Source organism: Ambystoma mexicanum, chromosome 5p (genome assembly GCF_040938575.1).
Source record: "Ambystoma mexicanum isolate Mex_15411 chromosome 5p, UKY_AmexF1_1, whole genome shotgun sequence".
Lineage (NCBI taxonomy): Eukaryota > Metazoa > Chordata > Amphibia > Caudata > Ambystomatidae > Ambystoma > Ambystoma mexicanum.
This window is the reverse complement of record NC_090930.1, coordinates 397,877,291-397,949,379: the sequence shown is the minus strand read 5'-3', so window position 1 is coordinate 397,949,379 and position 72,089 is coordinate 397,877,291.

The window sequence follows — 72,089 nt, the reverse complement described above, 5'->3', positions numbered from 1 at the left end:
AGCATTGCCCGAGACACAAACAGGGCCCTCTATATTTGTGAATGTAAATTTTGCAATAAGATGTATTGTTGCACATGCCATTTTTACGCAATAGCAAATCTCATAAAGATTAACATTTCTTTCAGAAACATGTGTAATATGTCAACTAAAATAGTGTCTAAAAATTTAACCACAGTTCGCATCTTGTGTTTCTGCAAATCACTCTTACATTTAAAGATGAAATCCTTAATAGCATGGTTAATGAGAACAATACAAATACAAATACATCTTGAAATGAAGTAAATATATTCATGTTGATTGCATCTTTTACTTAATCCCAAACCCCATTTCGAATTATGCCAATATGTAAAATATTTGTGGGCTCCAAAGGACTTTTAGTGAAATCTTTTAAGTTTGACTTTTTATTCTATTCCCCACAGTCACAATTTCTTTCCCATTTTCAAACTATGCAGATTCTGATATTGGTCCCACTCTCTATCTCTCATAATTTTATTTTCCACCAAGGTTAAATATTTAGAAAATCGTCCTCAACATTCTTCTTTTTATCAGAACTGGCAGCCACCTCCATATCACAACCCTCAGTTTTTGCATCTTCCTGCTGCTCAAGTCGACTGCTTGTGTCATCCATTCTCATTCCACTGATTCAATGTCCACACTACTCTTTCACAGCCCATAGCTTGCTACGATTTCCACTACTTCTTCTTCAGTCTCACTTGCTTTGATTTGCTTGTATCATTATTAGGTTCTTAAATATCACTCGTCTCCTAACAAACAGGTTTTGAATTAATTACTGTCATGCACTCAAGCAACACAAGATCCCTCTTCATCATTTGCTCAACATCTTATAGGTCACATATTTCTGCACCCTCCATTTTAAAAAGATTTGCAGATGTTTATACAAATGTCACATACATTACCTTTATCCATAGATAATCTTTTGCCGTATGAACTGACATTTTGTTGCATAATTCTACACATTCTGTATATGCAATATTTTAGTGTCCCATCTCCCCACATATTGTGCAGCCCTTAGGTTGACCATTATAAAAAAAAAGAAACCTTGATAGTTTCCCAACATTAGTCAGTACATGCCCAGCACCAGCCAATGCAGACTTCTGTAGTTCTTCATTTGCTACTGGATTGGTCCATATAAACCTGAAACATTATTTTTGTGAATGTGTCTGAAGGTAGCCAATGAACTTTGGGATTGGCTAATCCTGCAAACATTGGTGGTAGGTACCTGAGGATTTCTAAAGGCCTGTACCTTGTTAGAATGTTCTGTGAAAAAGGTGTCATTTTTCTCATGCAACAGCTAGTAACTAGAAAATAACACCCAAACATTACCCAGGGGTGTTGGTTGTTTTGGGGCTTTTGGGATTATTTTTATTTTCCACTGGCTTTTGCACCTCATAAAAGCACGTGGCTTGTTCAATGACCCAGTCTAGTGATCTTTTCTCGTGAAAGTCCCCCACTAGCTGGGTCATGATATACTTAGGAAGAGCATGGAAGAAAGCATTTACAAACTTTTGCTGTCAGTGCGCACCCTTCTAGGGTCTGGGCAAAGGCACCCTTTAACTCTTGAACAAATTCTTGTGGGGCCTGATCTTCCCCACATTGCAAGTTATAGGCTGCCTTGCGAGCCTCCTGAGGATTCCTGTGAATAGAAAAGTGTTTCAAGATGGCTGCCCTATAGGTGGACTATCTGGAATGATTCCGATCCTCCAGCCCCGCAAAGAATCTGGAGTACTCGGGAGAAAAGGTCCACTTTACATAAGGAACACAGCTTTGGCTGTTCTTTAAATGGAAAGTGGCCATCATTTGTTTAAATAGCTCAAGGTGCTCCCAAACCGAATACTTTGCATTCTTGTGATAGGGCGTGATGAACCTCCTAATGGCTTTGATTTGTTTTAGGGGATCCTTGAGCAAGGCTTTCTTAGTTCGGGTCACCCTGGTCCACTGCTCCTCTGACTCAGAGGCACTGCTACCAGAGGTGCCAGTCTGGTCTTCTAGGCTCTCCCGGATTCTGCGAGCTTGGGAATGGCTGGCAGAATGTGGGGGCCAAGTTTCTTGGCTCCTGTGGCACTCAGAAGAGTCTTCTGATTCTTCCTTGCTCCCAGGATTGGCAGAGTATCCCCCGCCCTCACTGTCCTAGCTGGGCAGAGGTTTTCAGGATGCCCTTAGTGGGCCTACTCTCATGGAGTTCCCCACTAAATTTTACCATCAGGTCTCTGGGTAAATTATATTTTTGAGGATCCATTTCTCTGACCCTCCCCTCATTGGAGTCTCCCTGATCAGAGAAGATGGCCCTAGCACTTGGGAACCCAGATGCCCGCCCATCCATTCCTGGGAGGTGCTGCTCTATGAGCCCCATATTTCTCATTGGATTGAAGTCTGCCATCCCCGTGGCCCTTGGCTCCTATGCGCCAGTGGACATGGGGGTGGCAGAGTCCATGGAGTTGAAGAGATGAAAGCCTCTGGTGCCAGGGTTCCTGAGGTTATGCTCAGGTGTTTCCCTTTCCCAGCGGACCTCATCTCTCTCAGGGCCTACTCCCTGTTGCCATGCCCGAATCTGGCCCTTTTGCTCTTCTATCAATGCTTTACTAGTCTCTATTTGTTGTTCCTGCATAGCCACCTGTCTATGGAACCTGTCATTTTTCTCACAGAGAGCCTCATTGTCTCTCTGTGCTAATCTTGGAATATTGGGCCAATTTTTGCTGCAGGAGGGTTACCTCCTGAGTCCTGTCCTTACTGGCTTGGTCCTTCTTGGCTAGAGCATCTTCCATCCTCCTGGCGTGCTCTAACAGTTTTCCGTGGTCTTTTTGGAGTTCACCCAGTCCCTGAAGGGCCAGGTGATTTTCTTCTATTTTGGCTTTTAGATAACTGACTTCCTGGCCTAAGGTGGCCCTTTCCTGAATAAGAGTACCCCTCTCTGCAGCCAGGTCATCCCTTTGTTTTTGAATTGCTCCAGCTTTCTGGCGCTCTTTATCAAAGTCTGACTGGGTGTCAAGGTCTTTGAGGATTAATTTATTATTTTCTTCTTTTTCTTGGTCTAGGCGGTTTTGCAGGGTGTCTATCTGCTCTGCACATACTCTAGTGTAGTTCAGTTGCTGCTCCAGCTTTTGTTGGCTCCGTAGTAGGGAGTCCAAACTTTCTTGGCACTCTTTTTGCAGTGCCAATACTTTGGTATCCTGCTCTACCTTCTCCTGCTGCAGGATATCCAGATCTCCTTTTATTTCTACCAGGTACTGTCTGGTTTCATTTTCTGATTCTAGACTCTTTTGTAGCCTTTGCTTTTTCTAGTGATTGTGCACGCCTATTTGCCAGATTTAGGTTCTCAGCATATTTTTCCTGTATTGCTCCAATATGGAGGCACAGATGTGGCCGCTATTCTGGCAATTTTACTTTGCTCTTCTTTTACCTTAGGGGCCATGTACAGTTCACTCAGTGCCATGTGTAATGGACCCTGATCCTGCCATATGTCTAATCCTGTGGCAGTGGCATGTTCTTTAATATCCTGCAACCAAACCTTCTGAAACTGTTCTGTCCATTCACCCCTGACAAATAATTTGTGCAGTCGGAGTTCCCTTGCCATATTAAATTCTTCCAGGGTCGCCATTCCGGAAATATGAATTTCCTTTCTGACTTGCAGGAGTCATTTTATTATTGCAAAACAGGCTAAGTTCTTAGAGCGTTCCTATTGAAGGGTGTTTTTACAGTGTAACACAGTGTGGTAGTCCAACAGGGTTTATGTACCCCGTCAGTTAGCACACTGTATTAAGCTGTCACAAGTGGTATGTCTAATTCAGAAATCCCGGCACGAGCCCCCAATCTTGTAAGTGATTTCAATCCGGCACAAGTCAATGCCTAGCGTGTGATGCACAACTGAAACCCTTAATTATTTATTTGTGTCTAAAAGTTATTTTATTCTGAACGATGTACCACTTATATCACGCCCTTCTCTTTGAACCCCCCAGTCACACTGAACCAGGAATCAGGCTGGTTTGCAAAGTTAAAATATTTATTTATATATATTCACAATATAATCACACTATTTTTAATAGGAATACAATGTTCACCAATGGGGTGATGTCACACTAAGCAATCTCTTTAATCATAAGGAGTAATAATGAGCAACAGTAATGCAGCACAGAAATGATACTTTTGTGGGTTTGTTCAAATCAAGTGGTTACTCTTTCCCCCGCACACCCTTCAACCCCCCAATATGCAATGTAGAGATATAGAGATATAGGAGGAGAGAGAACAGGTTTCAGGAATGCAGAATTCAAGCAAATATATCAATCCCAATTCCACCCCAGCAAACAGAGAAACAGAACTAATTGGCAAACTGTCAAAATGGTTTTAAAGTTGGCTTTGGATGGAAGAGGTAAAACACTTAAATATGGGCTAAATCACAGAAATTGTTGAAATTCTAACGGGAGCTGCTTTATCTGGTTTTAGACAAACACTAGCAATGATTTGAGAGTAATAAGCAATGGAAAAATGTAAATTTGAGGTCGAGTGCAATGAAAAGCTGTTTTACACGTTATAGATTATTCCAAAACGAAAAATTTGCAGCAAACATTTCCGCAAGCGGTAATCGCGATCGTGGGAGAACTATACGTTTTGGGTTCTCTGGAAAGCTTAGGATATTAGCTACAAGCAGACACTTACATTTCGTTTCTAGCGTGAAAACTGGCGAAGTTATGGACGTTTTTGTGGAGGTTGTTTTTTTCAGATAAAGGCAAATTTTAAAACAAAGATATGCTTTTAAAAAGACAAACAGGATTTCCTTACACTAGGGATGGACTATGAAGAAGCAAACTACATGACAGCACAGCCACCAGCCCAGGACGTCTCTGGATCGGGTTTTTGCCTGCCGAGACGCTCGCCTTCTTCAGAAAAATATATATCAGCGCAAAGATTGCTTTAACACTACTAGTACAGAAGAATAATAGGGATGAGATAGAGAGTTCAGGCAGTTCAAAAATATTCTAACAATGCAGTTCTGGATATAAGGGAGGATGGGTTTGTATAGGGATGACTATGGACAGTACATAAACTAGTGACAGTCCTATACTAAGGATACTCACTACATAGGTTTGAACAGAGCCGTCAGGGATTCAGGTCAGTCAAGATTTCTGTACAGGAATTCTGCTGGGCACACCGGACTGGACAGCAAGGCGATCTGGTCTGCAATCAGCAAGGCGCTCTGGTCACCGCTATCTGGTCACAGCACGGCTCTACTGGTTTGGGTCTTTGGATTCTGGCAATAATTCTCAGCAGGAAAGCAGTACAGCACAGCCAGGCTGTTCTTTGGTTCCCCTTAGAGGTCTGGGGTAAATTCTGGTTTCTGGAATTTTAATGCCAAGCTGGGAGTAGTTCAGCTATGGAAATGGGCCTTTCTGCTTGCCAAGTTTCTGGAGTCTGGAGTCTGGAATATGGATAGTTATCTTGCAAAGTGCTCTGCCAGCAATCGGTTGGTGGGTGAATGTGTGTCTGTTTCTATGTCCTCAGCTGTCTCTATTTATGCATTTGATAAAGGGGTGTGTATGCTGGATTATCTTAAACTCACCCCCTAGGTTGGCTATAGGCTAGAATCTTTCCTCTCCTTTGATTGGAGGAGAAAACAGTGTGTCACCATGATGATGTGGTTTTATGAGGCAGGGAATCCTCCCCTTGGGTTTTGAACATGAAATCTACTTCTCATATAATACATATTTACAAACTTCATAACAATAACATATCTAGATCACATATATTGTGGAGCAAATATTCTTCCAAGCCCCGTCTCTGTAGGATCTTGGGTCTGGATTTGACAGAATTTCGCACTTTTTGTCCGGCACACAATATCTTGTTTGTCCAAAATTGGTACACATGTGCGCATTGTATATGGGCATAAGCGTGTGAAGTTTCATGCTTCTGACATCAATACATTTGCTATAAAACCACAATTTCTACAGTTATGTCCCAGAACATAGCACAGAGTTCTGGCTCCTCTTAAAACGTGCAGCAAAAATTTAGGTTCAGCAGTCTGGGGTTTATATATTTTTTTATAATTGTCCACAGTAAATTATCAGTCTTATTAGAAATCTGCTTTTTGTCCATTGTGAATCAACAAAATCGTCTGTCCTCGCCTCCTTTTCCTTCTTGCGGCTTCAGCAGCAATCTCCGCTCACTTCCTTCTGGCAGATGCCCTTTACAATCCTTCCTGATTAGTATCTCCTCCCTGGAAAGAAGCCCATTGTGATCTTCCCAGAGCGGCTCCAGTGCCCCTCCCCTCTTAATCAACACATGAATGTGAGTTCCTTGCCCAGAGAGCAGAAGGGAGGTGCCTTGCCCAGTGGGGGAAGTTGTTTTGTAGTTTTGGCTTGAATCAGGCTCACTTTAAAAGTCAATTTGTTACATTCTTCTTTGTTGAAAATAAACTTGCAATTTTAAAACAAACATCTATAACACTGATTCCGGCTCTAAACCATGAAGTTTAAATACAACCTAGTTTTCTCTTGATAACAGGTCACTTAGATTTTAGACATTAGATCTTAATGGTACAAATTTACAGTTTAAATGCAGGCTTTTGAAACAGTCACAGGCGACCGGTGGTACTGCGCCCAGGTTTTGACAGCTTTCACAGGCAGGCAAGCTGGCTGTGGATGTTTTTGTGACCAATTCAGCTTTCCAGGATATTGCAATTCCACAATGCTTTCTTAACTTCAGTAAAATGTGACACCCCGCAAGAAGATTGGATGTTTGTGGGTGTTTAGGACCAGCATTTTGTATTTTCAGCAACCAAAAAAAAAGGTTTTACTGCAAGATTTCGGATCTCTTTCAGCAAGCACTGCTTTTCATCTGTTTATCTGTGTTCCATTTTTACATGTTGGGCAGCCCAATGACAGGTTTCAGAAGTGCGGTCTCCATTCCACCACTGACAACATGCATGGTAGATTTGGCAGCAATCTTTTTGTTCTTGGTAGAGCGCAATTTCCTGGCGCGCATGGGGTTTACGCTGCCATTTTGCTGATTCTGGTGCCACCAGCACACAGTGATGCCGCAGAGCAGAGTGGGTTAAAACATCCCACAATACTTAGCAAAATATGCTTTTTGATACATGAACTTGTGTGGACATACATAAATTGAATGAAGGTTTTTTTCATTCACTAAGTAGCTTCTTCATAGCTGTTGTGTTGGGAAGGTGGGTAGCTAGGGGTGAAAGTGGTTGTACTAACGGTAATGGGATTACCACCATTTATTTATTAAAGTGCCAAACTGAGAATGTGACATAATGGGCCTCATTACGAGTTTGGCGGTAACCCTTAAATGAAGTGGTAATGCTATTATTGCCGCATTTAAGGGTCCGCCAAATCACAGGTTTAGCCGAATTTAACCCCAGCTCTGAGCTGGGGGCAAATCTGCCACGATTTTGCAGATTTTTCGTGCTATTACCGCACGCTAATACCGCCGGTGGTAGTAGTGCTGAAAATTCCCCATGGGGCCCAATGGGGAATGGGGAATTCCCGAATGGGCCCGGGACTTACCGTTCCGCCAAACCCGTGATCTGGCGCTAATAGCACTGGGGGGTTTGGCGGTAACGCTAATAGCCCTGGCGGTAATACCACCGGGAATACCACCCAACTCGTAATGAGGCCATGTGTTAATGTAAGATTCCTTACTGGATTTACACAGGGGTTCATAATAGGAAATTCTCTGGGGGTGCAGGACACTGGACCCATAGTGTAAACCTTCTATAAACCAGACTCCAAAGCCATTAACTGCCACATGTGAATGCAGGTTGAGCAAGAAACAGAACACAGAACTGAGTTCAAATGTTCATGCATATACTAGGCCTCATACATTTTTTAACTAGCATACAGTTCTTGTCTGTCTATATTACATTGCCCAGTCAATCCAGGTCCTCTCTCCAGACATGGTGCACCAACTGGGTAAGCCAATGGTTCCTGACTTGACTGACTAACCCATACTGCTATCTATCTATCTATCTATCTATCTATCTATCTATCTATCTATCTATCTATCTATCTATCTATCTATCTATCTATCTATCTATCTATCTATCTATCTGTTTGTTATATGGTACCACTCGGCCAAAGGCCTCAGGGCGCTCACAAGACGAACAAAAAGAAATGCAGAGGAGACGGAGGAGGCCATAACTGGGTTGAAGCCGAACAGGAAACTGTACTTGGCATGTTTTCCCAACTCTGATAGAGGCAGCATTCTGGGAAAAGAATCTTAACAGGTTAGTTAAATATATTCTCCTTCTTGAGTCACACAATGCTCAGCGCTCCCAGGTAACTGATTACCTACTGATGAGTCATTTTGTCACTTCACATTGCATATTACCAGGACTCAGAACAGATTCAATACGTTTTTTTAAAAGGACACAGCAATGGCACAGTTTATAAGGTGTGCATGAGGTTGGATAAAATAGACTCAAACCATCAATTTTTTTATGCACCTTTTTAAATAAACATTGTATATATCCACAAGAAATCCACTGAGACTGTCCATAATCTATAACTATTTAAAATTGCCATAATCTAAACTATCAAGGTATGCTTGAGGCAGGACATTCTCCTGTTTCCCCAGTTATTCTTAAATCTCCTAACAGAGGTCACGCAAGGGAGGGCCAGAGAATCGTGCAGAGATTTAACTGTCATTTGTCATTCTCCGAGCTGTAAAACTGACTTGCAGAGAGGTATACCACACCCAGAAACGGCCAATTAAGGAGTGACATTGACTTCTGAAGTGGCCCCCAAGAATCATCTAATAACAGCTGTCAACCAGGGATGTAAGGTGGCTTGGTGCATCCTGACCTTAAGGGATTTAGGATTTCACAGGAAGCACAATTCATATTGCATCCCTGAAGAGGCCTCTCACAATAACTAATCAGGGATAAGTTAGGTAAAACAGGCAATGACAATTAAACACAAAAGCTTAAGTGAATCATCTCAGAGTAGCAGGATTGCAATTTTGATTTACCAAATATACAGAAGAAGATGCACAAATGGTTTCACTGTCACACATTAAGTTATGCCTTTAGCTGTACTGAATATGTGCTTCACCAGAGAGAAATGTAAACAATAATGTGTAAATAATACAGTTAAATATATGAAAGCACGGCTGAAATATTTGTATGAGTGCAATTCTTCGACTAAAATATAAACATGGTTCATTTATCAATTCATTGATTTATTTTAGTATTTTTTGTAGTGCGTCACATGCCTTCATCTCGTCGCTTGAAAGTTCAAAGTAGAAATGCTTGAAGTTTATTGAAGCAAGTATGCCATCCTGAGTGGGATATCAGAGATGAAAGCGCATTGTCCATATGATCCATTGCAACAAAAAGATTTCACTTCTCTTCAAAACGTCATAAGATCAGGCTAAGAGGGAACCTGAGAGTGGAGTTTGTTCCAAAGAGAGGAGCCTTTATACTGCAGAGATCTGCTCCAAAAATATTTGTACATGCAACAATTAGTTGCCAGCAGCTTTTGGGAAGCCACCCTTCTGTAACAGGCTTATTTGAACTGAGGGAAGAGTTCAGTGATGTTTATAGAAGCAGGATCATAGAAAGACGTATGAGTGAGTCTAACCTCAACTGCTCGGGCAGCCACTGGAGTGTCCTCATGGCTTGTGGGATATTGTTGCAGCATTTTGGTTGAAGATCCGAAGATTCTTAAAAGCATTACTCTTTTAAGAAGAGGAATTGATACCCAGTCATTTTAATGAAAATAAAACAGAGTGGTAAGTTTCACCGAAAGCCAAAATACCGAAAAATACCAAACATTTTGGGGATGGGATTGGAGTGGGGTTAAAAGGGTAGAAAAACAGGGTGGTTGGGGGTACCCCCCTCACAATTGATATAAAAAATAATTTGGTATATTTCCGGTATTTTGCCCACTCTGAAATTTACCACTCTGATTTTACCTTTGGTAAAATCACATATAACCAGAGGAATTATGATCACATTTGTCAGTTTCAGTTCAATACCACTTGGCTTGGGTAAGCAAGGTGTTGCCAAGCACAGATATGATTGAACAAATAGGGTAAAGCCTAGGGATGTCAACCAAGTGCTGAACGGTTTCATGACTTGGGATAAGCTTTTAAGAAGCTAGGGACAATGGCTATATCTTTTACTCTTTTCAGAGTAAATGTAGAGAGTGAAGATCGAAGGCCCTCTGCAATCTCTGGGTGAGGAAGATATATCTATGCTGCTTAAGTACAGGTTGCACAGGAAGTGACAATCTTTTCACGGAGGGACTTCATCAGATTATCAACAAGTATTTTTGGGGTGTGGAAAGAGAAGGTCTGGCAGAGGTCCATGCAATCGTTTAATTAGTTCCTTGGTGGAGATGTCACCTGCAGGGATTCTTCTTTGGTAGTGGTCTCTCTATGAATAACAGCCTCATATCCTGTGCCATAGTTCAGGCTTGCATTGATTGTTAGTTGAGTGAAAGGGAAGGCATTCACAGAAAACATCCCAATGGGTCCATTTCAGGATGCTTTTATAGAAGTTGGAGTAAGGTCTGGACAAATGACATGGAGGAAGGAGTGTCAACAGAGGCAGGCTGAAGAGTACTGTTAGGCGGAAACCTGTGCAGTTCCCTCTGGGACCACTGCTTGACTACAGGTGTTTGGCAGTAAACCCACTTGGTAGCAGTCTGTACCACACAGATTCACTTGGTAGCTGTGGGTGAGCAGTCAGACTTCCCTCAAGAAGAGTTAGGCAGTATGTGGAGTATACAAAATAGGGCAATCTACACAGTAGAACAAGCAAACACGGAACAGCGCTTCGGTGTAAAGATATATAGTTGTTTATTTATAAAAACACGTCTATGGAAAACACACTGGCACTAATAGGGCAAACAACTTCAATTTACAATTACTATAAGTAGATCAATCCCCCTAACAATAGTTCGACAAGTCTAGGTTCAACGGCACCACTTATTTGCAGACAGAGGTGAATGCTTTAACCTAGATGGCACTCTATTATTCGTTAGGACGGGAGAGAAAAGGCAGGGTATGAAATCAACTCGGTACCAACATTTTTACGAACAAATGCAAGACATGTAAGGCAGGGTCTACTGTAGATCGCAAAGTTCAGAGGCCAGGCCCACTCGGAGAGAGGCAAGGCGAAATGTTCCCAAGAGTATCACAGTGGAAATGCACTTCGAGTCTTTGGTGCAAATTGTCACAGAAAGATTGGACCAGTTCAGAACAGAAAGTTAAGAAGGCTTGGAGGCGACCCAATGGAGAGGCAAGGATTAAGACACCTCACTCTATCCGGCAAAAAGGGAAGCCAGGCGGACACGGTACCTTGTATGTGGAGAGACAGCTCCGGCGGGGGCAGTTGTTCCTGGTGGTGGATGCAAGTCGGGGCTTTACCAAGAGAATAGATGATCTCGTCGTCGAAGGAAAGTTGAAGATCGTTGCACCACCAGGGAAGAGACCAGCCGCGGAGTGCTCCGTCACAAGGCACCACCTTTTGGTCGCGGTACAGGGGTTAGTGGCTATACGGTTGCCGGGGTGCTCAGCATGGGCAATTCGACCACTGAGTCCTGGAACGAAGAAAAAGCAAAGAGGACTGGTTGTTCCCACCAGTCAGGGGAAGAGACTCTCCGGCGGGGAGATCTGCTCTGTCGTCGGGAAGTGGTGAGTCGGTTCAGCAGGGCTCCACCGGAGGTGTCGTCATTGCAGGTCGGCTCAGCTTTACCCTCGTCGGATTCTTAGGTCCTGTGGCGACTTCTGAAGATCCAGTCCCAAAAGCCCTGCTTTTATGCAGAAAACCCCCATTCATTCAGCCTAGCTGTCAATCAAAACACGCTAAGTGGTGAGCGGGGTGGCTCACCACTTGGGCCAATCACACCAGAGTGCGACTTGAGTTGGCAAGGCAACTCAGTCCAGGGTGCCTAAACCCCCTCCCACATTCTGCCAAAGTGGTGCCATTCTGTCTGGGTACCCCCTCTGTGGTACCCAGACAGAATGGCACCACTTTGGAGGGTCTCTGTTCAGAAGCCCGCCAAAAGTGGAACAAAGGGCTCAACCTTTGGTTTAGGAGTCACAGAGACGAACACAGACGCCATTTTAAAAACCGAGTTCTGGCAGAAAATACCAACCGGTGGTATGTTAGAGATTAACGAGAAAAAGTATTAACCTCCAACAATGGGAAGAATCCCATAGAGTTATATTCGGGGTCGAATATAACAAGTAGTTTCCACTGCCACCAGCCAAAACTCGACGAGGGGGGACGGGACAGTGCCCCCTCGAATAACAGACCCAGGAGTAATCAAATTACCCATACTAGTACGTCCACAATAGGATGGTTTGTACTAGTTCTGTTAGTAAATTTAGGTCTAGTAAAGCCAATGGTGACTTTACATGTCCTGGGAGACAGTAGTCAGTCCCAGGGTATGGAGTCTATGGTGGGGATCCTCTAGGACGCCCCAGTGTTACGGCATAGAGGGTGCGGTGTAACACACATAGAAAAACATATGAGACCCTATGGAGTAAAAGACCCCATAGCCCATAGAACACATTGACATTCAAAAGAATTACACACATTCATGTCCAAGAGTGGGAGAAAAAGAGTCTCACTCTTGGCAGGATGGAAAAAAACAAACTCCAGAAATCCAGCAAAGCTGCTGGGGGACTCACTAGGTTAGGAAATTCAGCCTAAACAAGAATTCTCCCTAACACTCCCCCCCCCCAGACTAAGGGACAGGAGGATTTAATCCACTCCTGGATGAATCTCATACCTCTAGTCGATGACATACATCCTAGAGAGACCATCAGCATTTTGGTGGTGACACCCTGACCTGTGCTCAATGGTAAAATCAAACCCTTGCAGGCAGATCGACCATCTCAGTAGTTTTGGGTTTTCCCCTTTTATTTGCATTAACCATCTCAAGGGTTGGTGGTCAGTCTGAATGACAAAAGTAGAACCATTCAAGTATGGCCTAAACTTCTTCAGAGCCCACACGATAGCGAAGCACTCTCTTTCGATTGTTGCCCACCTTGTTTCAGGATCCTTCAGCTTGCGGCTGATGAAGCAAACGGGGTGCTCCCTACCTTTCCCATCCAGTTGACTGAGTACGGCACCTATTCCTACATTTGAAGCATCTGTCTGCACGATGAAAGTTTGGCGGTAATCAGGAGCTCTGAGTACTGGGGCTTGGCAAAGAGCCTTCTTCAGGTTTTCAAAAGCCTGATTGCACTGCTTGTTCCATCTAACCTGCTTAGGAAATTTGGGCGAGGAGATGACATTCAGTGGAGAAGCTATGGTCCCATAGTTCTCAATGAAATTCCTGTAATACCCAGTGAGGCCTAAGAAGGCTCTCACCTGGGTCTGAATAGTAGGTGTTGTCCAATTTTGCACAGCTTCAATCTTACTGCGCAAAGGCCTTATTTCTCCACCTCCTACCTCATGTCCAAGATAGACTACCTTAATCTGTCCAATTTGGCATTTACTCGCCTTTATGGTCAGATTGGCTCGTCCAAGAGTCTGCAAAACATCTCTCAGGTGGGTTACATGTTCTTCCCAGGAATTGCTGAACACTGCTATGTCATCCAAGTATGCCATGCAGAAGTCCTCCATCCCATTCAGAACCTGGTTTACCATCTGTTGAAATGTAGCAGGTGCATTTTTCAATCCGAAAGGCATTACCTTAAACTGGTATAAACCAATGGGGGTAGAAAATGCAGTTTTCTCCTTGGCATGGTCTGTCAGGGCTATTTGCCAATAGCCTGACGTCAAGTCAAATGTGCTGAGGAACTTGGCTGAGCCAAGTTTATCCACCAACTCATCTGTTCTTGGCAAAGTGTGGGCATCAGTCTTGGTGACTGCATTAAGAGCTCTATAATCCACGCAGAATCTAAGTTCTTTAGATCCGGCCTTTGGTACTAACACAACTGGGCTAGACCATGGACTAGTAGAGGGCTCTATTACCCCGAGATCAAGCATCTTGCTGACCTCACCTTTGATGTGGGTTCGTATGTTTTCTGACATTCGGTATCCTCTGCTTTTGACTGGCAGACAGTCACCAGTGGGTATGTCATGCTGGCCCCAAGGGGTCAAGCCTGGTGAAAGTGAGAACAGAGAGGCAAACTGATTCAACATAGATTTGCACTCTTCTTGTTGCTCAGGTGTCAGATTTGAAGAGAGATTTACTCCTTCCATTTTTTCATCTAAAGGTAAGCCTCTGAGGAGATCCGGAAGAGCTTCACTCTCTTCTTCTTCCTCTGATGATGCTAGAAGCAATGCTCTTACATCAGGTCTTGAGACATACGCTTTGAGTCGGTTGGTGTGGAAGACAGTCGGAGCCTCCTTGGGATTGCCCAAGTCCACCAGATAGTTGACCTCTCCAAGTTTTTCCACAACTCTGAAGGGTCCCATCCAATTGTCCTGCAAGGCCCTCTGCCTTGTTGGGATCATAACGAGAATGAGCTGGTCTTGAGCGAACTCAACCATGTTAGCCTTTTGATCATGCCAGTGCTTGACCAATGCTTGTCCAGCTTTCAAGTTATAGCTTGCTTCTGTCATCATGTGCGACATTCTCCTCCGGAGACCTATCACGTAGTCAGTCACTCTGACTGGCTTGGGGGAAGGAGCACTCTCCACCCCTCCTTAATCAGGGCCAATGGACCTCTGACGGGATGACCATAGAGGAGCTCAAAGGGAGAATAACCTACTCCCTCCTGAGGGACTTCTCTATAAGCAAAGAGAAGGCATGGCAGTAGAAGGTCCCACTTATGCTTAAGGGGTTCCTCTAAAGCACCTATCATGCTATTCATGGTTCAGTTGAACCGTTCTACCAACCCATTGGTTTGTGGGTGGTAAGCCGTTGAGAACTTGTAAGTAACTCCACAGGTTTTCCACATGGCTTTCATGTACTGGGACATAAAATTTGACCCCCTGTCAGAGATTACTTCCTGAGGAAACCCGACCCTAGTAAAAATACCATGGAGGGCCTTAGCCACAGCCGGAGCTGTAACAGTCCTCATAGGAATAGCCTCAGGATACCTAGTAGCATGGTCTACTACAACAAGTATAGACTTGTTGCCTGAGGAGGTTGGAGGATCAAGGGGACCAACAATGTCAATCCCTACTCTCTCAAATGGGACTCCCACAACTGGGAGAGGCACTAAAGGTGCCACATTCTTGGAGCCAACCTTACCTGAGGTCTGGCAGGTGTGGCAGCTCCTGCAGTGTTTTTCTACTTCGGCCCCCATCTTTGGCCAATAAAAGTAGAGAGAGAGCCTTTCCTTAGTCTTCTTGAAACTCAAGTGACCAGCCAAAGGAATCTCATGGGCTAACTGCAAGAACTGTGGTCTGTTCTCTTGGGGTACTACAAGTCGTTTGTAGTCTCCAGGTGCAGACTCGGTCGGTTCACTGTAGAAGACACCATCTTCCCAGTGCAACCTGTATTTCCCAGGCTCTTGCCCTTCAGCCTGAGCTTCTGCCTGGTGGTGAAGACCTTCCAGAGTTGGACATTCTCTCTGTCCCTTACTGAAGTCTGCCCTGCTGGGTCCACCCTCTGCCAGTAAAGGCTGCACCTCAGGATGGTCAACAGGATCCAGATCTCCATTGAGTTCCTGGCCTTCCATTAGCTCTTCTTCAGAGTCTAATTCTACCATGCAGGGTTATACCTCCCTCTCAGCCTCGGCTGGAGGTGGAGTTACAGGTGTAACTTTGGACAACCGCAGGGAAGTCCTTGTTGGCTGCACTGAAATGCTGGCTGTTGGTTTCGGTGTAGAAGTCTTAGGTTTCCCTTTCACTTCTGATTTCTTTGAGACAGCGGCCGACAATTCCAGTGGAGCAGGAGTGATTTCTTTCTTCATCATCTCCTGGAGAGTACCTCACATGGTTCTCTCCCTTGCAGGTCTGGTTAGCTCCTGTAACCGTTTACTAGGAGGTCTGGGGGTATGCGATACAACTCCGAGAGTTTTCAAATCATTACCCAACAGAACGCGTCCTGGTACCTCACTCTGTATGCTGACAGGTATCTTCACAGTCATGTCGTTACACTGGATGGGAACTGGTAATAGGGGAAGCACCTGCACAGGCCCTCCAGCTAACTTGGTGAGGTGTTTGGGTGCCTTACCAACATCCAAAGCCTGAAAAAAAGAATTATCCACCACAGTTATGCTGGCCCCAGTGTCCCTAATGGCAGGAGTCTCCTGACCATTCACCTGACACTGTCCTTATAATACTCTTTAGTATTATCAGGGATAGAATTATAGACGTCTAAATACTGTTGTTCCCACAACCCCAGAGATACTAAAGAAACACTGGCTGAGACTCCAATGGGTTCATCAGCCAGCAGTAGAAAGTTTCCACTTGCCATTTGGACTTCCTCCTCTGGAGCGAAGGCTAAGGAGACAAGCTGGACCCCTGAAGGTTTACCCTTACATCTGGGATCTCCTTTCACGTGGTCAGTCGAGCCACAAACAAAGCATTTACCGGATGCTTTCTGGAATGGTGGCTTGTTCTGGCCTCCTTCCGGTTTGGCACCAGAAGACACACTATTCTACTGCAGTTTTCCTTGTGGCTTACCCTTCTGGTTTGGTTTGGGGCCCTCTTTGGAATTTGAGTTATTCAAATTCTCTTTTGAGTCTTTTTTAGGCTGTTTTCCCCCATCCTTTTTCTGAGTTGCCCCAGAATCCTTATGAGTAGCCCTGCTGGCAACCCACAAGTCAGCAGCCTTAGCTAGCCTCCTGGAATCTAATTCCTTCGAATCAGCCAAGTGCTGTCTGAGCTCAGGAGTACAGGCATCATAAATAGACTCCAACATAAAAAGATTCTTCATACCCTCATAAGTGTTCACTTTGTAACCCTTAATCCATCCCTCTAAGTTTTTCAACCCTTCACTCACCCAGGTAGCTCAAGGGGTACCATCATGCTTTTTGAGGGTTCTAAACCTCTTAATATACTAGGAAGGGGTCTTCCCGAATCAAGCTATCAAAGCTAGTTTCACATTTTCGTAATCCTTCTTATCCACCTCCCCCAACTCCATTACCACATCAGTCGCAACAGGGGGAAGCCTAGAGAACAACCAGGGAAGTTACTCATTCTCTGTGATGTACTGGAGCCCATGATTATATTCAAACAGTTTCAACCAATCCAAAACATCCAATCTCGGTTCATACATACCCACTAATTCCTTCGGTATCCGGGGTCTTTTGGGACCGGAGCTTCTAGAGGAACCAGAGGAGAGAGAAGCATTTTCCACAGACAACTTTTTCATCTCTAACTCGTGATTAAGTTATATTTCTCTGAGCCTTAACTCAGCTTGCTTCTGCTCGGCCTGGGCATTCATCCATCTGAACTCTAGCTCTTGGTTTCTTTCAGATTGAGCCAAAAACTGTTTGTATTCTAACTAGAGCTTCATTTTTCCAAGTTCAAAATAAGCAGGGTTACATGTGGGACCTGGTATGGGCCCCGTAGGTACAGTAGGTAAGGCAGACAGAGGCTCAGAGTGGCTAACTTCATTAGGTTCACTTTCCTCTTCTGACTCATTATCAAGACTTTGATTCAGATCAATACCATCACTGTTTTCAATATTCGCTGGAGAAGTTGGTTCATCTGAACCAGTACCCAGACTTTGGTTTTCCAGCAATCTCGCTATCAGTTCTACTTTCTTGCCTCTTACAGAAAGATTCTCTTGTCTACAGAGAGCACGTAAACTCTCAGTATTTCCACCTGACAAGGATTCTTGACTGTAAACTTCCATAGTAGACATGTTTTTGAAAGTTGCTTTTAGTGCTAAGCTTTGTGGTTAGTTATCCTAAAGTGTTGAAAAGCACTCTAAACTGTATACTCGATACAAATCCCACCGCTGCCACCAGTGTTAGGCGGAAACCTGTGCAGTTCCCTCTGGGTCCACTGCAAAAGATTTAGGACTACAGGTGTTTGGCAGTAAACCCACTTGGTAGCAGTCTGTACCACACAGATTCACTTGGTAGCTGTGGCTGAGCAGTCAGACTTCCCTCAAGAAGAGTTAGGCAGTATGTGGAGTATACAAAATAGGGCAATCTACACAGTAGAAAAAGCAAACACGGAACAGAGCTTCGGTGTAAAGATATATAGTTATTTATTTATAAAAACACGTCTATGGAAAACACACTGGCACTAATACGGCAAACAACTTCAATCACAATTACTATAAGTAGATCAAAACCCCTAACAATAGTTTGACAAGTCTAGGTTCAACGGCACCACTTATTTGCAGACAGAGGTGAATGCTTTAACCTAGATGGCACTCTAGTATTCGTTAGGACGGGAGAGAAAAGGCAGGGTATGAAATCAACTCGGTACCAACACTTTTACGAACAAATGCAAAGTTCAGAGGCCAGGCCCACTCGGAGAGAGGCAAGGCGAAATGTTCCCAAGAGTATCACAGTGGAAATGCACTTCGAGTCTTTGGCGCAAATTGTCACAGAAAGATTGGACCAGTTCAGAACAGAAAGTTAACAAGGCTTGGAGGCGACCCAATGGAGAGGCAAGGATTAAGACACCTCACTCTATCCGGCAAAAAGGGAAGCCAGGCGGACACGGTACCTTGTATGTGGAGAGACAGCTCCGGCGGGGGCAGTTGTTCCTGGTGGTGGATTCAAGTCGGGGCTTTGCCAAGAGAATAGATGATCTCGTCGTCGAAGGAAAGTTGAAGATCGTTGCACCACCAGGGAAGAGACCAGCCGCGGAGTGCTCCGTCACCAGGCACCACCTTTTGGTCGCGGTACAGGGGTTAGTGGCTATCCGGTTGCCGGGGTGCTCAGCACGGGCAATTCGACCACTGCGTCCTGGAACGAAGAAAAAGCAAAGGGGACTGGTTGTTCCCACCAGTCAGGGGAAAAGACTCTCCGGCAGGGAGATCTCCTCTGTCGTCGGGAAGTGGTGAGTCGGATCAGCAGGGCTCCACCGGAGGTGTCGTCGTTGCAGGTCGGCTCAGCTTTACCCTCGTCGGATTCTTAGGTCCTGTGGCGACTTCTGAAGATCCAGTCCCAAAAGCCCTGCTTTTATGCAGAAGACCCCCACTCATTCAGCCTATCTGTCAATCAAAACACGCTAAGTGGTGAGCGGGGTGGCTCACCACTTGGGCCAATCACACCAGAGTGCGACTTGAGTTGGCAAGGCAACTCAGTCCAGGGTGCCTAAACCCCCTCCCACACCCTCTGTGGTACCCAGACAGAATGGCACCACTTTGGAGGGCCTCTGTGCAGAAGCCCGCCAAAAGTGGAACAAAGGGCTCAAACTTTGGTTTAGAAGTCACAGAGACGAACACAGATGCCATTTTAAAAATCGAGTTCTGCCAGAAAATACCAACCGATAGATTTATTTAAGATAATTAAACCAGTGGTATGTTAGAGATTAACGAGAAAAAGTATTAACCTCCAACAATGGGAAGAATCCCATAGAGTTATATTCGGGGTCGAATATAACAAGTAGTTTCCACTGCCACCAGCCAAAACTCGATGCAGGGTGACAGGACAGTGCCCCCTCGAATAACAGACCCAGGAGTAATCGAATTACCCCTACTAGTACGTCCACAATAGGATGGTTTGTACTAGTTCTGTTAGTAAATTTAGGTCTAGTAAAGCCAATGATGACTTTACATGTCCTGGGAGACAGTAGTCAGTCCCAGGGTATGGAGTCTATGGTGGGGATCCTCTAGGACGCCCCAGTGTTACGGCATGGAGGGTGCGGTGTAACACGCATAGAAAAACATATGAAACCCTATGGAGTAAAAGACCCCATAGCCCATAGAACACATTGACATTCAAAGGAATTACACACATTCATGTCCAAGAGTGGGAGAGAAAGAGTCTCACTCTTGGCAGGATGGAAAAAAACAAACTCCAGAAATCCAGCAAAGCTGCTGGGGGACTCACTAGGTTCGGAAATTCAGCCTAAACAGAGAATTCTCCCTAACAAGTACAAGGCAGTGAACAGACCAAAATAAATATATGTAAACTGTAAACCTAATTTCCATGTTAGGGAAAATAGTAAGGTGTGAGTGGGTTTTTTAATGATCTGTGAAAACCTGATGTTGGATGCACTGAGAGTAAACATTTCCTGTGACACATTCTCAGTTGTATAAGGATGATAGGTGTTCGGCAAAGTCATCGAGGTATGCAACAACACATCTTTTGTTAGTAGTGTGGGAAAGAACTGCACATTTCAGTGAAACTGAAGGGCTGGTATTAAGATTTGCTACCACTTGTTCAAACGAGACACGACAGGCAAGGTACTGCTGAGCAGTGGATTGCAGTCAGGAATACAAGGCAACCCACACCAAATGTGCTTTCTGTGCGGTTGCCCCTGATGCAAGTGGGTGTAAGGGTTTTATATAACAACATTGGTGAAATAAGTAACATTTTTGAAACATTATTTATTTCCTGGTGCCAAAAAGCACTTGCCACAAATTTGATATTGGACTTCAAAAATATACTAATCTAACCACAGTCCTAGAATACTTTGTGAAAGTGCTGAATGGCGGCTAGGAAGCAATGCTCTCTTAGTACGAGTATATTGGCGGTCATTTTAAGGAAAGTGCAAATTGCATATTGGAGTCCACCAAAGTCAGCACTTATGTACTGTTGAGTCAGCTGCATGGTACAACTTGCTGCATTATGCCGTACTTGTACATCTTCATTTAATCCACCACCCCATAGAAAATGGCCCCTGCTGTACCAATATTATCGCTGGATATCTTTGTAAAGGCATGAGACTTAGGGCCTCATTACACGGATGGCGGAGAACCATGGCGCTATTAGCGCCATGGTTCATGCCGGTAAAATACCGGCACCGCCTTGGCGGAAAGGGGAATTACCGCCCCATTCCAAGGTTGCCGGTGCGGTAATTCCCCCTTCCACCATTGCCCTTCCCCATTCCCATTTTTGCCCCATAGGGCATAATGGGAATGGGGAAGGCGCTAATTACGGTACCGCAAATTGCGGTACCGTAATTAGCTCCCTGGGTCCCTTTGCGGGTTGGTTTTTAACGCCTGCAAAAAGCAGGCGTTAAATCCCCCAACCCGCAAAGGGACCTCGTAGTAAGGCGGTAAGGATTTACCGGTACCGGTATTTTACCGGTACCGGTAAATCCTTACCGCCATCCATGTAATGAGGCCCTAAGTATCAGATAACCAAGCCTCACTGGGGCGATATGCAGCAAGGCGGAGGGCCGACTCTGTCACTAACGGCCCGCCGCCCAAGTTAAGAGCCTGAGTGAAGCGAGGGTCCCTTAACAAGGGTGGCTGTGCCATTACAGACAGGGTCGGCCCGCCTCCTCAGGGCATATTGCCATTGGCACACATGTAGCTTTCTACACTGGTGCTAATGGTGTTGATTTAAAAAAAAAAGAAAAAAAGAAACATGCCTTTGCTGTGCAGCCCGCTGACGTTATCAACATTGAAAATGGACTTGCAGAAACCACAGCGCTGGGCCTTACACCAAGGTAAGTTTCATAGGTGCTAAGAGGTGAAGGGGGGAGTGGAGGGAAGGGGCCACTGACCTCCAGCTCGCAGGCTGCTCGGAACGTGGGATTGTACCATACAATACAACCTGTGTTCCGAGCATCCTGTTTGTCTAGCGCCCCCTCCTAGGATGCTAATGATTGTTAGAATGTGGATACAGTTTGAGGCATTGGTATCCAGACTAATGCAACATTTGTCTGTGGCGAGCATAGGGGGTAGATAACCTCAATTATGCATATGTCCAGGCATCCTGTAAGAATCCCCATCTTTTATGGAAAGGACCTGCTGAAAAACTGGAACTGCATGCATTTTGTTTCCTAATCTCATATCATATAAAGTGTGTGTGCAGTATGAGAAACCACAGGAAAAGCAGCAGCACACTATTCAGCATTGTCCACTCTGGAGCTAAAAGTTAAAATGCCAGTGCCTTTAAGCATTTTATTTTATTTTTTTCTTCATGTTTTGATTCTTCTGATGAATGGTAAAAGTATGTTTTCAGTTCGTAGAACAAAGTGCATAAAGTGGGAAAACAGCCCAAAGCACACACAAGTGAGCAATTGGCCATCTACATAAAGTGTGCTAAGTGCACTAAATACAGTGTATAAACCTAGCAATAACGTGCAATTGCAAAGTCAGAAGTGCAATTGCAAACGTTTTAATCCATCACGTCTTCGATCATGAAGATCCACTTTGTTAGGGCATCCAAAGTGCCTCATCCTATTAGAAATGCTTGCACTTTTACGGGAAGGGTTATTTCTTAACATGTTTTACTTTAGTGGATGGTTTCGCAATGCTAAACCTGCTACAACATCTTGTATTGCTTGTCAGCGACAATGGTCTTTATGATATAAAAGGTGAGGTGGAGAAGCAGAACTTTCCCCCTAAGTGTTCTTCACTACTTTTGATAGGGTCTAAAGCGATGGTGTGCAGACAGCATCTGACAGTGTTTCTCGTTACATCTCTATGAGAGCCTCTTCTTGGTGGTATTTTCTTTTTTATACTGATATAATCCACGCGGCAGCAACCACAAAGATCCAGTTGTCCATTTGTATTCCACGCAATTTGAACCTTATATATGTATACACCATTTGTTCTCTAAAAGATGTGCTTTTTGTGCCTTGTCTTTTATATTTAGTTCTGGAATACAAATGAGGAGAGGCGGAAGTGTTGTGGCCTTCTCATTATTTCCTTATTTATTATAGTGTGCCAGTCAAGGTGAGTATCAAGTTCCATAGGAAACACGAAAATGGAATTGTTATTAATTTATGAATTGCACGAAGGATTTTGCAAACAAAATATTTGTCAAGACCACCCCTAGATCGGAAATTATGGGAAATATTTGTTAAAAAGTTATTAAGAAAGCAAAAAAAGACAGCACCGTTTTGGGCCTACTCCCGTTAATTTTACCATAGGGAGAAAGTAAGAATTTCTTTTTAAGGAAATTGACTAAATAAGAAACAAGTTTCCCTTTACATCACAATTTTAGGATCTCAGCCACTTATCAGTTTGTGGAGGACAGCTAGTCATTTATTATTTTTTGAGTCACTCACAATGAGCCAAAATGTAATTTGAGATGATGAACTCTGATACTCTGTCAGCACACATAAGGTACACTTTTGCAACGAGAGCTGTGAGCACAGCACAGCAGGGATTCACAACTATATCGTTATTCCAAGATTGAACAAATTGGAGTAACACGACTGTATGGAGCCAATTTATCAGAGCCTGATGGTACTCCACTACATGCATTTGGATTAGGCTATGCCAGCCGCTGTATGGGCTGGATGCATTTCAACACTCTAATATAGCTCCCATTGATCCAAACATCTGCAATAACACTTTAATATGGTTCTCATTGAACCAGGCATCTATCCAGAGATCATGCAAGTACCTTTATCAGATGGTACGACATTTTCGGTTTTCAGTGTTAACAGTTCTTAATGCAATCCAAGGGAAGAATCCCCAAACGAACATGGAACGCCAGCCCTTCAGGTAACCAATAGGCATAGACCCACCCCATATAAGTCCTTTCCTCAAACAGCAACTCCTCTTTCTTTGCTGCTGGTGCCAAAAGCTAAATCACTCATTCTAGTTGTGTACTTAGTATTTTTTTCAGTGCTTTTGGATACTTTATAGCACTGTGTATTCAGCTTGTTAGAGACTTAATTGTGTACTGTACAAGTGACACAGTCACTTTTAGGGTTGCCCTTTGGTGTAGAGGCCCTTCCTTATTTCCCTAATTTGTATCACACTTGTGTTTTCAATTATATTTTCGTGTGCAACCGCTGCGTTATATTTACTTCAGTAGCAGCGGTTGCACACGGTGTGAGCTCCGCCTCTAGGCTTGGACTGCTCCTGATGTTTCAGGCCCAACGCGCGTGGGCCTGCTTGTAGTACGTATAGGGGGCCGGTCTATCCCTCGCCTCGGGAAGCTTTCCCAGCGTCAGCTGCCCGCCCATGCTGCAATCGTAGCTAAATGCCTGCTGGGCTTTCAGGCCTCGCCTCTCTTTTCTTTGCAAGGCATTTCCCTCACTTGCTTCTATTTGATACACCTTGCTGCGGTGATCAAGTGTTGCAGTTTTCCCCACTCAGCGTTTTTTCTGTCAGCACCAGTGCTGCATGTGGACATTTGTCCACAACCTTATTAACCTGTACCTGCTGGGCTGGGTTCCGCAATCTTTTCCTGTCAAAAGTGTTTTGTTTTACACTTAGGTTCCCTTTACTTATTTATTTATTTCCGTTCCCATAATTGTGTGCTGGTTCTGTCATGGCTAGTAAAGGGTCTCAGGGTCCCTATTCAGCCGATGGCAGTACCCAAGTAAGACCTTCCAAGAAAGGTGAGAGGTTGGGGGATGATTCTGTTAACAAGGCATCAGGGGAGACAACCCTTCCTACCTAGCCTTCTGTGGTTCAAGTGATTCCAACTTCCCTAGACTCTGCCCTTCAGGACCTTTATTCTATGCTGGCCTCAGGCATTTTATAGACTTATAAAGAAACATTTCCGATTATCACCCTTCATCTGAGGAGGGTTCTGCAATGCCTGTACATGTACCCCTTAAGTGTGCCAAAAAATCGAAACATTTGGACGTGCAACTAGTCCATCTAGCTCTCCAGGTCAAGTCCCTTCCCCGGGTAGGGGTCAAACACGTAAATTGGAGGGTTCCCTTCAGTCCCAGTCAGTTCCAGGTTGGTCGAGTAATTCACAGCCTCCCGTTAGTGCCCCTTCATCTCCCATATCGTTTAAGGACAGTTTGGAGGATTCTGCCTCTCCTCCTAAAAGACTTAAGAAAAAGGGAGACCCTCTATGTCTATCCCATGGGCCATTGTTGGACTTTAGTGGGGTTCCGTTTTCTGACCCATCCTTTATTCAACATCTGAGGCCAGCAGAGTGGCACAACTCGGATGGCATTTCTGCCTTTTTGAACCATTATGTTAGACGTACTTTACCCAAAGAGGACAGGAAAAAGCTGCATTCCGAGTGCCCCCAACCAGTGGTCCCAGACAAAGTGCCCCTTACCAGGGACATTGACCAGTCCATTGTCTCATTCCTGTCTCAGAAAGGGAAAGACCCCAAGAAGAGGGTTGATAAAGCCTGAAGGAGCTGTCAGTATAAATTATTGGATGCCTTAGGGCCTGTGACACAGATCTTTGAGTTGGCAGAGGAGGCCGCACTATCCAATTCCCCTGTCGATGTGGAAGCCCTCCGGGCTGAATATAGAGGGAGGTTTGCCTGCTCGGCAATGCCAATGCTGCTGATTCTAGGGAATGGCGTAAGTCTCTCCTTATGCACCTCGACTCCAAATTAGCAGATATGGTGGCAGGGGAAGCAGGTCCTAAGGACCAGGGTAATTTATTTGCTGACCAATTTATCAAGGATCTCTCAGCTTATTTACATACTTTCACTGCCTAGGATAAGGCACAGGTCAATATAAAGAAGGATTTTGCCCCAACATTTTTTGACAGGGTCGGAAGAGGTAGAGGCTGCTCCTCTAGCTGTTTCCCCAAGGGCTCTGCACGCCCCCGACAGTATGCATCCAGAGGTGCCCACAATTCCTCCTCTGCTCGGGGAGCCAGGCTGAGTTCTAGCCCCTGAGGGGGTTCCACTGGAGAGGACGTACTGGCAGGGGTGCTGGTGGAGTAAGAACAGCTCCAGGTAATGCTACATGTTTTAAATGTTTCTTACCACAAATATTTAGGAGGCCGGTTGGCCAGCTTTTTTCAGATACTTTTATTCTCCCCCTTGTCAACTCTCTTTCCCCTTCCCCTCGTGTTCATCAAGTCTAAACAGAAATTAGTAAATGTAGCGGGCCGGGACCTCATTTTCAAGGGTGCAGTGGTTCCAGCCTCCCAGTTCCGGAGCATCATTATTCTAGTCCTGAACCCAATAAAGGCTTTACCCCAGTCATAAACATGTGAGCCCTCAACTCATTTGTAGTATATCAACACTTCAAGATGGAAGAAATTCACCTCCTCAGGGACACCCTTCTCCGGGTGGATTGGATGGTCAAGATAGACTTCAGAGATACATATTTGGTAGTGCCAGCCTTTCTTCCCCATCTGGAGTTTCTGCAGTTCCAATGGGGCTTTAGCACATGGCAGTTTTCATCCCTTCCGTTTGGCCTCTCGTCAGCCCCCTGGTGCTTCAATAAATTAATGAAGCTGGTGATGGCTCACCTCAGGTCCAAGGGGATTCATATAATAATTTACCTGGACGACTTGCTCCTTCTAGCCCAGAGTTTTCAGATTCTTCAGACTCATCTGAGTTTAACAGTTTCTCTGTTACAAGCATTAGGCTTTGTTAGAAATGCAAAGAAGTCCATATTCCAGCCTACGCAATGTATCCAATTTCTGGGCTTCAATATAGATTCCAAGCAGTGCATCCTTCTCCTTCCAGAATGCAGGCACGCCAAAATACAGAAATGAATCCGCCTCCTGGTCCTCAAGAAAGGGAAGGTCTCCTCAGGCAGCTATCCAGGGTTGTGGGGATGTTGTCAGCCTCCATTCCATCCATATTTTTCTGGCTCCTCTCTATTACAGGGCATTGCAATGTCTCAAGGGCAAGCATCTTCACAATAATCTGTCAAGCTCTCAGTTAGGGGTTCTGTCTCCTGAGGGCAGGTTGGAACTCCTTTGGTGGCTCTGGCACATGGATGCCTGGAATGGCAGAGCGATCTTTGGGCCCACTACAGATGTCATTCTGGAGTCAGATGTTAGGATAGGAAAGGTGACCATGGGCGGAAAGTGGTTGAGTTTAGAGAAGAGGATGCACATCCACTGTCTGGAGATGTTAGCGTGCTCCTTTGCATTCAAGAGTCTTCTCAACGATAAGGGGACTTGCTGTGTCCTTCTTCGGATGGACAATATTTCAGCAGTTTGATGCATAAACCATCTGGGGGGAACTCGTTCCAAGGCCCTAGCAGATCTGGTGAGAGAAGTCTGGCATTTTTGCCTAGACAGGGACATTTTATTGAAGGCAGAGTATCTTCCAGGGGTCAACAATGCAGTAGCAGACTGCAATCCCAGGCATCTCCAGGACAGGAGCAATTGGATGTTGTACAAAGCTCTATTTGCCAAGATCTTGTCCCTCTGGGGTCTGATTCAAGTGGACTTCTTTGCCTTGAGACTCAACTGTCCGGTTCCCCCTTTTTACAGTTGGAGGCCAGATCACAGATGTGTTGGCAACCGACACTTTCCTCCAGGTTTGGTCAGTCCCCCTTTCCTACGCTCCCCCCCCCCTTTGCCATGATAGCCAAGGTCCTAGTTCAAGTGCGCAGACAGGCTGTGACGCTGGTGTTGGTGATTCCCTTTTGGCGCTCTCAGGTGTGATTTCCAGACCAGTTAGAGTTGGCGGTGGATGTTCCTCATCTTCTCCCTCGGCTCCTAATGTACCCGCCAGGTCTCCGACACGGGCTGGTCCCTCAGGGGCGGCATGTCTCCGTTATGGTTTGGAAGATTTCAACACTTCCTGTTGCTTCCAGGGACTTTCGCAGGCCTCTATCTGCATCATCAAGGATTCCTGGGCCACTTCTACCAAATCAGGTTACTCTTCAGCATGGAACCGCTGGGTTAGCTGGTGTGTGGATCAACACTTTGATCCGGTTTCTGTCCCTCCAATAGAAGTGGGTAATTTTCTGCTGGAATTATTTAATGAGGGCAAAGCATACAGAACTATAAATAGGTTCAGGTCAGCCATTTCAGCTGATTTAGAGAAATGGGCTCCTGGTTCGGAACCTGTTCTGCCCAGGAGGGCTACTTAAGAAACAGGGATACACTTGAATTGGTCGAGATATTTGCTCTAGCACTCTCCTTTACCCAATCACCATGTGAGTTTATGAAACATAACTCAAAACATTGTACCTAGGCTTCACAAAAATGTTTTGGTTTTATATAAAGTTGCATAGATCAACAAACATGGGGTACAAGGTTATAACATCATTGGGTGTTTTATACTAGTCATACAGAGAAAATACCACACATCAGCATACAGAAATAGGAGATACAATTGCTTGTGTGTTAGAAAAGGTACAAGTCCTTTACTGTCATTATCTGAAAGCCAGTGTTGTATGTGGAACAAGTAAACATTTATGATAAAGAAACAATACAATGAGTGACATTAAAACAGCGATGATACACTGTAGTTTTAAAAGGTGCGTCTACACCGTGGTGTTTCAGCCGTCTATGTGGGCTAGTTGTGCCTCATATCTGACACGCCCTTCTTCAGGACTAGGTGCTGTATGGATGTGATGTTCGTTGAGTGCTGTGGAAGTGAATGACCACAGGCAATCAGATGGAACTCCAATCTCATATGTGGACGTCCCAATTCAGTCCTCTAAATGGGGACTTCGGTCTCTCGAGTGTGGAAAAAATGCTCGCGGGTCAGACACAGACCTGGACACTAGATTCCCAGACTATTAGTATGTCCTCCCTCTAGGACACCCTCTCCTGGCAAGGCATAGACGGCTGAAACACCACAGTGTAGACACACCTTTTAAAACTACAGTGTATCATCGCTGTTGTCTTGTCACTCATTGTATTGTTTCTTTGTCATAAATGTTTACTTGTTCCACTTACAACACTGTCTTTCAGATAATGATAGTAAAGGACTCATACCTTTTCTAATACACAAGCAATTGTATCTCCTATTTCTGTATGCTGGTGTGTGGTATTTTCTCTGTATGACTAGTATACAACACCCAATGATGTTATAACCTTGTACCCCATTTTTATTGATCTATGCAACTTTATATAAAACCAAAACATTTTTGTCAAGCCTGGGTACAATGTTTTGAGTTCTTTTTCATAAACTCACATGGTGATTGGGTAAAGGAGACTGCTGGAGCAAATATCTCGACCTATTCAAGTGTATCCTTGTTTCTTAAGTAGCCATTTCAGCTGGCCATGTGTTGGTTAAAGGTGAACCAGTGGGTAGCCACTTCTTGGTGTGCAAGGCCCTCAAGTCTTTTCACATCAAGGTTCCTCCTGAGGCTAAGTATTCTGTTTTATGGGATGTTAATATGGTGTTGGATTACACTCTTGGGCTCATAATGATGAGTTGCCTTTACAGCAAGTTTTCTCCAAGTTAGCCATGTTGTTATGCCTAGTTTCCATTAAGAGAGTTTCAGATATCAGGGCATTGGATGTTGATAATAAAGTGCTCACTCCGCAAGGGGTCACTTTGTTTCCAGAAGAACTAAGTGTTTGATTTCCTCCATCTCTTACCCCGCTTTTCCTGAGAACCCAAACCTGGGTGTGGTTCAATGCTTAAAATGTTTTGAGTTAAAGACAGAGGGGCTTTGGCCCCTAATACTTCTCAGCTGCTCATTTCTTAAAGGAAACCCATAAACCGGTGTCCCCAGCCGCGTTAGCCAGGTGGGTTATAAAGGAAGCAGGAGTTGACACTTGTTTTTCAGACCCCATTCGGTTAGGGGTGCTATGGCCTCTAAAGCCGCTTTCCTGGGGGGGAAGTCTTGAACACATTTTGAAGGCAGCTGATTGGTCTAGAGAGTCTACATTCAAAACATTTTACCACAAACATATTGATCTTGTTGCAATTAATGTGATGCAAGGGCTTTAAACTTGCATAATATGAAGCCTCCTGTCTTGACATAGAATGGTTCATTCCCCTCACTAACGTGAGAGGGGGTATAGATTCTATTAAAGACAAGGAGACAAGTAATATACCACCCACTCACCCTTTGTCATTTGTTTTGTATACAGTTTTGGTGTGAAGTGGTCCAGTCAAGAAGATACTTTCATCGTCCAGAGATGCCACAATGTACGAGGTCGTCAGAGTTGGTCATGGATCGTGTCTCTGTGCTACAACATTAAATCTTCAGGGTTGGCTTCCGGTGTGATGCAGCTGCAGAAGAGGAGTTGGTGTTTGAGGAAAGGACTTATATGGGGGTGGGTCTCTGCCTATTGGTCACCTTCAGGGCATGACCTGGCCTCCATGTTGGTTTGGGGATTCTTCCCTTGGATTGCATTAAGTACTGTTTCAGTTGAAGAAACATATTTATTTGTTAAGGTTTTTTCGTTGCTGCTGTAGTGTCAGAATAAAAGAATGTATTCATAATACTCACCTCTTTGTCTTTAATAGAATCTAAACCCCCTCTCACGTTCGTGAGGGGAATTAACCATCATAAAACAAAACATGTCTAAACAGACATTATGTCTGTGCAGAACTAATTACACTAACAACTATGCGAGTACCCAGATCAGATACAGTTATAACAAGGAAGTGGATGCCCGAATTCATGATATAACAATGGTGAATTTATAATTTGATATAAATAGCAGCAATCAGATTGCTGCATTTGAGTTGTCTATAACAGTATGAATTAATAAATGGAACAGTCCAATATGGCGCTCACTGACTGGGATAATCAGTTCAGAACTAAGGAAAGTCCCTTTTCAATGTCTGTTGAAAATCAGAGGGGGACTGGAAACACCAAGCTGTGCTGCTATTATACCATGTACTGCACGCCGAAGGCAAACTTTTTCTCACATCAAATTAGGAAACTACAGGGTTAGTGTTATACAAGCATATTGTATTCAGGATTAATCATGCTCCTTAATATTCAATCATGCGGTGCACTAAATCTAGCACAGTTTTTACTTTCAGTACAGCACAGCAACCAAACTGAAATGCTGTTATAACAGTAGCCTAGCATTTTACACGGGAGTCTCTGCATATTGCATGCTGAATTCTTTTCTCTCGCATCAGACCAGAAAACCACATGGGTGAGTGTTGAATTATCATGTTACACTGAGGTCTGACAAGGTACATCAATAATATACTAACGCACGGTGTACTAATTGTGACACCATCAAACTTTGGTGTCCTCCCTCCCCATACGGCAACCTCTCATACATATAGAAAGGCGCAGACACAGAGCTTGGAGCAACATGTCTTATTTAACATCTGCATGGCTCTAACTGCTGTCTCTGGCTTGCCCCTCCCTTTCTACACACCGCATACCCGTGCCTTACAGCTTCCTCCCAGATCATGTGTTTCCCATGTAGACTTCTTTACGACATAACAACCTCCCCCTGTTTTAAACAACTTGTAGGTTTTCTTTTACATTTCCTCAATTAATCTCTGAGGTCTGTTTCTTGCCAATTGAGGCCGACAAGGGCTGCTCACCGTACTTCATCCAGGGCCCAGTCCACGAGCCAGGCAGCTAGCTCTTCACTGGAATCTTCTCCGTCAGCTTTGTATGGTGCATCCTACCCATCTGAGTCTGATTCCACTTCTCCATCTTCGCATGATGATTCCTGGCATCATCTTGAAATGCAAAGAGTTTTGAGTCACCTGCCTCCTTTCCCCTTCTGCCGTGATGAGGGACCCCTTTACCTTGGTAATGGCCAAATGAGTACCTTCAAACGCAGAGGGATGTTTGTGAGTTCAGGATTGTCGTACTACGACTATGTCTTCAGCCCAGAGGTCCCTTTCACACGCCTTGTGTGTGATATTTGCACGTCTCTTCATGTCCTCCTTGGCTTGTGTATCCTATTTGTGCAACTCGGTGTCCCGACATAAACCTGTGCTGGGGCCGTAATGTGGGGTAGCCTTGTCCTGATGTTGTGGCCAAACATAACCTCCTATGGTGCTTTGGCTGTAGTGCTTTGTGGGGTGTTCCGATAATCGATAAGGAGTTGATAGAGTATCTTTTCAACTGGCTCTCCAGTCAGATGAGTAATTTGGACGTTTCATTTGATGTTGCTCATGAAATGTTCCACTGTCCCATTGGCTTGTGGCCACAATGGGTTGATTTGTCTGTGTTTGAATCCCATGTATTCAGCAAAGGTTTTGAAGTCTTGCCCTGTGAAAGGGGGTGCATTTTCTGATTTGACTATTCTCGGAAACCCAAAGGTGTTGAACATCCGGTCTAGCGCCGGTGTGGTGTGGTAGGCGGCTGTCAAACTCACCAGTTGAACATACGGAAAGCAGTAGTACTCGTCCATTGCTACTAGTATGTATTCCCCTCCTTCAATTGGACCAAAAAAAGTCAATGGCTATCTCATCCCATGATTTTTCTGGTAGCTCTGTCATGTTAATGGGTTCGGGTCTTGTGTGCGGATTAATGACCGCACATGTGGGGCAGCTCTTGAGGAGCGTCTCCACTTGTGCAACCAGTTGTGGAAACCATAGCATTCTTTTCATGGACACTATTCCTCTGTGGCCTTCATTTGCCACCTCGTTCTTTGTAGAGTCTGGGGAATGATGATTTTAGTTCCTTTTAGTACTTCCGTCTTCTGATCTGGTCAGTTCCTCCCTGACTGACACAAGACTTCAAATATCCTGCTGTATTTTTCCGGCATGGTGCCTACCCCCACCAATTTAGCCTGCTTCCATGGCCCAACTCGATGCATCTGATGATGGCTTGGAGGGCTTGATAGTTCTCTGTGTCTTGTTCTATGTGGCATAGGTCAATGCCCTTTTGGTACTGCTGCCTGGACAATGTTGTGAATGTATTGATATGCAATCAAGGGTTTCGAGGTAGCAGATGCCATGGGGTGATGGGATAGAAAATCTGCAGGATTTTAATCCTTTCCTGGCCGATGTATGATCGGCAAGCTACAGTCCTTAAGCCTCAACCTACATCTTGTAATCCTGGGCAGCATTTTTGTCTGAGAGTTTCTGTAGAGGAATAGCCGTGCCTGGTGATCCGTGACTACTGTGAATGGTTTCCCATATAGAAATAAATTAAAGTGTTTGCAGGCCCATACTACAGCCAGTCCTTCTGTCTCAGCCTGTGAGTAGGCCTGTTCGTTTCTCGAAAAGCTCCTGCTGGCGTGCAAGGTAACGGGGCGCTTGCTATTTTTAATTTTCTTTTATTTATTGATCATTTGTGAGGCACTTATACATGAAGTAAATTGTGTTACAAAGCACCCACCGGGCAAAGGGGAGGGAACATGTGAATGAAAGACAAATATAACAATGAAAGAGAGATGTAGTCATACTAGGCCTTGTGAGCATTCAGAATGTGCAATTGCAGAGAGAGAGAGAGAGAGAGAGAAGGGAGGAGGGAGGTGGAGTAAGTGCTAGGACTACCACAGAGGGAAGTGCTAGGCAGTAAGTTGCATGCAGCTGATAAGTGACTGTCAGAGATCACTTGGTAAGAGTGTAAGAGTGGTCAAATGCCAATAAATAAGTGTAGTCCTGTGATAGCACAAGCTGGTGGGAGCCAAGGCAAGTGTTGGGAGCGGACAGAGGCTGAAGGCAATTGGGGTGGAAGGCCAGGGCCCAGGTGGGGACATAAGAGCCCTGGTCACCAATCTCAGTGACTGTGGGGTTTTGCAAAGGAGGGAGGGGGGAAGGAGGCGGTGAAAAGGAAAATCTTGAGGAGCTTCCGGAATTTGAGGAGATCCAGCTCAAGATGAAGACGAAGGGGGAGGTTGTTCCATAGGAGGAAGCCAGCTGAGGAAAGAGATCAGCCAGATTAGTGAAGTGCTTGACACACAGAGAGTTGGTGTCAGAGAAATGTAAAGATCTGGAGGGAGAGTATTTAGTAAGAGCCACTTGTAAATAGTGTGGTTCCTGGTCCCAGACAGCCTTATGGATGATGCAGAGGGTTTTAAATCTGATCCTTGCAGCAACCAGGAGCCAGTGGGGAGATATTAGGGCTGGAGAGGTGTGGTCCCTGGGCTTGAGGCCAAGGATATTGATATTGATATTATATTTTATTTTTATTTATTTTTATTTATGTATTTATTATTTAATTATTATTATTTGTTTAATAATTAATTATTTTGTTTTATTTATTTATTTAAGTCCAGATAAGTCTTGCAGCCCTATTCTGGATACACTGGAGGTGTTGTAGAGAGGACAAGGGTAGATGGGTAGAAGAGGCTATTGCAGTAGTATGGTCTTGAGAAAACCAGAGCTCTAGAGACATTGGCCCTCATTACAAGTCAGGCAGTGGACCATGGTGCTATTATCACCATGGTCCATGCCGGATTCCACCATGGTGGATGGTGGAATTACCGCCCCATTCCAAGGTGAGTGGGGTGGTAATTCCCCATTCACCATTTGCACTTCCCCATTCCCATTTTTGCCCCATAGGGCATAATGGGTATGGGGAAGGTGCTAATTACGGCACCGTAAATTACGGTGCCGTAACTAGCACCAAGGTCGCTTAGCGCCTTGGACTTTAACGCCTGCAAAAAGCAGGCGTTAAAGTGTGAATCAGGCGTTAAGTGTTAACGGCGCCGACGGCGCAGTTAAACCCTTAACGCCTGACTTGTAATGAGGGCCATTGAGCTTCTGGGGAGAAGTGAGGAAAGGAAGAATTCCTATGAGGAGGTGGAGTTGAAAGTGGGCCTTCTTTGCAAGGTCCTGGATGTGAGGGAGGAAGGAAAGAGAGGAGTCGAAGATGACTCCAATGGTTTTGGATGTAGATGAAGCTGGTTCAATTTGTGTCAGTATTGTACCCAGACCCACTAGGCTAGCATTGACGACGAGTTCCCTCGCAGTGTTGAAATATGCCATGTTCTCGGCAGATGCAATGCACTGACGAATTGTTTAGAAAGCTTGCTGACCAGGTTCGAACCATATAAAAGGTGTTTGTTGTTTTGCGAGGACTCTCAGTCGTTCACTCACAGATGCAAAATCTCAAATATAAAGCGTACAGTAGCTGGCAAGCTCCAGGAATAATCGTAGGTCTGACACATTTGCTGGAGGGTTGGCACTGTTGAGTGCAACTACCTTCTCCAGATCTGAGGCCATGCCTAGGGCCGAAAATACATGTCCAAAAAACAAAGCGTGCCTTTTCTAAATTTACATGTTTCCCTATTGCGTATGAGGTGTGCCACTTCCAACACCATGCATACTCTCGCCAACGTGTTGTTTTGTTGCTCTTGGTCTTCAACAAATACCAGTATATCATCTGTGTAATTTAGGCAGTTTGGAATATGCTTGATGATGTTGTGTATTTGTGCTTGAAAGATTTCTGCAGACGTTGAAACCCCAAAGCTGAAGCACTTATAACTAAAAAGGCCCAGGTGAATGACACATTTTGTTATGCCTGGACTCTTCACTCAGTTCCAGCTGGTGGTAACCTTTAAAAATGCTGTGACCTCGTTTTGCAGTTGGACCATATCTGTGATTTGCAGGGCTTGGTGCCGTTCCCTGAAAAATGTCCTTATTCAGTTGCGCATATCTACACATATTCTGATGTCATGCAAGTCTTTTTTTGGGACCGGCATAATTGAGGACACCCCTGGGGTGGGTCCAACTGCCGGCTTGATACTGTCTTGATCAAGTAACATGTGTAGTTCATCCTCTACCTGTCACTGTATGTTTACAGGGATGCCACTGGGCCAATGGGCGTAACTCCTGATTTATGTGTAGGGTGATCTGTCATTTTTTTAGCTTGTCAGACCTTTCAATAGCACCAGGAACAGTTGTTCAATTTTTGCCGATGGATCGATGTATTTGTGGGCCATGAGGTGGTAAAGTATGTGTACTAGTCCCATGTCTAACACACCGTTGAAGCTTAGAATGCACCCGCTGTCTGTGGTAGCTTTCAATACGTGCATGGGTATTTGCTTTGCTTGAGTATTATATTTGCAATGTGTCATGAAGTATCCCTTGCACGGCAACAGCAACGTAGATCCAAACAGGCTTATGTTTACCTCTGCTGGCCTTAATTTCAGACAGAGTGGTAATTTGCCATAAACTTCCTTGCTCATAACATTTACTGTTGCTCCTGTTTGAACCAAGAATTCGGCGGGCATGTCATTTACTTGAAGGAGCAGTATGGGACTCTGTTTCTTGGCTGTGAGGTTCCCTAGTGCATACAGATATCCTCTCTTCCTTGGTTCTTCATGTGGATGTTCTTTCTTTCTTGCCTGTTCTGCCAACAATTGGCTGGATCCAGCATCCGTTTAAAATTGTTCCACTATGTATTGGACGTATCTTTGGGTCTCCTCTTGGTTCGTGAAGTGGATGGTTGGCTTACACGCCATTCAAGTGGCATTCTTTCAGGTGCTCTCCCTTCCACTCCCGATGTCTCCGGGAGGCAGTTTGTGATATTTATTATTTACTGCAGGGGGTCCTTGAGTTTTCTCTCTCATGTGTGTCATTGTACCGCCACTCCCTTCACCTTGGGCTTGACTGCGGTACATGCACCAGACAGCCTTGAAGTGGTTGTCCCCTCCACACGCCGAACATTGTTGTCCTAGAGCTAGGCATGTGCCATCATGGAGAAAATCGTATCCGCGGCGGTAGCGGAAAAGTTCCCCATTGCCTTTGGGATACGGCATGGTTTCTATCTTGTTGATGATCTCAGCCTGCACAGTGGAGACTTTTATGTTGCCCATGACCTCTGCCTGCAAGCTAACGCCACATCTGAACGTGCAAGCCGCAGAAGTTCAACCAGCAAACGTGGTTTTTGATGCAGCCTTTCCCTAAAATTGGCAAATTAGCATCTGGCAATGATTTGAGACCTCAAAGCCTCTTCGTTGGAGTAATTGTTGAAAACACAATGCTTGAGGAGAATGCAGAGGCACATTACGAAAGTGTCCATTGATTCTCATTTGATTTGTTTGGTTGTGTGGAATATGTGTCGTTCATAGTCCACGATGGTGTGAGGCGTGAAGTATTCTGTCAGAGCGGCTCGTAATTTCACATAGGTGTCAGTTGATCCTACCAGGAACTCATCCACTATGTCACGTATGTTGGGACCAAAAGCCAATGTCAAAAGGCTGTGCTTTTTTCCTCATCCAATGGACAAATGGCTTTAATGTAAACATCAAAATCTCTTGCTTGCCTTTTCAATCTGGGTCCCAGGCTGTTGGTTTCAGATTGGTCAAAGTGGTTGGGAAGTTGCATGGTGAGGTTATCTTGTACCCTCGAGGGTAGACCCCAGTTGGTGCGATAGGCACCATCAGGTTTTCGTGATCAAACATGGCAACTTGTGCATGACACAATTAAGCCAAAATTAGTTTTTTTATTACCTGGTGTCAAGTTTGTGTCCCCAGGGTAGTCATGGATGCCTTGCACCTTTCATGTGCATATACTTCAGCAGAATCCTTGTGCAGGACACCTGGTCATGTGATGGCAGTATAAACTTGTGATTTTCAGTGGTGTCTATTGGTGTGGAGTTACCTGGGACAATGCCTGATCCGCCTGCATTTGCGGTTTGTTGAATTATGCAGTTTGATAATTGTCTTTCTTTTCTTTTTTATGTTGATTCTTGAGATACAAATTATGTGTTCTCAAGTGTGTGTCCTTCATTATTTTTCTTCTTTTTACCACAATTTCTCTTTGACAGACTGGAGCTTCATCACTCTGATTTGGGTGCCTCACACTAACCGTAGTGAGATTTGCATCCTCCTCAGACGTGTGCTCCACTGAGCCTTCTGCGAGCTGCTCTCCTCCCTGCTTCAACATGCATGCAGTCTGCCCAGCCCAGCCTCTGGCTGTTTCCACACTCTTTGCTGGTACTGCCAGGATGCTGGCACAGCTCATCCGGGGCTGACTAATCACTTCCTCTTCAGAAGACAGCGGGATCTTACGGTTGCTGTACCGGCATTTTCGCTACCTGTGACACGTACACCGGAGTGCTGAGTTATGGACCACACTACGCACAAGGTCGCATGAGCGAGCTGACCTCCTCATCCCCAGTTTGGTGCCCTCCCTCCCCACACGGCAACCTCTCATACATATAGAAATGCACGGACACAGAGCGTGGAGCAGCACATCGTTATTTAACATCTGCGTTACTCTTAACTGCCGTCTCTGGCTTACCCCTCCCTTTCAACCCACCCTGCCCCTGTGCCTTACGGCTCCCTCACAGCTCCCTCCCAGTTCATGTGTTTCCCATGTAGACTTCTTTACAACATTACACAAACTGTCTGGTTGCAATCATACCTGCCCAGCACATAGCAGGAGATCCCATATCAAGGGTAAGCCACGCATGGCTTAATTATTGAATGATTACAGCACTGTTACTAAGACAATGCTAGCATAACGTTTGAATTTATAGATATTGTGGTCACTTTCAGGGATTCGACTATCTGTCGGCAGCAATTAATCAACTGTTCGGAGGGCAACGTTGCCTGCCAATTGCTCTGTAAATGTATGACTCGGAACGCAAGAGCATGATACTTTATCATCAAGCATTTTTTGTGAATTATTTCAATTTAGGATCAGAGAAGAATAATAGACTCAGGTAGGACCCAGTTATACATGGGAAAATGTCTACATTATTTAAGACAAATAATCACGATGGTACACTCTTAAGGTGAAGCATGCATGTCACGGTGAAAATGTTTTTGACTTCACTTGAATTGGCATTGTCATTAACTTATAATAACCTGCCTATCTAGTAACACTTATAATCACTTTCCACTTCAAGTGCAGTTAGAGATAAAGCTCAGCCATTGAACTTTACATCAAATGTACAAATGCTTTATTTTTTATAATTTAGGATACTACTGACACAACACACTAATGTGAGTTTATATTTTCTCTTTAATTTTCTTCGTGTTGTTTGTTTTTGACTATCATGTACTTACAAGTTGATCAACATGTGATTCCTAATATGTATCTATAGAACCCAACAGGGGACATTCTTGTATTTTTCAGTACAGCCCTGAAGAAGAGCAAAGCTCGAAACACGTGTTGACTGATTACTTGTTTTTTCTGTAGGCTGATTACTTCTTTTCTCTGATTGATTATCTGTTATCTTTAATCATTGTATTAGTTTGAAAATACATAATATGTTATTCAACACTTACAAAAACAAGTACATGTTTTTGGAATGTTTAAGCGAGTGGCTCATCTTGAGACCGTGTGTGTTTTTGGTATATTTCAATTGTGTGGCTTTTTACAATCTCCTGTTTGTAGTGCAAGGCACTGGCTTCCTCCCATTACTGTACAAATAAGCAACAACTGATGCTTTGACATCCGTGCAGAGACTGCTAACGCAGGTTCGAATCCCGGCATGGCCAAACTCAGCCTTTCATCCTTCCGAGGTCGATAAATGAGCACCACACACCGTGGGTAATAAGCAGCGCTCAGATACCTGAGGGTTCGTAGCGCTATATAAATGCCAAATTATTATTTATTATTATTAATATCAACCACATCAGGCTAGAGGTCGGGAGTGGGAAAGAAGACATCTTGTGAAGTTAAAAAGTTCGGGGGCTCGGTTGGAGCGCCAGTTAGGGGTAGAAAATGTTCAATGCTTCAGTTTGTCAGGGGAAGACTGTGGGAATCTCACGAGATTACCACAGCAATGCCACAAGGTGTGCTCTGAAAGAAATGTGCGTTGCACGAAGCTATGAGTGTCATGGGGTTATGGGAGAGGGTTAGGAAGGTAAAAAGCACTTTAGTGGAGTGAGGGGACCTGGAAAAAGGAAGGGGGACACATGTTGAGTGCCTGTGAGGACTTTCTAAATTGGAACAATGTTTCCCATTGTTGTGGGAAGCAGCGATCTCTCACTCTACTGCAGGAATTTCTGTTATTGGAAATTATTATAGTAAAATTATTGCGGGAATAAGGAGTTAGAAATAAAAAGGCTTAACATCTGCAGTGCCTACAATCACTGGGCAGGAGGTAATGGATTCAGCACTTGTATTTGAATCAAGTTCACCATAACTATGCACCCTCTGTTGCGCAATGTATGACCACAATGATGTCATCACAGATGACAACACTGGTGACATCACGAATGACATCATACAAAACATCACTGATCATGACATCACTGATTGTGTCACTAATGACATCATACATGACACCATTGATGAGATCAATAATTAAATACCATATGTCATTATTGATTACATAACTTAAAATATCTTTGTTCACCTCTTTTGATGCATATTTATTTTCATTACCCTTAAAGATAGTAGCAACATGACATGGAACAATACAGTGATACATAAGCAGCGTATGATAATGGGTACAGTATTCATTTGTAGTACCTATCAACTTATAACATTATAAATAAATATACCAAACATTATACAAACGGTTTGAATTTAATGTATTAATTAGCAATTATTCCGTGAAAAAAAAACATTAGTGGACGTGACATTAAGGTGCTGCTTTAATGCCAAAAAACCCATGAAATTTGACAGGTGCTGGAAGCTATGCCACCTTAACTATGAGGCCCCCACTGTGTAACCCCCAAGCACACTGATGACATCCCACATGGCATCACTTATAATAAGACTCTAGGGATGGAAACGTGCAATGTAATAACACCGGTGACTGTACAGAAAAGGAGGGCAGGGCACCAGCAGAGCATGGGGAATATATCCACTGACAGCTCATCCCACAGTAGGTTATACCAATCTGACCTACGTGTCCACTGCAGCGACATCCCCACCACCACCACCCTTTATTGCGTCACCTGTGCTGGTCACAGCACATGCTGATGTCAATAAAAGAGACCCAGAAATGGCACTAGAAGCGGCACAAACAGAATTGAATAGAATATGAGCAACACAGGTCGAGGTGAAATCCGATGGGCCAGCAGAACAAAGGTCTGATGTGTGGAAAGTAGGAGACTTTTTGTTCAGATTAGATAACACAACTATAAAGAGTGTGCATATAGAGAAGGAAGGAAAAGGAGATGAGAGGGTGGACAGCATGGGGTATGAGAATTTTTGATCCCTTTTAGGAGACAAAGACGGGTGGAGAACATTTGATGAGTACGAAGATGATGAGGAGGCAGAACAAGCACCCGAGCAAACACATTGGGTGGAGATTTTGTGGGATCGCGTGTTAAAGAACAGGTTTGGAAAATTGGCAGTTTCCAGGAAGAGAGGACGTGGACAATTGACTGATGGAGCTGATGGGGGTAGGCCAAGAATGCAGCTGCCCCTTATACTTAAGGGTACCAGCAGACTGCTCTAGGTGTCACGGGCACAGTGGGTGCAGGCAAGTGGATTTATGCATTTGGAAAAACAGACTGCCGGGGTACCCCTGGCAGTCTGTGACATAAAGAGCTTATTGGTGGAAACAATTGGACACCAAGCTGAGGAGGAGTGGGTGAAAGCAGGGTATCCGGGAGTGATTTTGGGGAATGATGCACACTATGGAGCATCATTTAACAAAAATCGAGCAAAGGTATGGGACGCACTACAGCGAGTATTCCCTGACACAACCGACCTCCAGTCTGTTATGCAATGTACTATGGACGATGATGAAGAACCCTCTCTGTTCATTCTTAAGGTTCATGAGATGTGGAGAGCAGAGATCATTCTTTTGTATGACCAATCAATACTCTTTTTCTACTTCATTATTAAAAAGGGCCTACCTAAAGAGGTGCCTAAGGCATTAGACAAAATTTTGGGTATTGAAGCAAAGGGGTGGCCTGAAATACAGAGCATAATAGTACACCATTTCAGAAGAATAAAAAAGCGTGACAAGGAAATAGCTCATAGGCGGCAGGCAGAGGAAGCGAAACTTGTACAAAACAAATTAGCTAAAGTTGCTGTGGAGGCGTCACTATAGACTCCAGCACAGACAGAAGTGGCAAGATGCACCAAAACATTTGAAAATGCTAGAATAGTTGCAGTGTAGTCAGAAGGAGGACCATGACAGTAGGGTGGGAATACACAGTATCCCAACCCACATTGGCAACAAGGAGGACAACCCCGAGGAAGAGGTGGGTTTCGAGGATGAAGTTTGGGAGCAGGTGTAAGTGGATCTAGGTCACCTGGCCTAAGCACCACCCATCTTCTTAGCCCTGCTTCTTCCTTCCTGCTCTTAACTCTTGGATCAAGGGCGTCTCTCGCCCGGGCGTCCAAAGAGAAGGGCAGTCAAAGAAAAGGCCAATTCCTGTTTGGACCTGTTCAGACCAGGAGGATCCAGGGTCCGACCCCCTGCTAAAACAGCAGGTAAGCATGCACCAACATGTGTTTACACCCTCTGTCCCCACACGCCATCACCACCCTCTCTGGTCCCCCCATGTTGTTTCCTTGTGCCCCCCCCTTCCTGCACACAGGAGTCTGTCCCTATACATTCTGGTTTCACCATCACCGTCTTGTGGCCAGTGCTGGATTTTACTTTTATGGACTTCATTGATTCACGGTGCGTTGCCCTTTCTCAACTCTCATGCTGGACTTCCTTTGCATCTTGTACTCATGGTTGCCCTCAATCATGCTGTTCCCATCTTCATCTTCTATCCTGGCTTGCAACATCATGTGTTACTACTGACTTCTGCAATTGCATTCGCTCTCCCCTCTTGCTTCTCCACTCTTTTTGACTGCTTACTCTCTGTTCTCTCCTCCCCTCCGCTCTCCCATGTCCTATCTCCTCCCCTCTTACCCTTACTTTCTTCTATGTACTTACTCTATCAGAAATGTCCCTGGACCTTCTATCCTGGCTTGCAACATCATGTGTTACTACTGACTTCTGCAATTGCATTCGCTCTCCCCTCTTGCTTCTCCACTCTTTTTGACTGCTTACTCTCTGTTCTCTCCTCCCCTCCGCTCTCCCTTGTCCTCTCTCCTCCCCTCTTACCCTTACTTTCTTCTATGTACTTACTCTATCAGAAATGTCCCTGGACCTAGTATGATAGCAACCTCGTTTGTCGCTCCCCCATTCCCTTACTGTGCCCCCTCCCTCCAGCACTATCTGAAACGCTGTCAGGCCTAGTACGATAGTTGCTTGTTTTGTTCCTCCCTCTCTTTTTGCAACCCTCTCCCTCACCTTTTGTTTTCCTCCGGCTTGACCAGAAATGTTGTCAGGCCTAGTACGGTAGTCGCCTGTCTGTTTCCATTTCCTTCCCACTCTCCCACTCCCTTCCTTATCTGTGTCTCAGCACTTGCACTATCTGAAATGTCATCAGGCCGAGTATGATAGTTAATTTCACATCCTTACTGTTCATGGCCTGTAAGAATGTTGTTGTATTTTCCCTTGTTCTCTCCCTTGCCTTGAAGTGCTTTGAAACACATTGTGTATAGGCGCTATATAAATAAACTATCATATCATATCAAGGGGAGGGGATTTGGAGGCCTGGGGCCAAGAGGGGAAGGAATGGGGCCTGTTTCAAGGCACAGCCATGATGGGGGAAACCCCTTCTCATTTCCTGGGACAAATACATACCATGACTAGGGCAACCCACAGAGAATCTTTGCGTGTCCGGTCTTGTCAGTGACCCTCAACCCCGAAGAGAAACCCTTGGTGGGAGCAGAGATAGGAAATAAGCAATTCATTTTTATGGTTGATTCAGGCGTGGAGAAATTGTGCATCAGTGTAGGGAACTTCCCATAATCAGGCTAAACTCTTAACACGGAGAGCTTCTCTAGTGCTATTTCCACGGTTCCTTACACTAAAGATTTTAATGTAAAGGTGGGAGAGAGAGTGGTGCACACTCCCCTGCTGTACTCCGCCGAGACTCCTCCTGTCAACCTGCTGAGCAGCGCTCTGAAACACTTGTGTACAAGCGCGATATAAATAAAATATTTAATTTCATTTCATTTCAAGTTGAACATGATAATCTCATTCACTAATCATGGCATTGTCTGTGCCATGCCAGGGATGTGTGAAATGAGGGCGATGGTATTAATACACATGATGGCAGGTGAGGTGGTGGTCTGAGGGATACCTGTAGACCCAGACATGTTTATCTATGGAATAACAGTACTTGTGGAGGCAGTGCCACAAATTTCTACGGGCTGTTGGAGAGTGTCAACAGATTTAATTGTTCACCCTGTATTGTCCCCAGAGTTGGTGGTGGGTACAATCTTGTCCCTAGACCTACATGGGTTGATGGCATCTGCGAAAAGAGTGGTTGTACTATTAACAGACAGGCAAGGGTGTGAGTGGCATACCGTGCTTTGTATTGATCTCACTATACCCCTCAATGAGGTAACAGATTCAGAACTTTTTGAAAACAATGACAGTGATGGAGAATTTATCTTAGAGATTTGTATCCCCTGTGAGATCATGGTGCAGTACAGAAGGGTGCAGTGCCCCTGATGGCCATTGTGAAGTTGCCTCCCTTCATTGAGGCAGACTTGCAGCATGTGCCCCACAGTTTTGGACCACCTAACTCACATGATGTTGGTTTTTAAAAATATTTTTTCTGGAAACATAAGTGAACAAACTGGTTGTCATTGGAGTAAAGAGCATCTTTAATTGCTCTTCAATATCACTTGATGTTAAGTGTAAACACTTACTAATGTTATGGTTCTTTAAACCATCCAATTTTAATGGGTAATCCCTACTTAAAGAATTCCCTCACTCATCTTCGAGCTATGTGCAATTGTTATCATCTGTAAAGGAGGTATAGCGCACAGTCTTTAACTCTTAGCATGTTGAGTGATCTAATGGGAATGGAGAGCAAAAAGGGGGATATGTATATAGCTATTTTAAGATGACTTAATAATACATCACTAGTGTAATGTATTCTCCGCTCAAATTTCTTCACTTACTTCATTTAAGTTGAACATTAACAAACATGGTGAGGACTTCTTTTGGTTTATCTATCTATATTTGTATTTGTATGTATTGTGTTTATATAGCGCTTTAATCCAAAGTGCTTTACATTATAACAACAGAATGCATAGAACATTATAACAGTAGAAGCAATTTACAATCATGAATCAAACCAATAAAACAGTAAGTAGAGCAATTAATCTGTGAGGGGAGAGGGAAGGTGTGAGGAAGGGAAGGAGGAGGGAAACAGAAGGGGTATAGGGTGAAAATGAGGGTAAAGGGAAGGGGGAGGGAAGAGAGAGGATAATAGGGAAGATTCAAGGGAAGGAAAGAGAATGAGGGGAGGGGAAGGTTTCATGGCAGGGAATGGAGAAGGAGAGATTACAGAGAAATGCAGAAGCAGGAAAAGGTAGGTATAGCGCAGATTGAGAGAGGTAAGGAGTTCCAGTGCAGGGGGGCTAGGAGCTGAAAGGAGTGAAAACGGGAGGAGGTACATGGGGAAGGAGGGAAGGTGAGCAGGAAGTGGTCAGCTGAACGAAGGGAGCGGGAAGGAGTGTAGAAAGAGAGGAGAGATAAGGGGGAGCAAGATTATGGAGATATTTAAAGACTAGAAAGAGGAAATGAAATTTAAGTTGGGAGTGAAAGGAAAGCGAAGAAGAAATTGAGTCATGAGGGGCAAGGAGACAGAGGGTATGGACAGCTGAAGGGTAGATAGATTTGAGGGGGGCAGGATGAGAAGCAGGTCGTCCAAAGAGTAAAGAGGAGCGATAGAAGAGCGAGAGAAGATAAGGGAGGAGATTAAAAGTGTAGTAGCATGGAAGGTGAGAGAAGAGCAGACTTTGCGAATATTGAAGAGGCGGTAGCACAGGTGGGCATTGTCAACACAGTTTGCTGTCCTGGTGTCTCAATGTCACTAGTTAAATAGTTATAATCCCTGGGTCTCAACTATTATTCTAGATGTCAGTTCTGTAACGACAAAATATACCCATTTCATCAAAAGTGTTATAGTTATACCGTTGACGGAATGGGTATATTATGTTGTTACAGAATCATTAGAGATCTATAATCTCTATCTGTATCACAAAGTGAGCGATAGATTCGTAAAGTGTTGCTAACATTCATTAGGACTTGTTTAACTGTAAAAGTGTTGTTTCTCTTCCCGAGCGACTTTTTCAAACACCAAGGACTTGGACATTTCCTTCTCACTGGCAGCACTCGTATTGGTGCTCTTGAATATATTAACATTTTTTGGCATTTGTTTGAAGCACATTACCACGGCAATTGTCTCTGGTATTGGTGATTCACCTACCGGCCATCTTGGAGTGTCGACGGAAGACTAGATCTCACACTCCCATGTCAAAAAACTCTATGGTCTCAGGTATGGGTAATACACCACCTGACATCCATCTTGGAGTGTCAGCTGTAGTACTAAATCACACACTCCCATGTCAAACATCCGGTGCAATATCTTTCTCATGCAGCTGTGCTAAGTCCTTTTCAGTTCAAGAGTTGCCATCTTACCATAGCTTCAAATACTGGATATATTATCTTAGGTAAATCGAATACTGTATGTGGCAATATAAAGCACATTTTTTTAAAACCCGCAATATGCCTACTGAGGTTCCAATATGTACACACCTCTCAAGTATTCAGAATATGCCAATCAATATTGTCATTTAGACCTATTAGATGGCTACCTGTGAAATATATTATCTGGACTTCTTCTTTACTCAGCTTCATTTTATATAGATGTTTGTCATTGCTCAAATTGATCTTTCTCAAGACTGTCCATTTCACATTTATGATCAGCCGCTATAAAGTGACCTACCATGGGCACAGTAAGTATTTTATTCCTCATATAGCTTTTGTGTTCACATATGCACGTTTTCACGTTTCATTCAGTTTTCTCTACATAAACTTTATTACAGGGGCACCAAATGGCAAAAATCACCCAAGTGGTGTTACAATTGGTCAGGTGTTGCCATGGTTTAGTGAGGCCAAGATCAAACTCAATACATATTTCTGTTTGGGGGCAACATTTGCAACTATCATAAGCACTGTGACCTACAAGTCTTCCCATACCCTATTGTTCTGTTAGTTTTGATTGTTTATTTGCCCTGTAAGAAATATCATTCTGTGTTGTGAGTTCATTGATGTAACTTAATAGGATGTGTCCCTTTAGATAAAATTTGCCACTTTTTTGTTATTTTCCCTTTAATTTGGTTGGACAAGGGATTAAAGGTACTCACAAAGACTATATCATCACACTTCTCATTTTCATTATTGTACTCTAGTAATGCTTCTTGATTATTATTCAACGCTATCTTAAAGGCTTTCTTTATAATTCTTGTAGTGTACCCTTTTTCTATGTGCGTGCTTCATTCACAAATTCTGTTTTGTTTGTTCTATTGCGTTTCAGTCACAAGAATTGACCAAATGGTATGTTTTCACGAGTATGTTTAGGGTGAAAATTGTTGTAAGATAGTAGTGAGTTATTGTCTGTTTCCTTATAAAAAGGGTTTCACTTTCAATATCTTCTCTTCAGTGTTGGCATAAATACTGATGTCTAAGAAGTTAATACTCTTGTTGCTACTAGAGTTAGTAAACTTCAAATAAGGATTCTGCTTATTAAGCCCATCAAAAAATAACTAAAAACGTGCTACTTCTCCACGCCAAATCATGAGCACATCATCAATGTATCTATTCCAGCGTTTTAAATGATTCACAAAAGGATTGTCATGTGAGAGAATTACATTTCTTTACAAACCCTCTACATATAGATTGGCTAATGTAGGAGCCATTGATGAACCCATTGCAGTACCATGGATTTGCTGGAAGAGAATGTTGTTAAACATAAAGTAATTTTCAGTCAGGGCCGTCTCTGTGCACCACAATATAAACAAGTTAGGGGTAGTGCCTCATTTTCTTTCGCTAAGTAGTAATTCTTCTTTCATATTCAAGGTTGCCCCTCGCGAAATCTTAATGTAGAGAGAAATAATATTCAGATCTACTAATATTTCTGTTTGGTTGTCGAAAGGATATCCCTCTACCAGATTAATTACACTAGTTGAATCCTTTATAAACAATGGCATTTTGCTTACAAAATCTTTCAGGAAGTGGTCTGCAAATTTGGCTAAGGGTTCTAATATTGAGCCATTACTAGAGCAACAGGGAGCCCAGGTGTTTTGTCGAGTGTTTTATGGACTTTTGGTAAAGTATACAATTTTGGAGTGCTGGGATTAACTGTGACCAAAAAGTCAGCTTCTTTTTTTGTTGTCCACTGGCGTTCAAAGGTCTTTTCAACTGTAGTGGTAATTAACAGTTGTAGTCTCTCGGTAGGATCCTTTTCAATTTCTTTATAAAATGACTGGCCCTCCAACTGTCAGTTACATTCAATAATGTATGCCTCTCTATCTTGGAGTGCTATAGCTCCTCCTTTGTCTACTTTTCTTATAACTATCCGTCTGTTAGACATGAGTGCCTGTACTGCTTTCCTTTCCTTATTTGAAAGGGTTTGGTATACTTTATGGTCTTTGTTTTTGCTTCCAGTGTTTTTTATTTCACTAATGATTCTTTTCTCAAATACTATGGCCTCCGGCTGTAGCTAGTAGTCGGGACACAAAAAGAGGAAGCTCTATGAGAACCCCTCGTCTCATTCAGAGTATCATACAGATTATCCATAAAGTACTGTTTAAGGTTATCTTCCTTATTAACTGTTGTATTTCAATCCTGTTGGTACAACTGTCATAATTGGTTGTTGGTACAAAATTAAAACCCATTTCTAATACTCACATTTCTTCTACTCTAGGTATATAGGAATATAAGTATATTAGAAAGCTGCATGGCTTCTTGTTTGGTGGAGCTCGTATTCCCATGCCATATGGTCCCTGTCTAAAAATTTAGATGAGTAAGGACCTCTGCCTCTTTGGCCTTGATTGCATTGGTGTGGTCTTCATTGGTTGTTAAAGAAGCCTGTACCTCATCCCTGTCGTCTAGTGGTACTGCTTTTATTGGTATCACTAGTGGTGTTATCATCTGCAGAGCTGGCTGAGCTAAAGGAGGTGTTACTAAACATACCAATTTCTTACCATCTGCATTACAACATTATTGTTCCACCCCTGACCCTGAGAATTATGAAGAAGCATGGGTTGATCTAGCAGGAGACAGGGATGTATTTATATAACGTGCACTCCTGAAGAATATGTGTGAGCAGGAAAATGTTTGCAATCAGTGTGTAGGGCCTGGATGCCAATAAAGGGAAGTCCACCCTATGAGGAGGCAGTGAGAAGGGAGAACAAATGCATGTGTGGGGGGGGGTTCATTAATGTAGAAGTAACAAAAGAGGGGAATGTTGGGAAGGAAACTAGCATATCCCATCCCCCTAGGTGCTTTAGGGTGAGGCGAGTCCCAGAAAGAGACCTGGGTGTGCCAGAGCATAACGAGGAGTACTAAGAGGCCCCACACCGACATAATATTATGCAAATTGTAGATGTTTAGACTTAGTGCATGCGTATAAGCAGATGCCATTTTGTAGCTATGGCAGAAGTATAGGGCCTACATGGTAGCGCGATAGACATAGGCTGCACATCTGATGAAGAACCTCACATAGGGACAAGTGCTGATAAGAGAACGACCCGCACTTCTAATTTCCAAAAAAACCCTCCTTAAAACTGTTGCCAATATTTTTATCCCGAGAAAAAATCTATCCTGCAAGGCCATGAGACAGTGCTAGGTGCCTTGCTGCACATGTTATCACAACCATCCAGAGCAAGCCACTGACCCCCAGCCAGCCAACTACGAGTTATAGCCCCTACACCTGTCTGAATCTCAAGACCCCTGAATTCTGAGACACCAGCTGACCCCAGGCACCCGACCATAAACCAGCCAACCATAAAACATCTAAGAGAATGATCACCCTATCATTACTTTAAATAACATTATTTGTAATGTGAGGTACAGGGAGGGATACATTATAGTTCAAAAGTGAGGGTGGAAACCTTGAAAGCCGGACAACACATTTGGGATGAGTGAAATGTGTATGGGTCACAGTGACCTCGAGCCTCCCCCTGTACCAGTCCATGATCATGCCAGGTGCCCTGTGTAATGATACAGTAGCACTGTTAGGAAGAAGTAAATAATTGTCTTTTTGACCTTAGTTCCCTGAAGATGATGAGCCCAGCTGACCCAACGTGATGTAAGACAGATGGACGGGGCTGGGACCAATGGCCTGGCATCCCCTATGGAGTAGGCCGACCATGCATAGGGACGCACCAACCAGCCATGCATGTTTTTACTGTATATTAATGATGCTGTGCCCCCTTTTAAGATTCAGCCCGCACCCTTTTTGGGCAGAATGTTCTTGGGCAGCAGAGTTCTTTGCTGGCATACCTATTTTTTGTATAATTAAAACGTGTTATCCTTGCAAGAATCTCTTGGCCTTTTCTCCCCAGTGGGTTGTACTTTTTCTGGTGTGAGCCTTTATGGGCGTGCCTTAAGTACTATAGATGCCAGTCTGGAAAATTCACCTCACAACGCTATAAACCTGGTGATTGTGGTGCCTTAATTTCCTGCAATAGGAGCGTGCGTCCTAACGTTCCTAGTGCTATAGAGCTTTTATCATTCCTTTTTGAGGTTTGCAGCCACCTTGAAAATGTTTCACCTTCTCAACCAGTTGAATGTCCTCCATAAACATCAAAGGCCCAAACCTCCAATGCTTTTGCAATCACCCGCAATTAAACTATGACATATTGGCAGATATGTGTGAGGTTGTTATGGTCGGTCATATCACTGTTAAAATCTGCCTTCTTCGCTGCTGTTTACTTGTTTCTTGAATGGTGGAGATCACCTGGAAGTGTTTGCTTGACTCCCTTGTTTTCTTGTTGGAAAATGTGAACTCCAGGGAGTGGGTTACTGTCGACGAAGGGTTTGTTAACCTGTGTGTGTTTGATTTACACGTGGGTCCCTGGGTCCCCTGCTGGGGGGTCCCAAATGCGGCCTCGCTGCAGTGACTGGTGCACCGTGCACCGTGAGGAGAGGTGCTGGACTGGGATGCCGCATGAGATGGAGGCTCTTCTGCTGAGGCAGCTGTGAGGAGGAGCTGTGGCGAAGCAGATTGTGTGATTTCCTATGGAGAGGAAGAAAGGGAAAAGGCACGTTGGTTTTGTTTGTGCTGTTGGCAAGGTGAAGCTCCAGTGTGGTGCAGGACTTTTTAGACCTGGAGTGGAAAGGAGAGGCCTGCAGCAGGTGGAGGTGGAGCTGCCCAAGTAGCCTGGGGTGGCTGAACGTGGAATCCTGGTGAAACGTACTGTGACTGGGATTGTATTTGCACCTTGTGCAATCCTGTGAGTGGCATAATTAGTGTGGAGCCAGAAGCACAACAGAATTTGGTAGCCTCCCTGGCTAGGGTGGCTTTTCTGTGTAAGCCACTCCCATTTTTGTTGATTCCCCAGGATGATCAGGGCCCCAGATGGCTGACATGGGTGGAGGATTTTGAAGGACTTATTAAAGCTGCAGGTGAAGAAGCATCACCAGCACTACTTGACATTTTTGTTAATCTTGCTGCAACGGAAATTAATGACTTAAGTAAGACTATTAATGTGGGTGAAAGGGACAAATATGAGACATTAATTGAGGCTTTGAATAAGAGAGTTTTGATTCAGCCCAATAGGGATTATGAAAGATATGTATTTAATCAGTGTACCCAGCAAGTTAAAGAAACCATTTATGAATTTGTTAGCAGACTTCGCCATAAACTGATACACTGCCAGTTTGCGCAATTTTCTGATGAAGAAGCTATAAGGTTACGTGTAATTGAGGGTTGTGTTCCATCAGCTTTTAAGAAGCAACTGTTGAAAAAGCCAATTTCCATTGATGAAGTCATTGAGATGGCGGGCATTTATGAGAGAGTCGATGTCCAGGCGGCGGCTATGGAGGGTACTGCCGGGAGGCAGGGTGATCGTGATGTGATGGCTGCAGTACAGACCCGTGATGAGAGAGGTCGAATGCGAGTCATGAATCGGTCTGCATATCGACAGTCCAATACCCAAAGATTGTGTTATTGGTGTGGGTTTTCTTTTCCACATGCCGGGATGTGCCTGGCCATTGCCTAACTGTGTTCTAATTGTGACCTTGACAGACATTTTCTGGCTGTTTGTCAGGCTGGTAGGTTTGGCCCTGTGTCGAGGGCCACGTCTACTGATAATTGGAGGCAAAGATATTAGGTGGTAGGGTGTCCATATTCTGACTCTCAAAATTCATATTCATTGTTTGAAGGCCCGAGGCAGCTGCAACATAGGGATGCTTTTGGTCCTCGGAAATATGTCAGGGCCATTGATGAAGTATCGGAGGACTATAATTATGGCCTGGTTCATGAACCGGAATACCGTTGTAGGCTCGATCAACAGGGACGGTCTGAGATGTATGACAATACCAAGTTTTATGAGGTTCAGTCTACTGGGGATCTGGGTATTTCCAATGAGTATGTGAATTTGATGCAGGATGGTTGGGAGTTGGAGGAGGCCCCAAGGGTGTTGGTTGAATTGGAGGTGTTGACCCATGTGTTTTTGATAGACACTGGGGCAACTGTCAATGTGTTGGGAGAACAGGACTTTATTTCGATGAATATGGATCTAACGTTGACCACGTCCATGCCTATGATTTTTCAGTTGGGGGCTGTACGATCCTTGCTGTCCTTGGGCCATTTTCAAAGGAGGATGGTGTATAAAAAAAAATCAACGGATTCCACCTTTCAGGTTGTCAGGAGTCCTATGAAGGGGAGATTTCTCCTTACTTATGCTACAGCTAATCAATTGGGACTGATTGACATTCACTATCAGGTGGGTGATGTGGTGCACTCAATGGAAAGTTCAATGGAGAATGTCAAGTCTCTAGGGATGATGGCTATAAGGACATCTGTTGAGCCATTGTCTAGAGAATATATTCAAGCTAGGTTTCCAATGTTGTTTATGGGTTTGGGCAGACTCAAAGGGATGGTGGTTAAATTGCATATTGATGAGTCAGTCCAACCTGTTCCTCAACATCCCCGGAGAGTGGGATTCCACTTGCAGGCAGCTGTGACAAAAGAACTGGAGCAGCTTCTCTGTCATAACATCATTGAGAGGGCTACCGGACCTACCACATGGATATCCCCGTGGTGGTAGTCCCAAAGGAGGGTGGAAAGATATGGCTATGCATTGATATGCGGGTTGCAAATACTGCTATCCAAAGAGAGCGACATCCTGGGCCTAGTATTGAGGATATGATTGTGCAACTCAATCGTGCTACTGTATTTTCAAAACTTGATTTGAATCAAGGTTATCATCCGTTGGAATTACATCCTGAGTCTCGAGCCATTACAAACTTTTCAACACATGAAGGCCTGTTTCAGTATCAGAGGTTGAATTTTGGCATTTCTTCGACGGCTGTGGTTTTCCAGGAAGCCATTCGCCCTGTAATTCTGCCTATAAAATCTGCATTGAATTACAGCAATGATATTTTGGTATATGGGTCATCTCAGGAAGAACAAGACCATGCCTTGGTAGCCACATATGAGGCACTGCAAAAGGCCGGGTTGACTCTTAATGCTACTAAGTGTAACATCAACAAGAGGATACTGAGGTTTTTTGGCCATATATTCTCCGATGCTGTTATGTCTCCTGACCCTGAGAAGGTTAGCACTATTGTGGAGTTCTCACCTCTACAAGTGGCTGATGTACGATCCTTTTTGGGTATGGCTGGATATTGTGCTAGGTATCTGCCACATTATGCCTCTCAGATGGAGCCTTTGAGGCTGTTGTTGCAGAAAGGCTGGAGGTTTGAATGGACTAAAGAATGTCAGGATTCATTTGAAGGAATAAAGGAGGAATTGGCAGTGGTGGCTGGTGGCTGTGTGCTCTTCCCAAGCTCTTAAGTGGTTGTTGGCATATGGCTTTGCTTCGGCTACAGCAACACCACATATTATACCACTATTTCTTCACATCAGTGGTGAGATGTGTATTTCCCATTGCATTTACCTGGTCCTGGATATGCAGTCATATTTTTCTTTTTTTATACCTCAGTTGCCTTATGGGCAATTTTGTCAAATAACTCTCTGTACTCAGAAACACGACCTCTAAATAAAGTAAAAATTCACCTTCAGAGAAATATTTCCTATGCTTCCTCTTCTGCTCATGTGAACCTCCTGTTCCATCTGTATTGGACATTGAAGTTTGGTTGGTGTGTGTAGTCTTTTTTAATGTATAGTTATTTTCTGCTTCTCTGCTAAGGCGATGATGAAACCATAAGACAGGGATGTGAGAGATGTTGCTGTTGGCGAACAACAGAAATTTGCTGATGAAGAGCCCACTGGGATTGGTTGCAAGTCATTATTGTTGCTCTGTAATCATTGATACATGGTGCTTTGTGAATGAATATAAATGAATGGCTAAGATTCTCTCGCTTTGCACTGTGAGGTGGCTAGTTCATATATCTGGTCTCTGGAATTTTATTCAGAAACATTGGGAAAGGAGTTACAGCACATAATCCCTGCACCTGGAAAGGAGTGCCTGAGAATTGAGGAGCACATATACTTTGGAATGTCCAGATGCAATTGATCATTACTCTGTACCATTCATAATACACTAGACATTCTAAATTTAACTTTAAGGTAGGCTTGGCATCAAGCATGCACAGACGTATGGGTGATGATATTTATGTTGCAAATGGTGAACTTCAGTTGATGCCATTGTCACATAACATATATTTCTATTTAAGTAGTTTCCATGTTTTGAGAACAAGCAGCACAATGTCCATAAGTTAAGTGTCTTTCTACTTGTGAGAGTGCTGGGCATTTATTGCGTTGTGTCGAGTTTTTCTTTTGCCTTTGATTTCAGTTCTGATGTTCACTTCTCGTATAGGCTCCTTCAATATGCAATCATGAAGCATGGGCATTTCTAGGTGATTTGTGTCTTTGTATAATCATTTTCCTCTTGAAAGAAACAGCTGAGAATGTTCTAATGGAGACCAGATTGTCTGTGGTCTTCAGACTGGGCCCTCCATCTGGGACCGCTTGGCAATTGTTGATCCACACCAATTAGCTTCTTAAATTAGTCATTTGGGAGTTCTTCTCATTGAACAGTCTGCCATCACACTTCAAGCTTCTTGCTTCTTTTCTTCATCTTCAAAATCCTTTTTTGTATACTGTTGAGTTGTAGTCTGCATTCAAACAGTAAATTGTCCCAAAGATGTTTTCAATGGTACCAAAGTTCTCCATTCTCTTGAAATGAAATTAGACCTGTACTTTATTTTTAGTGAATAGGTTACTGGCTTTATTGAAATTAAATTGAAATATTTTCAAATACTGATTCTGCATATGTGTTGTCAAATCATAATTTCCTTCTTTATTAATTCATGAACATTTCCAAGTTCCAATGTTTTGAAAATATCTCATTTCCAATGTTTGTCCTGCATGTATGTTGCTAAATCAGACATTCTCTTCCAGCCATCTCAGAACGCTATTTCCACACAAAAGAGCATTTGGGAAATCCGTTTTGGGCTGGATTATCAAGCTCAGATACCCACAATAGAAGGTAAAGTTTGTTTTTCAGCCTGCAACCCTCTCATTATGAAAGCAGATGTTGTTTAATTAATTTAAGTTAGATTTAGAGTATCAATATGAATCCAGTGGTAGAAGTGCACCAAAGAAGGTAGTGGACCTCCACCTGGGCGGGGAGTAGCGTGCAACACATTTTCTTCAAGGGTTGCAGTCATGCTGCTTGACAGCCAGTTGAAGCAGATTTCGGTTTAGCTGTAATTGAATTGAGCAATAAGACACATACATCTTTGATGATACATTGAGTGAAATTTGGTGAGTGAAAATATATGTATGCATAGTTAGATATGATACATGCACCAACAATTGTTTTAGTGCAATGAAACTTCATTAAGATTTTTCTTTTTTCATTTTAGTCACAGTTGAAAATATGTTTGTTAGTATAACCTCCTGGTGATACATATCAACTACGTGGGGACACACGTGTAGAGGGTATTTGTATTTTGGAAGAAAATGTATGATTTAACAACATAAATGCAGGACAAACATTGGACACCAATATTTGAGATTATCGCAGAAAAGACTAACGTATGTTTGCAAATGTTTCGAATGGTGACTGTTTTATCTGAGAACCAAGTTGTAATCTGTGAGTTTTCCATATGTCTTTACATTTAATATACCTTCTAGTGCAAAGATGGCTAACTACAGTGGTGGCTGATGAATTCTTTAATTGGAGGGGCGTAAATATTTTGCGCAAATATGTATGAGCAACTGAACGTAGGGGGGAATATGCTGTTTAAGGGGTCTTCTCCCCCACAAGATTTTTTGTATAAATAATGTGTTAAAATAGTACATTACAGCACACTTTCAATGAAAAAATGGGTCAAAAGCCAGACAATTTGGAATCTGTTTTTGTAGGGTAACTCATGAACAAATCTGAAGGCTACATGTCACTAACTGTGCACAGGATCATTTCCCAATGCATTTTCATGATGCTTTTTCCCACAATATATGCCGTTATAAAACACATGTTCAGACTGGCTGTGCCCTTACATTTCCATACTAGATAAACCTCTATATGCCAGTATTACCATACAGGAACATGCTCATGTTTGCTTTGCCCATGCCACCAGGAATGAGTATATAAGAAACGTTTTCCAAGCTGGCTCTGGCAATATATGCCAGTACCTACACTTACGAACAAACTCTTGCTGGCTTTGGCATTTTGTGCCATGCCACAACATGAAAACATGTCCAGACTTGGCAGGTATAACGTTTACCAGTTTAGACACATAATGACACTGATCATGTTTGCATTATCATAGATGACCAGTAAAAAATTCCATGCCACAGTAAGATATTATAGCTTGCCTGGCTGCATTAAAATGCCAACCTAGCCACATAATAATGATTATCATGCTTGGTTTATCATAGATGCCCAGTAAAAAATGTCATTCCACAGTAAGAAATAGTGAGACTGGCTGCCCAGAAATTCCAGCTGAGCCACGTAATCAAACTTATAATGCTTGCTTTATCGTAGATGACCAGTGAAACTGCCATGCCACAGTAAGAAATGGCTAGTCTGGCTACACCAAAATTCCAGTCTATCCACGTAATAAAACGTATCATGTTTGCTTTAACACAGATAGCCAGAAAAAATATCTCCCTCCTCACCCCCGCCCTTCCTCACCACCCAAATCAGCAGCAGGGGCCAGCATAAACACACCATAAGTACATAATAGTCACTTGTGATTCGCTCACTCATTCAGGCACACATTCATGTGGCTTTTATTCCCTTATTCACATAATATTCAAACATCATTCACTTACTCATTAACAAAGCATTCAACCATGATTCACTCGCTCAATCAAACACACACACCCATACACTATACACTTGCTCATTCACACACACACACAAAATTGTAGACCTTTCCTTGAGTCCGGTCCATAGGCTACTCCTGCTGTGCTCATGCAACTGCCTACAAGACAAGGGCCCTCTGGCATTTGCACACAAGAACAGGAACTAGGTAGCAGCAGAATGCATCCTGGTTCCTCTACATGCACGCAGGTGCTGGATTGGCACTTTATCAGTGGCCTGTTGAATCTGTATGTGCAGTGAGGTGCATGAGTGCACCCTCGCACATTCAGATGTGCAGTTTCCCAGCCTGCATCTTAAATGCACCATGAAAGGTTGGGGAAGCAAAAAGCCCTAGCATTGAATGGTCCATTGGAGATGCAGGCAAGGGACATAAACTGTCAAAGGGAAACCACGTTTTCCTTTGACAGTTTAACCTGTGGCTCCTCCAGAATGGGCGAGGGTTCTAGTGGGTTGGTGCCTCCTGGTCCATTATGGATGAGCCACACTTGAGGTTAAATAAAACAAATACTGATGCTTATCATGTATGTTACCAGTACATCTGGGGTTGGGATTATGTAGTTTAAGCCCCACCATGGAAGTTTGCCCTATTGGCTTGCACAAACAAATGCGGAAATTATAGTAGTAAGGATTGCTTTGATTGTTCAGGACTGTGTCTAGAAACTCATTGGCACAAACATTGGACAAATTGGGGGCTTTCCTATGTACCAATAGGTGTCCCCCCAATCTTTTATAAAGGGTTGCCTTTATATTTGTAATAGTGGCAAGGGAACTATTTATTATCAGTCACCCTGTTTACATGCAGGAGGTACTGGGCCCTGAAAATCCCCTTCCCCACCTGTCATTCGATTTTGTTAACCCCTGACATCATAACAATGAGATTATCTCCAAAAACCTAACATGGCAAGGGATTGGTTAGCAAGGTGAACTTTATACACATTCTATATGGGGTTAGTGCAGTGTTTGGGCAAGCCATATCTGGTGGCTGCTCCTGAGACCACCTCTATGTATTGCGAATACAAAGTTACAGGTTAGCGTGAGGTGATTGGCCAATGCAACATAGTGTAAGCTCAGCTTGGAAGGTGTTTAGGGATTGGACAGAAAGGGTTTTCCTAGCGTGGAGTTTTAGACAGATACAAGGCCAAGTGCAACTATTGAAGGTAGTGGGAACGACGACGAAGGTGCTGCATGTTCCCAATAAGTTACCATCTCCATTTTCATAGGCCTTGAGACAGAACATTTGGCTTTAAACCTGTATTACTTTACGATGATCCTGTCTTTAGTTCAATGGACCAGCCTCAGTCTGGATCGAATGAATAGGCTCTGTCTTGTAGATTCCGATCACGTATGTAGGGACCATGAGTGTTCCCTGCAGGTGTCCTATCTCTTCTGTTGACTTGAAACCTTTATTCTCTCAGTGCCCTTGGCGAGGCTTTGCACAGTGTCTGCACTGGAAGCCTGGTCTGCATGCTTTAGCAGGATCAACCGGTTAGCCTTTCTCTGTGTTCTTGAGGTCATACTGATTTTCCCATTCACTCCAATGTACCTATGGCTTCCATCTTTATTCACATGGCCTCCAATGTAAGTTGCGGTTAAGCATCAGCAAAAAGCTCATATGTATTCTTATGTGTCTTGCGGTTTCCGCATAGCAAATGGTATGCATGTGACAGTCCTCTAATTATGTGAGTCATAAGCATAGTCTTTGTGTCTATCAGCAATGAAGCTAAATGTCTGCGTAGCTTTGTGCAGGAATGTCTATGTGCTTCATGTCTAACATATTTATGTTATGATGTCAGTCATGACATTATCAGCGTTCTTCGAGGTTTTAGTCAGTCAACGTGTTCAATTGATGACAGCTGTATCTTTTCAATACTGTCATTCAGGTATGGTCTGAATGTTGTTTGGATGAGTAGCGCTTCTCACACCTGCGATACATCAATGATGGAGAGGAAGGGCCCAGAAGTTATGTACATCTCTTGTTTCTCTGTTGCCAGGCTGAGAGTGCAATGGATGTAACGTGGGCCATGTTTGGGTCTCCCTCTTCACATTGAAAATAGTTTATTGTTAGAATGGATTTCTAAACTCTGCCCTGTTTGATGATGTTTAGGGGGCTACCCTTGTTAGATGAACAGGGGATACTTCTGAGAAGATAGCAAGACTAATTAATGGTAGCTTGGAGTGCAGTCAAGGCTAAATCTCAGGAGTAAAGATGATCAGGGGTCTCCAATGAGAACTCATGGTGAAACACCAAGAACTACAATTAGACAGTAGTATACAATAATACACTATCATAGGCCCAATAACAACACAATGAATCATGAAATGCACTAGTAAAACACCACACAAGCAATACACTATGTAAACTATACACACTCACTGGAGTCAGTGCGAGAGAATGTAAAACTCCACCAATACCTGTAAAGAAAGAGGATGAAAAACTTGTATAGCACCAACAGTCTTCAGAGATGGGAACCCTAACTTTATAAATCCAGCACCAAGATGAATGGAGCCTTGTTCTCAATACTAAGTTCTTCTTAGAGAGCAGGACAAAGTTAGGGGAAGAATTCTGAAGGGGTAAAAAATGTTTCAAGAGTAGGGACAGCATCTAATCTGTGGAACAAAGCTGTTCCTGACTTTTGGAGGACCTCAGGCAGCATGCACTACCAAAGCCAACAGGAGGCCAAAAATATCCTTTAATGTATAAATCTGTTTGGATGAAAAAAGGGCCACTGGTGGGTGACTTGACTACTCACCAATCTTAGCTCAGTTTTGATCCAGACTTGGCAGGTCTAGAGGTGGTCCCCAAAGGTACGATGTCCTGCCCTCCGTTTGGCTTCCAAATGCACAGGCGCTGCAGGTGCGGATACAGGTCTGTATGGGACAGGAGCTGCTACTCTTGACTCTGATTTTAGAATGAAGAAAACACTGATGCAGAAGGTTTCAGGGCACTGGAAGGAATGCAGGAAAACCTTAACTGTTGCACAGTGACATAAGGGGATCCAACTCTCGCAGTATTTCACAGCTTTCTATCTCGCGTCCCAAAGATTCTGGGATGATGACATTTGGCAGAAGGGTGGTTTGCTGGAAAAGCTGTGATACCCCAAAGTCTTGGGTTGAAACCTGAAACAGTGACGCTCCTGTATGGCAACCTAGGTTCGGCCTGGAAAGCCCACTGGATGGCCCACGGCCACTTCCAAACAGGCTCACTTGCAGGGTTACCAGGAGACATTGAGAGTGATTGGTCCCATCAACCCAAGTGTTCGAAGCACATTATTTTTATTTTATTTTATTTATTTTTATTTTTGCATTAACTTCAGTGCACAAAGCGCTCAGGCATCTAGACACTAGTTACAGAAAGTGCATAGTACATAGGTGAAGCGCAAAAATACTGTCAAAGCCTCATCTCATGGGCAGGGCTACATCACGCATGTAGACAAGCATATGTGACAAAGTTGGTGCGAGTACACAGACTAGCACCAAATGGTGCGGGGGCTTCATCTGGCATGCAGTTACAGGAGAGTAGAATGCAGAGTTAAGTAAGCAGTTAAGGTCAACAACAAAAATGCAGTTACAGGTAAGCGGAGGGCAACATCAAATGGGAATTTACTGGTAGTTAGTAAAGACAAGCTTACCTCCTGGTATGGTGGCTACTTTGTGTGAGTAAACAGGCATGAAAATAAGTGCACACAGACTTGCAAAGTTTAATGGTGTAGAGCTGCAGGCTACTACAGGAGTACAGGTAGTCATGTCAGGAATTAGTGAAGGTGCACAGTGTGGTCTTGCCTCACCGCATGGTGAGAAAGCAGAGTAGATAATTATACAGTACATTGTTCAGAGAATGTGATGAAATCAGGTGACTCGGCCGCAGTATAAGTAGCGGATGATTGAAGTTCAGTTGAAGTATGAACGATTTTCATGACAAGCCCATCTTGTTGGGTCCAAAATAATTCTTTGTAGGGGAGCAGCACAACTGTGGGGAGGCCTATGCAGACCAGCTAAGCCTCATCCCGTGAGGCGGGGGCTACAGCAGAAGCACACCATGTTGGCGTCAGTAGTTCTGATAAGTCAACAGGTGCAGGAGAGATGGCGAGGCTGTGTTTGGCAAAAAAGTGTTGAGAGGTGGGAAATTGGGTGGCTCCTCAGAAGGCACTTGTGATATAGGTATAGGCTGATGTGGCGGTACAGTAGCAGGAATAGGGCAGATGACAATAGGGACCATTAAGAACAGAGAGGTGCATACTGCCAGCTAAGGTAGATAGGACACAGTAAGGGGGGTCACCATCGGTCATTGAGCTCATTGTGACATATTGAAATATGTGCTGACATAGTTAGACACCAAACAGAAGTTTCAGGTTCTGGAGGGTAGCATACAGGAAGGGGCCAAGAACTAAGGTGAAACATGAAACAAATATGCGTGCGTGCAAAATCAGAGGAATAGATCTTCTTACCTTGCGTGGCAGAGTTTGGAGTGGGAGAGGGTTAAATCGGACAGTGAAGCTCAGGAAATAGTGGTGAAGACACTGCAATCATAGATGGGCAGATAGGGTGTGTCCAAGGCACAAACTGTGCCTAAACAGTCCCAAATAGGGGCTATGAATAGACCCTTCAATGGCACCCTTAGTGGGGGACGGCTTCGCCACGTGGCTCCCTGAAGCAGGAAACTCATAAGTGAAGCCTTGGCTAATCTGCAAACATTGGAGGCTGGCATTTCTTTGTTGAAGGTCTTGGCTGCCTCGCGGCAGTAGTGGCAGCCATGATGAAGAAGAGCAGCCTGCTCTGAATGAATATTGAGAAGCCCAGCAAGGTTCTGCAGAGCTCCGTGACCAGGATGTTGAATAGGTCAATGCTATTGCACAGGCTTTCTGAGATCAGGCACAAAGCAGGGCTCCACAGTGACAACAATGGGATTCGGGTGCCAAACCACTTCAAGTGCATCTCAGGATCATTCTTTCTTTGACTAGGCTCCTCAGGATATGTGGTTCCTTCTTCAGATCTACTGGAATATCTGCAGGACCCCTCCTATTATCCACAGTCAGTTGAGTTCTCGCACCCAGCCTACCAGTGGCAATATCTGCTCCATACATGCACACCAGCAGTGGTCCAATCAGGGACCACTGGGGTCTTCATGCTCTAATGTACACCAGACACCCTGGCACCAATAGTGTGGATTGGGTCCAGACAGTCCCAGCCCACTTCCTGGGTGCCTACACACATGACCTGCAGGGGCCCACAAAAGAAACAGCTTTTTCAGGCAACTGCATACCCAAAAAAAGGAAATCCTGGTCCTGGAAAAGACAGGGAGAAGGCAAAGGGACAAAATGGCCAAGTGAACAGACAAAAGACCTTGTGGCACATCTATGTTAGACACTAGCCACAGTCAGGAGCCAGATGTGGTAAATGCATAAAGGCTCAGTAAAACGTTATACCAATACAAGAAAAAGCTACTACTGACACCCGTCTGTTCCGAGTCACATTGTACAATCACCAAAATGTCCTCAGAGCGTGTCTAGGGTCATAACACACAAAGGCCTCATTGCACTGTACTGGGAAATACTTTGTGCAATGATAAAATGTTACCAACAAGTGGAAAGAAAGTCTCAAGTCTAAAAGAAACACAATTTACCAGTACTGAAAGCCTGAAGGATGTGTCCGTTTCCCCATAACAATGAGGGAATGCCCAGTGAAGGCCGTGCACCACTGTAAAAAGTCAGGTTAGGCTACAAGACCAATGCAAAATGTTTGGGGGTCCATGGACTATGGATGGAAAGTTGCTTCTAGTGAAATATTTTCTAACATTCATCATGTCAATCATGTGCATCAAAAGGATACACTTGTTGGCTACCTGCAAGTGAATTGCTCTCTACATCATGACTGTCACCATAATTTTAGATCCCTCATCAGAAATGTTGTGGTAATGCTAAAATCGGCAGTATTTTGAAATATTCTTATGTTCATAGTCTATCATATTACAAGTTGATTATTTCAATCGGGACTGAATATGCAGAATCAAGGATAATAACGTTTTTACCACCTCATTTTGAGGTTCAGAACAGCCTGAAAACTGGAATAAATACCTTCAAAATTCGACTCCACTGAAGGGTCATATCTGCCATGTGAGCCAAAAGGGTACAGTGATCAGCATATGGGCTTAAATTGATGGTGCTTGCAAATCCCACATGGGAGAAAGCTGTGAATATCAACACAATAAAATTCCCAATGAAAAGTTATAAACCAGGAAATATACAACCTAGAGAAATAGCATGGCACACCAAAATAAGGCCGGCTGCAGGCAAAACCTGACAAGGCAAAGAACACTGCAACTGTATAAGCATAATCTGAAACACAATGTACAGTGGTGGTGTAATGAACAGTCAAGTCCAGTGCTCATGCTGGTCTTTTGCAGGGACTGTGGCAGACCAGAGAGAGGGGAAGAAGAGACATCTGCCTCACAGTCCTCTGTTTCATGTGCAAGATAATTTTGATGGCAATTCAACAATGAGCAAATCCTGACATTATAGAGGCTGAGCAGGGATACCATTGCTTCCATCATCTGGATGAATTCAGGTTGACACAGAAATCCGCTTCCATATATGAACTTCATGTCCCATACACACAATCTGTTGGCATGTCAGCATTTCTCTGCCACTGGTACATTGCATCATATCAGTAGAATGATGCATGGAATACCACAACCAACATTCTTCCTGTTCCTGAGGCAGCTTATAGCTAGCTTTTTGCTCCCAGACTGCACCTACAGCCCAAAGTCAGCTTCTTTGGCATAATTAATAGGCAGGGGCACTGGGTATCTCCCCTCTATGTCCCCTTCACCACCCAGCAAGGAAGAATGTTTTCTGTAAATGGAAATATACAATCAGAATGTGCAGATAACATCTGATGCCACTCTGTTCACCGCACAATGCTATTGATCCATGATTTCATTTTCTATGGAGCAGTACTGTGACAAATCCTCAGATGATGTCCCTTCTCCCTTAATGGAAGCCCGCTGACATGAGGCCAGGGAGGTGAGGCTGCAACTTGATAGTCCTCCTTGGGGTGGTACCCAGTGGGTGCATCTCATGAGAGGGATCCTCTTGTGGGACTATGGACGACTACTCAGGGAGAATGTGGTATACCCAGACTATGCCACAACCTCCCTCATCCTCTTACCCTTTGCAGGGTGTTATAATTCCCCATATTTCCATGTGCTTAAGTAAGGTAGACCATCCAACCTCCTTAAAAAGTACTCAGATGAGTAAGAGTAGGGACTACCTATGTGAGTCATGTTGGAAGACTGGGACCCAAGCAACCCAGTTGAAAGTGATAACATCAGTACCAAGGTGAAGAAGAGGCAGAGATGAAGAACATTCAGCAGAAACAACACAAGCAGTCTAAGCAATATAGACAATCTGTGAGTTACTGGAATATAAAAAGGGAAGAAGGACTGAAATGGCGTTGGCGGTGTAGCAAAGGGAAAACCAGGGAACCAAGACACAAATGGAGAAGGTGAAGCCTCCGAAAAGGGTCAGAAGAAGGACCCTTCTCCTGACTAGAAGCAGGCTGCTAAGACCGATGGAAGAGAAGGGACCAGGCGGTCCACGCTGGAAAAGCAGGGAGCAGCAGCTACGGAGAAGCTGGAGCTGACCATACAGACAGTGTGGGATGGAAGAGATCGGTCCAGGGACTGGCCAGAGCCCAAACAGAAGCTCCGTTGGAGGTAGGGGCTTGCCGGGGCTAGCTGGTGGGGACAGAAGAAGGGTCTGGGGCCTCACAAAGAAGGGTGGGAATACCGTAGAGATCAGGGCTGAGATGAGAGCCTGGGAAAGGGACTTTGCACAAATAATTACACCTGAAGTATGGGTCCATGTACGCGGACTATATGTTGCTGTATCTTAGAGATCCAGTGGTAAATCTGCCATACATTCTAGAGGTACTGGAGAATTCCAGTTTACTGACAGGAATCAGAATAAACAGGGGCAAGTCATGCCTATTCCCATTGACTGCGATGGCTCATGGGGCCAAAGAAGACCTACCTGTCCTGCCCCTACCTTGAAGTATGAACTCCTTCAGATACTTGAGAGTAAATATATATCACAACCCCAAACGGCAGCAGGAATTCAACACAGTGCAGGCCAAGAACGGGTTGGTGAAATCAATGGAGTTTTGGAGTAAGATCCCTCTTTCAGTGATGGGCAGGGCAGCGCTGCTAAATAAATGATGGCACTGCCAAGACTCATGCATTGCTTTGTATGGGGTTGTTGTTGGTACTCTTGATCAGAAGAGAATTGCCATAGCTTTTCGGTGCTGGACTGCCCATGTGGGCGGGACAAAGACTGATATGCAAATGGATATTTCCTTTCTGTGAAAGGTACAGTGAGCTAAAGTGCGGCTTTGAACTCTCGAATGGGTACCTTCCCAAAGAACAGGTCATTTAGCCGTGTTCGTTCTCGCAGATGGCGCCCGTGGACTATTTTTCCATTGTACAATTAATACATTTATATGTTACACAGGGGGCCTACCTTACACCAGCTGTCATTGCAACATTTAAAGATGCGGGCATACAGAATTGTCCCAGATGCAGAGAAGGGAACGCCAGACTCATACATATGTTCTGGGTTTGCACAGTAGTGCAGGGGTTTTGGAAGGAGGTGGCACATAAGGCGACTCTAGGAGGAATAGAACTCGATGTTCAGACCCCGGTGGCTTGCATGTTGGGTAGATTTAAGAGACATGCAAAGGATAAACCGTTGAATAAATTAAAGGACTTAATGTACATCACGGCCAAACATAGCATAGCCATGCAGTGGAAAGATGCCCAAGAACTGAGTGTAGCTAGATGGCTGAGAGATTTGGAGAAGTGGATGGAAGCGGAAACGGGGGTGTGAGAGAAGGCATTGGGGAGCCAGGATACTGACCCTGGGATGGGCATCCAACAGTGGATTGTGCTCACTGTGACTTTATTTGCATTTAATAACGAAGAGGAGGCCACACTGGCTTCGACAGAAGAGGAAGAATAAGGATTAGTCGAGGAATGTAAATGCTTCTATGTTATGAGCAGTTTTTTTGTGTGTGCTTTGTAACGTGTTTTGAAAATGCTAATAAAAACATTAACATAAAAAAATAAAAAAGGATTTCCATGAAAAAAAGCGTTACCAAAAAAGATCAAGCTTTAAAGCATGGGTATTACTGTACTACTCCATAAAAAGGGTACGCATATTAGCTAATGTCAGAGAGTTTGTTACCAAATGTCTCGGGGTTTCCTTTGCTGTCTCTTCTTTACAAAATCAACTAAAAGGACTCGCATAAATTGACCTATTGCGAGTTGACAAGATTTCATCAATTAAAATTAAATTAAATCGAACTCACATAAATTGTGCTCTTAAATTTGATTAGGAAATGTGTCTAAGTAGTCAGGCAAGGATCCACGCTTTTGTGTTCACTGGCCTGGTCTTGATGCAATGCATACCTCGTTACAGCAGAGGATGTTCTGAGCCAGTCGATTTCGGCACGGCCGTTGCTTACTAGGTTTGGTGCTTCAATAAGGTGTGTCTGAGTGCAACTTAATGTATCCAGTAGCCTATTACACAAGGGGAAGCAACCGATCAAAATGTCACTCTTTTTATCCAATATCGCATTATAAATGAGGGATTCAGGAGGAGGTGATAAGATTTAACTCAATAAGAATAATGCATTCCACTCCACTCTTCACTTCATTGGCTACTGGCCTTCATCAGACCTAATCACCATTAAAGAAACACAGTTTAATAAACCTAGCATCATGCGCCACATTCTTGACTTAGAATAGTTCATAGTGACCCATTTTAATGATAGCATTGTTTATTTTGGGAACACTTAAATTGTATCATATGTAATCACTGGTATCCTTGAGAACCTCCTGTATTTATTTGTTTTTTTCATTTTTGGGATAAAGTACTCAACCATCAACTGTAACGCTGCTTTTATCACAGATGCATACTCCCTACTGCAAATTAGAAATCCACAATATGTAAAGCATTCCGTGATTGAAATGACTGTATTCTCCAAAGTCCAGCTAAAACAAAGTGCCACTGGTCCGCGCCCCCCTGTCTCCGCTTTGGAGACAAACCATTTGTGATAGACTAGTGCATACTATGCCAGACACAAGCACGCATGTGGTCAGCACCAAAGGGCAAAGGACACTATGGGACCTGATCTGGCATGCACCATGTTGCTCCTGCACAGTATTTGTCCAGACATGCATAACTATTATGATTGACACAGAAGACACTCACTAACTGCAACACCACTGGTGTGATTTATTTGATTACCTTCCCATTTTGGGATGACTGAGCGAGCGGTCAGGAAAATAATAATAGAACACAAGTCCTGTATTAGAACAAGACACCAGGGGGTCTCATTAGTTGAGGCCCCTTACAGTACATGGCTATTTGGCTGACGACCCAAGATAGACAGTCCTTGAAAAGATTAGACTGCCCAGGAGGGGCAGTGATGTCTCAAAAATGTTCAAGAAACAGCAGCAATGGATCTTTAGGTTAGGTACACATCTAACGGGCCTGAACGAGGAAATACAATGTCATGAACGGGCAGTGGGAAGTAAATGATCAACCACACATATACACATGATGGATTTGGTTTGTGACCCTACCCGGATGCAGATACTAAGGACTTTGTATGCGTAGGAATCTATAGGATGCATTTCTCTCAATAGAAGATCCATAATCCCACACAATGTATTTGCAGTCAGTAAAAGAGTGTGTACAGTGGGTTGCCCCGTGACGTACAATCATAACCAATACAGTGGTGGAGAGATGAGGCACCAATGGATCCTTTTCTGTCTACCTTCTCCGTATTTGAGGCATATTTGCCTTTATACCATGATCACTGTTAGTCCAACCTAAGGGACCATGAGAGACAGAACTCATCTATATACATTAGCTCAAAGAGGGCGCTGACCCTACACGGAAGTAGTTTGCGTTAGTATACATAAGCTCAAAGAGGGTGTTGGATCAGCATGTAAGCCAGGATGATATTTTGTAACTTGGAGTATGATGATGTGGTCCTGCCAGTAATTAGTCAGCATGACCCAGAGATTAATATTACATCTGTACTGTGGAGAAGAGCTGCTAGTTGACGATTGAGAGGGATACCACAATAGACTAATAGCCACGTCAAGATGGCAGTGGGTTAAGGGGATCGAGTACTCCCATTGCATATTGATGAGTCACATGACTCGGAGAGACGTTGGCCTGGCTCCTTTTACAAAGCATCTCCGAGCTGCTCGCATTCATGGTAGACACACGGAAGCTGCTGAGCAGACTGAACAGGAGCTGGCATTTTGCTGTTGCACAAGAAGTGTGAACATATCAGTTATTGAGCATGATTCTGGATAAGGGCCCAAACATTGAGCCCTGTTATGTTGCTTCTGGGCATGCTTTAATGTAATTTTGTTTGGACCTGGGTCCACTGCAATGGAGAATAATATAAGCGCTTGCATTTTGCCCAATGTATTGGTGGCAGTTGCACACACTGTGAGGCACCGCATGGATGATTGTAAAAATAACTGAAGCACTAATTAAGTTTTGAAGACCACAAGCATTCTTTGGTCCCTCACAGCTAGGCGGATGACTGTTTTTTGAGGCTGGTGCCCATGTCAGATTGTTTTTAAATGATGTATGTAGAGATGTGTCCTTGGAATGTGTCCTTGGAATGTTGGGGCACGCGAACCAATCTCCTTGTATTCTTTCAGAACTTGGTTCGCGTGACCCAGTTAACCATTGGAGGCTTTGAGGAGTGGATGGGCACGGCGGGCCCCTGTTGAAATAAACCAACCTTTACCACTCCATGTGCCTCCCGTCATCATTACATTGGCGACAAGATGAGGGGGCCCGCCACGGCACTCAGACGGTCCGCAGTCTGCGGCGAGTGAGCAGCCGACCCGCTGCAAACAGCCTCAGCGCCACCCGAGCCCCTCCCTCCAGGGCCTCGCCAGAGCAGATGGCTGACGGCCAGGGGCTGTGTGGAGCGGCGGCGCTGCTGGAGCCACGCAAGGCTGTGGATTCAGCCGCGCTCTCCTGCCCGTACATCCACGATAGAGGTGAGGAGGAGGAGAGACAAGGGAGGCAGGGGCGGACACAGGGTGGCGGCTCAAGACCAGTGGTGGATCCGCCCAATCACGAAGGGAATACAAGCCCAACCGGCCCAGAAAAAAAAAAAAAGCTGAAGGTTTGAAGCCAGGGAGCTTTAAGCGAGCATTGACATGGGCATGAACGTGAAAGGAAGTGCATAGAGCAATGGTGCTGTGAACTATTGTCAGCATTGCCAACAAGCTAACCTGAAGAGAAGGCAATTGCGAGTAAATTGCAAAGTGGTCAAGTGGGAAAGAACTGACAAGAAAATTCAAAACTTGCTGGGTGGAGCAGGTGACATTTTCTGTCCATCATGGCTGCAGCTAGTATGGCCCCGCCCCCGCCTTTCTTATCTGAACCAGGAGCACCACCCATAAGGTGGGACAGGTGGAAGAAGATTTTTGATACCTACCTGGTGGCAATTGGGGGCGACAAATTTGCTGCAGGAAGGAAAGAAACGATTCTCCTGCACAACCTGGGCACTGAAGGTCGTAGTGTCTATGATGGCTTGCCTCAACCCCCACTGGAGGGGCAAGATGATATGGACCAGTACAATATAGCTGAAAGAAAACTGGAAATACACTTTGAAGCAAAAAAAACACAACATTTGAAAGCACAAATTCTTTCAGAGAGTTCAAGATCCACAGGAGCCAGTGGAAAACTTTGTGGCAGCGCTAAGATCCTTAAGACACACCTGTGAGTTCGGAGTGCTGACTGACTCATTGATACGGGATCAAGTAGTATGTTGCACCAGCAACATGAAGACACAGGAGAGGTTGTTGACCAAGGACGTATCTCTGGAAGTAGCAATTGAGATTGCCCGGAGCATGGAACAGACCCATAAATACATGTCCACGATGAAAGGTGAAAAACCAGAGGGTGAAGTAGCAGCTGTGAGAGCATTCAAGAAAATGAATTTGAGTAGAGAAGTCAAATGCTACAAATGTGGCAGCAATCGCCATATCTATACGAGCACGTTTTGTCCTGCAAAGAACATTTTCTGCTTGAAGTGCAAGAAGAAAGGACATTTCGCCAGAGTGTGTAGAGAATCAGGGCAAGTGCAGTACATAGGGTCAGGTGCAAGAATCTCAGAGCAGGAAGAAAACACGGATGTTGCTCAACTGACTCAGGCCAAACACGTGCTGGAAGTCTCAGAAGTGTCAGGCAAACGTAGTGCTCCAACCTATGTATTTATGATGAACGGGAGAGTGGTGGCGTTGAAAGTGGATAGTTGCTCTCCATGGACTCTGATTTCAAGGAAGATATATGAAGTCTGTTTGCAAAGAAAAGTGGGCGAATTGAAGGAGCACAGCATAGAGCCATATGCCTATGGAAATGTGAAGATAGACGTGTTAGGCAAATTCCAAGCAGTGATTAAGTATAAAGGCAGGAGTTGTGATTCAGAAGTATTTGTCACACAGGAAGGCTCGTCTTTGTTAGGCTGGGAGGAATAGTGCAAACTCGGGATCAGGATACAAGCAAGTGCCGAAGAGCCAGTTTCAGTGGCTGAGATTCGTGACAAGTAGCAGGAGGAGTTCCCGGCAGTTTTTAAGGGAGAATTGGGGATGGTAAGATATTTTTAACATGAGATTCGCTTAAAAGCAGGAGCAGTCCCTAAGGTGCCAAAGGTGAGGCCGATACCTCATAACCTGAGAGAGAGACTAAAGACTGAGATTGAGTCCTTATTACAGAAAGGAATTATTGAAGAAAGTGAGAGTTCAGAATGGCTATCGCCAGTCGTCGTGGCAGCCAAGGCAAATGGTGACATAAGACTTTGCGTTGATATGAGGGACATCAACAGGAACATTCTTGTGGACAGGCACCCTTTGCCGATAATCAGTGACAAGTTGTCGACTATCGATAAGGCCAGAGTATTCTCTGTGATCAACCTTTCTCAGGCTTATCACCAGATTCCCTTGAAGGAAGAATGCCAGCATTTGACGGCATTCATTACAGTTTTTGGAACTTTCAAGTATCGAAGGATGCCATTCGGTCTTGCCTTGGCAGCGGCAGTATTTCAGAGAGTCATGGACAAAGTTATGGAGGGTGTGAGGAATGTTGTAGTGTTCCAAGATGATATGCTTGTGTTTGCCAATTCTAAGTCTGAACATGATGAGGTTTTGAGGCAAGTGTTGGGAAGGTTGTCGAAAGCCGGTATGACTGTGAGAAGTGTACGATTGCGGTGGGGAAGGTGGAGTATCTCGGGCATGAGATCGATGAACTGGGTGTGAGACCAAAAAAGTGCTTGGTAGAAGCTGTGGAAAAAGCCCCTGTGCCGACGGACAAGGACCAAGTGAGGTCTTTTTTAGGCCTTGCAGAATATTACCATCGTTTTGTGAAAGATTTTGCTATAGTGTCGGCCCCAATAAGATTGATACTTAAAAAGGAGTCGAGATTTGAGTGGTCTCCGGAGTGTGGAAAGGCATTTGAAAGTATTAAAGAAGCAATTAGTAAAGCACCGTCTATTGGGAGGTTTAATCCCATGGATAAAACAGTTCTGATTGTAGATGCTAGCTTGATGGGGTTGGGAGCCGCATTGGTACAATTGGATAAAGAGAATAAGGAGAGAGTTATTGCCTTTGCCTCAAGAGCGTTGAGGGGGGCGGGTCCAAATATTCAGTGATCCAGAGAGAGACTTTGGCCATGTTTTGGGCTGTGGCGCATTTAAAATTTTTCTTGTGGGGCAGGCGATTTGTAGTTCGCTCTGATCATAAACCATTAGTACAGTTGTTTGAGAGTGGAAGGTGGGTTTTAGGTTCACCAAGGATAAGCAGGTGGGGTTTGGGTCTTCAAGGGTATAATTTTGACCTGAGTTTTCTGCCTGGGAAGAAGAATGTAGTAGCAGATTGTCTATCGAGGATGCCTTTAAGTGAAACAGACATGGTGGAGGATGAGACAGTGGAAGAATCGGTGGTAGCTGAAATTAATGAGGCAGTGGCTCAAGAAAAGTGGTTGCAGGAAGAAGATTCTGATGAAGAGCTCAAGTTGATCAAAGAATGGACGGTGAAGGGATGGCCCCACAAGAATAGTTTGCATAGGAGATTTGACATATGGTGGGAAGTCAAGGAGGAGTTGAACATAAGTGAAGGCAGATTGAGGAGAGGAAGATGTGTTGTACCTCCAGTGGCGATCAGGCAGGCTCTTTTGCAACTGGCTCATGAGGGTCACCCA